This window comes from Lactuca sativa, chromosome 5 (assembly GCF_002870075.4).
Source record: "Lactuca sativa cultivar Salinas chromosome 5, Lsat_Salinas_v11, whole genome shotgun sequence".
In the NCBI taxonomy this organism is placed as follows: Eukaryota; Viridiplantae; Streptophyta; class Magnoliopsida; order Asterales; family Asteraceae; genus Lactuca; species Lactuca sativa.
In genome coordinates, this window is record NC_056627.2 from 182,758,943 (window position 1) to 182,815,037 (window position 56,095).

Here is a 56,095-nt window from a genome sequence, read left to right on the forward strand (position 1 = left end):
TGTTCCCGTTATCCTCACTTTATGTCCCTAAACACTTGTCACAAGGGACCTAGCCTAAAGAATATCATCGGGATGGACACTACTGCTAAGGGGTTTCCTCAGCCATACATGTCCTAAAGGCAACCATGAGGGGGATGGAGTACAACGAATGAACTCTCTTAGTTCATTAACACCTACAGGTTGCGGACCTGCTAATGTTTCCCACTGGACTGTCTAGAAAGTCCGTGGTCGTCATCCAAACTCCGCTAGATGACTGGATATCAAAACACATCGAGGCCTCTCATCAATTTTATTTTATCACACATCACAATCTACCCATGTTCTACCCAACATATTTGTAGATAAAAATACTTATACAGTTTAAAACTTGTATAAAACATCAACATAACAATCATCTCAAATAAATAATTAATATATTTACACATAGCGCGTATTATAAGGTAAATACTTCATATCTATGTGTAAAATGAAAGTGTCTATACACTCACTTGATTTGATGATAATCGGGCAGCAGTTCGTTTCCTAAAACGATCGTTTCTAATAAAACCGGGAGTTTTATTGAGAAACCCGGCTTTGTAAAAGTCGGGCTTCGAAACCGAAAAGATAAATTTTCCGGGCTTCTCGGTCACTTCGTGGGGTATTCCGGGCTTTACAATCGATACCGGGGCTTTGCGGGATCTTAATATGAAGAAAATATGGGTTTAGGGGCTAAATATGGCAAAATTCCAAAAATACCCGGGAGGTCTCGCACCCTCCTATTTATAGGGGGAAGCTTCTGATCGGACGGTCAGGAGTCTTCTGATCCGACGGCTGAGAAGGCTTGCAGAGGGGTGTCTCGCACGAGGGCTGCGCGTGCGAAGGAGCTGTTGGCGGCCTGCGATTGGACCGAAGTCTGGATCCGATGAGGGGGCTTCGTGGCACCTGCGAGGGTTCGGACTCATGAGTCACTACACACGCGTCGGATGCGAGGCTCGCCACCGAGGCTTCTACGTGTAGTCAGCGGATTGGACCACAGCTCGGACTCGGAAGGAAATGACACGCCTCGCCAGGTGGCTTCGGTGACTCAGCAGGTTCCGGATACGTGGCACATGCGAAGCAAGGACACGTGGCACTTCCGGGTGAAGCCTATTAATGCGAAATTTCTCGAATTTTGTGCCAAAATCTTCTAAAATTCATAACTTTTGCATACGAGCTCCGTTTTTAACGTTCTTTATATGCACGCGTAGCTAAAATTACGATCTACAACTTCCGTTTAGACTTCGTCGGCTAATTTTGACTTTAAATTTTATATTATTATTTTTAACAGACCGGGACAGGAAATCCGTTAAAAATTCATAACTTCTTCATCCGACGTCCGTTTTCGTCAGACTTTTTACCGTTGTGCTCCTAATGACGAGACCTTCAATTCTCGTTTAGGTTGTGTTGCCTAAAATCGCTCGATCTAAATTTCGAGTTTTTAGCTGTCTACTGCTACGCTGAAACTTCGAAAAATCATAACTTCCTCATACGAAGTCAGAATTGGGCGTTCTTTTTATCGAACTTCTCGGTTTAACGAATACTACAAATTTCGTTTTGATTACTAAGGCTAAAAAGTAGTTTATCAAAAACTCACTTTTTACGACATTCAGCACCGTGCCGGTTTTGTCGCGAAACTTCGACAGGTCATAACTTCTTCGTTATAACTCGGATTTTGGTATTCTTTATATTCCCGAAATGCTTGTTTCGACCACTACAACTTTATGTAAAGATATCGGGCTTATCTCACACTTTAATTTTGACGCTTATTTTTATTCTTAATTAATTAAGCCCTAATAATTAAGCATAAAACACATAATTCACATAATATTCACATAACTCCTTTTCATTTCTTCAAAATGAGTTACAAAGGTTAACCTAGACTATCAACTCAATATAAATTCCTAGGCTAGAAACACGAGTGTTACATAGGGGTCCTTAAATAGTGAGGCTATTAGGGTTATCTAACAAGGAAATCCTAATTTGACTGCTTAGGCCATAAGCAACCCATTGACTCCCTCCTTAGAGGCCTAGGATGATTTCTAATGGGTTTCCCCATAGAATTCGTCCACCCCTCTAATATGGAGTCCATTAGCCCAATATTCAACCATCATACAATTGACAGTTCTAGTCCCTTAAGTTTAATTAATGTCTTTTTAGCCACAAAATTAATTATTGACTAATATTAATTAAAAAATATGATTTCTCCTTTAATATATTACTCTCATAATATATTAATAAATCATAATTAATCCTCTCTCAATAATTCATCCTATCAAGTTGCTTTGGTGAAGGCAACCCAAAAGGACCATGCACCATCGGGTCAAGTATATACCAAAATAGTTATGGACTTAGACACTAATCCAACAGTCTCCCACTTGGATAAGTCTAATAACTATTATGCATATGACTTCAGATCCTGATCCGCAATCGTAGCTTTCAAAAGTCACTGTCAACTCTAATCTTATCAGATACGCATCCTTTAGATAAGGGATCATATATTATTCCATTCTAGATATCGTATAGACTGAGACATAGATTTAAATCATTCTCTCTGTCTATGTGTTGTTTCTCGATTTCCGATTTACGATGACTGACAACAGACTACAATTGAACACATCAAGTTAGTCTCAGCTTGGCCAAGTGCTTAGGGTGTCATCACTAAATCATCGAGGGGCCCACAGATATCGGTTTTATCGTACTTTGGGTAAAAGGAACGGATAAACTTCGACTTAATGCTCGCTTGCACTCACTCACCGAATCACACACAACAATATGTTTTATAACACCAAGTTACTGGTGCGTTTACATATTATCAATGTGTAACCGACTCACAAGATACAACTCACACACCTCGGTTTCAAGAATATAAAATATTATCATCTCACCAATTACTCATGATAAAATCCATGAAGTGATCCAAGTGAGCGTGGGTTTAATCCAATACTCTAATCTTATAGCAGCACTAATGAACCCTGCAGCAAACTTTTGCTATGTCTAAAACACTTTAGACAATCTACAGTCAGATTCATGACAGTCTTCTTTCATTCCTACTTCCAAAGAATGAGCGACTGTGGAGAGTTTGAATAATCTAATTATTCGGGAAGTCAAAACATGCAAAGTGAAACACAAGAATAATACTAATCCCATATGGCCCCAAACTTTGGGTATAAATAAAACATTTTATTTAATCACCATATTGATTATTCATTATTTGTTGTTTCAGGTAATCAACTTCTTACTTGAATTATAACAACAATTGCCCCATGCTCTTAACATGCACACTATGTTTAACTATGATCCTTACTTTGTGAAATAGTATAATTGAATAACATTTTCAATCACAGTCATTTCACAATTCCTAATCCATTAGTGGAAGAATACAAAATTCTCCCCACTACTAGAATATGTTAGATTCTAACATTTTATTCAACAGTCCTTTCATAATGTCATGGCACAAAAGTCACCAAGACTCGGCCAATGAAATTACAAAATACTTTATTGGAGATTGTTACAAGACAATTCCACAGTCATGAGGTCTCGTATTCAAAGTACATTCCTTTGAACATCCTTCTTGCATAAAAGTTCCTAATCTAGACATTGATTCTCGATATCCAACTCCCAATATGGAAACATTTCCATATTTGCCATATGACAACTTATTCTGAATAGATTCTTATCTATTCACAATTATGTCAATATGGTCCATCCATGTCTATACTTCTAACTGTCCACAAGCGACCAACCCTTGGCGAACCTTAGATTGTCCTTGGCAGTTATTTAATTATTTTAGTCAAAACCGGTTCTATTTGCTTTTTCCCTCTAAATGCCCTAGGCATTTGGAAAATTTTAGAACGATTGAATATTATAGCATATGCAATTGATCCTATACCTGAAGTGTATAGGATACAATTCATAATGAAAAACGTGATACTTTACCAGTTTCTTACTATAATATCGTCATAATATTTCTCTTTGTCGTGTTCTCAAAAAATCGAACTACGAAGAGGGATGTCGTAATCATAATCGAACTTTGAGAATGCAAATAATAAATATACCCTTGACTAAATTCAATTAAAATTTCTCGATCTAAGCTTTTAGATTAGAAACAAAGTATAACATTCTCTTCCTTAATTATAGCAAAAACAACTTTTCAACCCCTGCAACATTGCAAAGTGAAACTTTTGTTTTTCTATAATTAATTTTGCCAACTTGCAATACTAAATAATAATCATGCTCCCACTAACATGATGATTATATCCATTCCAGAATAACATTTATGCTCCCACTAGCTTTGACACATATTTAGGAACTAGCAAAACTTCTAGGAATCAATACTTATTGATTTCCAAAGTTCCTTGTTTCTAATACGATATGCTTCGATAAGCCTTTATCTAAGCTTCTCAAAATTACACACCTTTCCTTAGACAGCTTATATGTGTGTCTAAACTAATTCAGAACTTATCTTACTAAGTCCTAAATGTTCAGACTAATTGCCAAATCTCACAATTCGAACTACGAAGAGGGATGTCGTAATCATAATCAAATTTGAGAATGCAATTTACATAACCGATATCTCCTTAAAATCTCTCTTAGTAAAAGTGTTTCCTCACAATCATTTTCATGAAGGAGAGAAACCTTATCACACTTAGATTTTATGGTGTATGTGTTCCTATCCATGTGAATTTTCCATAACCATAATCGAAAGATAATGTTTGTGACAAATTCAAACTCTTATGGACAGAACTTGTTCATTCTTAATTTCTTGCCATCAAGGGTCCCACCATTGCTTCCAAGTTATCTAGTAGCTCACCCATGCCAGTCAATGTACTTTCATTGAACAAGGTGCTCGCCTTACGCAATCTATTGAGAACTCGCAGAACTCATATGCATAATCACTCAACAGGATTGGCACAGGAATAGAATTTTGTCAAGACGATAGGTTACAAACTGCAAGTCGTGTGCTAGTGTTTAATAAGTTTACTCTTGATTAGTTCTTGAATCTTTTCAAGATCTTCAGACTCCCACTGACCTCTTGACATATTAGATTCTCTTATCAAGAAACATTTCTTGATAAACAAATATCCAAGAGTTTGTGTGTGTCTATATCAAGACAAAAACATTACACACATTTGGTCTTAGTTGGTCTTACTCTTATCCAAGACATCACAACTTACCAATTTCAAACGTGAAAGAGTAAGAAAAACAATTTTCTACTTTATATTTGATGAGTGTGTGTCACTCAATTCACAATCTTGGAGTACGATTCTTAGACTTGAGTTTGGAACGAAGTGTAACTCATCCTTTTGATTTAACCATTTCAACAATTTCCGATTCCTCTTCTTAGCCATACTAGTGCACTAATATGTCCTTAGAGGATCAATTGTGATATGTTTCTTAATCATTAAGATGATCACAAAATCCGATACAAAAGTACTCTCCCTTCTTCTTAGATTTGAGAAACTTTTTATCTTTCTGCCTAATTGATTCTTCATATTCGTTCTGCCATTCATTGAAACTTTTCAATGATTCAGAATTCCACTTAATCTTGTAAGCATAACCACTTTTACTAGACTTTCAGTAAATTATGACGAATAGTCTTATTGTAATTTGTGATGGACTTGACTAGTGCACAACATTGTAAACCCGTTCTCCTAGTCCTTCACTTGACTCTTTGTCAAGGAATTAGTCTTAAATTCTCTAAGTACCAAGATTTCCATACATCACATGATTCAAATCATATGATTCCATGTTTCTGTCCAATTGAAACTTGGGTGATGGGAATCTTTCCTTACTTAGAAAATTTTGACACTACCATAAATAACATAACAAAGAATCACATCCATTTATAAAGATACACAAACATCAATTTTTTACAACTATTTCATTGCAAGGATATACATAAATAAGATAAATCAAAAATTTTTTTTTTTCATAAAAGCAGCGGAAAACATCTCCTTACAATGCAAAATCAACTGAAAAACTATGTAATCAAATATTCCTAACAACTCTATCATAACTTCCTAAGCTCAAAATCTGATCTTCGAATCCATGCGATCGTGATCCATTTCTTCGTGATCAGACTCATCTTGCTCTTCCATCAAGCTTCCACTCTTTTCTCTGATTCTGCAAAACATTCAAATGTAATCTTATCACATTATGTATTAAAAATCAAAGAATAGGAACTTAATGGAGTTAGATAATGGAGTTTACCTGAAGTAGAGTCATTCGTCTTGACTTTCCCATCTCTTAGATCTCTCATGTATACTGCGCAGCTTCGTCTCCAATGCCCCTTCTCTTGACAATAAAAGCAAATTGACTCTTTTGGAGCAGCACACGGAACTACTTCAGACTTTGCCTTTCTCTTATGATCAAACTTTTCGACCATGGCATGCCTTTCGTTGCCATTGCCTATATCCATAGAGGTCTGGAAGGCAGATCCTCCAATCAACTTTTCTTTTCCAGTGCGCCAAATCATTGCTGATTCAGCAGCAATAAGCATATAGGTGAGATCGATGAGGATCACGTTGTGATTCATCATATAGTACTCTCTTACGAACTCATTATATGAGTCAGGAAGCGACTGAAGAACCCAGTCAATAGCCAGCTCCTCACAGACAACGGATCCCAGGATTCTTAACCTATCAATGTGTGACTTCATCTCTAGGACGTGTGCACACACTGACTTTCCTTCTTCATGTTTACTTGCCAAAAGGGCTTGAGTGAGTTTGAACTTTTCAATCCTTTGAACTTATGGGTTATGGAGAACAATAGGAGGAGGTGGAGGAGGTGAAGCGTGATCTCGTGTTCCTCGATCGAATCGTGGAATATCATCTTCATGTGGAAAGCTTGTTCCACGGGATTTGGGAAGACCATAGTTGTCATACTTTGACATCTACAAAACGGGAGAAAATTCAAGTTAGTTGATTGATTGAGTCCTTAAAAAATCACCCAAATGAGATATTAAGGTTAGGACCCAACACAATACTCTACAACTTGGGAGAGGGATGTTGTAACCCAAATTGCATAACATTTGACGGTAAGTGAATGACGATTCACTAATTCTCCACCATGAAAAACAAAAAAGAGATTAAGTTTTAAATGTATTGAAAAACTCCTAGATCCTTTGAGATTCATTGAACTTTTCAATGGCATGTTTAAATCTCGATATGCCCCTCGATTTGTGACTGGGATGTCGAGGATCACAAAACAGGGTGTGAATAAGCATGTAAACTTACATGGTGCCCCCAATGTTACAGTCACCTAGTCGTCATATCAATATTTGGCGTGAGGCGCTGAGTCGTCCTCTAAGGGTTTCTATAGCCAACAAGCATGCAGTTTTTGCTACTGATGTTTTCCGGGGATGTACGATAGAGATTTTCGGAGTCGAATTTCTGATAGACCTAGAACTGATCGCGATGGGAGATGTCTGTGTCATCATGGGCATGGAGTTGTTGAGTCGGTTTGGAGCAGTGATCGACTATGAGCACCAGTTGGTGACTATTCGAGACCCTAGTGGGGGAGTGCTTTCGGTGTATGGCGAGGGTACCAGATCTGGGTCAGCTTTTTGCTCTGCCACCAGGGCAAGGCAGAGTTTACATCAGGGTTCTATAGGGTTCTTGGTGTATGTGGCGGATTCACGGGCTGTGTTAGAGAGGTCGAGTTCTATCTCTGAGGTTCCAATTGTATGCGAGTTCCCGGATGTTTACCCCGAGGAGTTACCGGGAGTGCCTCCCGAGAGGCAGGTGGAGTTTTGGATTGATTTGGTTCCAGGAGCAGCGCCTATCGCCAAGGCACCTTATCGCCTAGTGTCACCAGAGATGCATGAGTTATGCTTGCAGCTCTAGGAGTTGTTGGGGAAGGGCTTCATTAGGCTGAGTACTGCGTTGTGGGTTGCACCGATCCTTTATGTCAAGAAGAAGGATGGGTCACTCCAGATGTGCATTGACTACTGGGAGTTGAACAAGCTGACGGTCAAGAACCGTTATCCACTTCCGAGGATCGACGATCTGTTCGATCAGTTGCAGGGGGCATCTTGGATTTCCCAGATCGATATGAGGTCTGGATATCATCAGATGAGAGTCCGGGAGGAGGATATCCAGAAGACGGCCTTTAGGACTCGTTATGGGCATTACGAGTTTGTGGTGATGCCATTTGGACTCACCAACACACCGGAAGCGTTCATGGATCTCATGAACCGGGTGTGCAGAGCCATGTTGGATCGGCCAGTGATCGTGTTTATCGACAATATCTTGGTGTATTCTAGATCCAGAGAGCAGCATGAGGAGCATTTGAGAGAGATTCTTGGGGTATTGAGGTCGGAGAGACTTTATGCCAAATTCTCCAAGTGTGATTTCTGGTTATGGGAGGTCTAGTTCCTGGGACACCTCGTTAACCAGAATGGGATTTTGGTTGATTCGGCCAATATTGAGGCAGTTATGAGGTGGGAGGTGTCGAGGTCCCCTACCGAGATCAGGAGTTTTCTGGGCTTAGCCGGATACTATCGGAGATTTATTAAAGATTTCTCCAAGATTGTCGTTCCCCTCACCAGGTTGACCCGGAAGGGCGTTACTTTTTCTTGGGACCCCGAGCAGCAGGCCTCGTTTGAGACTCTTCGCTAGAAGTTGTGCAAAGCCCCGGTGTTAGCGTTTCCTAAGGGGATGGAGGACTTTATGGTTTACTGTGATGCATCTATATCCAAATTGGGTGCGGTGCTAATGCAGAGAGGGCACGTGATAGCATACGTATCGAGGTAGTTGAAGCCTCATGAGACGAGGTATCCCACCCACGATCTAGAGCTGGGGGATATCGTGTTCGCCCTTCAGATTTGGCGCCTTTATTTGTTCGTGGTTCGGTGTACAATATACACGGACCACAAGAGCCTGAAGTATCTTATGGATCAGCCCAACCTGAATATGCGTTAGAGGAGATGGTTGGATGTGGTGAATGATGGGTTTTAGCCATAAGAACTTTCCTATGTGCGCATGCAAAACCCTAATGCTTGGATCTAGGCTTTCTAATTAAACATGCTTTTGAATCCAAGACTTCTAATAACTAATTAGGTATAAGAACAATACAAAATCAGATCTAGAAGTTTACCTTTGAATCTCTTGTTTGATCTTGTTGTCTTGGAGCTCTAGAGTCACAATTGTCACTCCTCTAATGACTTACAAACACCAAATAGCAAAGAAGATGATTTGAGAGAGAGAGTAGGAGGAAATCGGCTAGGGGTTCTCTACTTTAGATGAGATGTCGATTTCCCTTGGCCATGGGGTCTATTTATACTTGTAGACTCCTTAAGGGTTTCACCTTAAACCCTAATTGGGTAATCTTTCCTTAAAGCAATCAAAATCCTTTCCTTAGATAAGCATTGGACGATTTGAGGCTATCCCTAGCCCTAGAATCCATCCACCCTTCATCCAATAAGGATTTACAGTCTAAAGTGTAACTATCAAACAATTGACAGTTTATACCCTTTTATTTAATAAATCTCTTTAAGTCACCAAATTAATACTAATTAATTTATGACTTATATTAATCAAATAACAATATTATTATTCCTTATATTATTCTCATAATATATTAATAATATTTATTCTCTCATAATAAATCATCCTATCAAGTTGCTATGGTGAAGGCAACCCAAAAGGACCATGCACAATCGGGTCAAATACTTGCCTAATATAGTTGCAGCCTTAGACACTATTCCAACAATCTCCCACTTGGATAAGTCTAGCAATTATATGCACAAGTACAATTCGATTTGCAATCGTAGCTCTCAAAGACGCTGTCAAACACTGATTTAATCAATCTTGTCCTTTAGATAAGGGATCGTACAGTCCTCTGTTAAATATCATGCTGGCAATTCTATTGAATGATTAGTCTAGCATTTAGGTTTCTCGATCTCTGATTTATTTGACATAGAACTTAATCGAACACATCAATTCAGTTCTGACCGGGCCCGGCACATAAGTCAAATCAAATCATCGAGCGGCCGAGATATCGCTTTTACCTTCTTAGGATAAAATTTACAGATAAACTTCGACATATATGCATTTACTTATTCATTAATCAACTATACACAACAATGCGTTTTATAACACCGAGTTACTGATGCGTTTTCGCATTATCAATGTACAATCAATTAACAAATAACAAACCATATATCTAGGTTTTAAGACTATATGATATTATCGTCTTGCGATCATCCTTTTTATATCATATTCCATAAGGTGATTCCAGCAAGCACGGGTTTGTTCCAATGCTCAAAACCAGTTCATAAGCACTCATGAACGTCGCAGCAATCTTTTGCTATATCTAAAACCATTTAGATAATCTACGCACCAATTCATGACAATCTTCATTCATATCTACTTCCAACATATGAACAATTGTGGACAATTTGAATAATTCGATTATTCTTAATAAACTTAATTATTCTGGAAGTCAAAACATGCAAAGTGAAACAATAGTTAAACAATTAACATAAGACAGTAACATTACTCATAAATAAAACTCCTTTATTTAATCATCAAATGTTAATTACATTTATCTATTACACGTTTCTACTACTATCTAATCTATGCTAATATCATCCTTCAGCCCAATACTCCTAGCATGCTGCAAGTGCTTAACCCTACTCAGTCCCTTCGTAAGCGGATCTGCTGGGTTGTCTTCTGATGATATCCTCTTCACTACGAGTTGTCCTTCTTCTACACAATGTCTAATAAAGTGATATTTTATGTCAATATGTCTAGATCTACCATGATCCCTTGGTTCCTTGGTCAAGGCAACCGCTCCTTCATTATCACAGAAAATCTCCATGGGCTCCTTTATGGCAGGTACAACTCCAAGATCACCGATGAAGTTCTTCAACCATATTGCCTCCTTTGACGCTTCGCTCGCTGCAATGTACTCTGATTCGCACGTTGAATCAGCTACGGTTTCCTGCTTGGAACTTTTCCAAGTCACTACTCCTCCATTGAGGGTAAAGACCCAGCCTGACTGAGAACGGTAGTTTTCCAAGTCGGTCTGAAAGCTGGTGTCACTATACCCTCGCACCTTCAAGTCATCACTCCCTCCGAGGACTAAGAACCATTCCTTCGTCCTCCGAAGGTACTTAAGGATATTCTTCACTGCAATCCAATGAGCTCTGCCAGGATTTCCTTGATATCTGCTAACCATGCTCAAAGCAAAGGCTACATCAGGGCGAGTACAAGTCATAGCGTACATGATTGAGCCAACTGCGGAAGCGTATGGTACTCGGCTCATTTCTGCTATTTCAGCTTCGGTACTCAGACTTTGAGTCTTACTCAACTTGGCATTACTTTGTATCAGTAATTCTCCCTTCTTCAAGTTTTCCATACTAAAGCGTTTTAGTACCTTCTCTAAGTAAGTGTTCTGACTAAATCCTATTAGTCTCTTACTTCTCTCCCTTACTATCCTTATTCCCCAAATATAGGAAGCCTCTCCGAGGTCCTTCATAGCGAAGCACTTCCCAAGCCAGGACTTAACTTCCTGCAGAGTTGGGATGTCGTTTCCTATGAGTAATATGTCATCAACATATAGAACGAGGAAGCTTACTATACTCCCACTGGCTTTGACATATACACACAATTCATCTTCGCTTCGTACAAATCCAAACTCTTTGACTTTCTCATCGAAGCAAAGATTCCATCTGCAAGACGCTTGCTTAAGTCCATAAATGGACTTCTCAAGCTTACACACTCTATTCGGATGCTTCGGATCCACAAACCCCTCTGGCTGAGCCATGTAAACATCCTCAGCCAACTTCCCATTAAGGAAATCGGTCTTGACATCCATTTTCCAAATCTCATAATCATGAAATGCGGAAATCACTAGCATCACTCTAATAGATTTTATTTTCGCAACTGGTGAGAAGGTCTCATCATAGTCAACTCCAGGAGTTTGAGTAAAGCCCTTCGCGACCAATCGCGCTTTATATGTGTGTACGTTTCCATCCACGTCGGTCTTCTTCTTGAAGATCCATTTGCACCCAACGGTCTTACGTCCGGGCACATAATCAACCAAATTCCAAATTTGGTTATCATACATGGATTGGATCTCGCTATCCATTGCCTCTTTCCATTTCATAGACTCCGGGTGTGCCATGGCTTCCTTATAGCTATTAGGTTCATTAAGATTTATTAGTGTACCATCACTAATATACATAGCCCCTTCGGTAGTAATATGAAAACCATAAACTGCGGTTGAACTCTAACTCTATCGGAACGTCTAAGAGGTAAGGACTCGTCAATCGGTTCAACCGGAGTTTCCTCCTCGGGTTGAGTGCCAGCGGTAGAGGTTCCTTCATCTATCGACTCTTGAAACTCTTCAAGCTCGATTTGCCTCCCACTGTCTCCCTTTCTTATGAGTTCTCGCTCTCGGAAAACCCCTCTCCTCGCAACAAAGACAACATTGTCCTTCGGTCTATAGAAAAGATATCCAAAGGATTTCTGCGGGTAGCCGATGAAAATACATCGCTCACTACGAGGTTCGAGCTTGTCGTGAGTATCTCGTCTTACGAAAGCCTCGCAACCCCAAACCTTCATATGTGCTAACGAGGGAGCTTTCTCTGTCCACATCTCGTGAGGTGTTTTGGCAACCTTCTTAGTAGGGACTCGGTTAAGGATATGGGCGGCAGTCTCTGAGGCATACCCCCAAAAGGAGATCGGTAGTGAAGCACGACTCATCATAGAGCGAACCATATCCAATAAGGTTCGATTACGCCTTTCTGCCACACCATTCAATTGTGGTGTCCTAGGTGGCGTCAATTGTGAAACTATTCCACACTCCTTGAGATAATCGTGGAATTCAAGACTTAGGTACTCTCCTCCTCAATCGGATCGAAGCGTCTTGATTTTCCGGCCCAATTGATTCTCCACTTCATTCTTGAACTCTTTGAACTTTTCAAAAGTTTCTGACTTTTGCTTGATCAAATAGATATACCCATATCTACTATAGTCATCGGTAAAAGACACGTAGAAGCGGTTCCCATCCTTCGTGGTTGATCTAAACGGTCCACATACATCGGTATGTATTAGGTCCAATAAACCCTCACCCCTTTCACACGTACTTGTGAAGGGTGACTTAGTCATCTTTGCAAGTAAACAAGATTTGCATGTGTCGTCTTCCCTAAGCTCGAACGACTCCAACACTCCATCCTTTTGGAGTTGGGCTATGCGTTTCTTGTTGACATGTCCAAGACGACAATGCCATAAGGATGCTCTATCCATACTATTAGAAGAATCTATGTTCAAAACATCATTTCCTAAGTTATCAACAATCATAACAGTTTCATATATTCCATTACATGGTATAGCTTCAAAATAAAAGACACCATTTAGATAAGCTAAAATAGAACCATTCTCATTATTAAAATAAAATCTAAAACCTTTTCTAAACAAACCATGAAATGAAATGATGTTTCTAGCCATTTCTTGCGAATAGCAACAATTGTTCAAATCTAAACTTAAACCATTCCTAAGCACTAAAGAATACACTCCAATCTTGGTCACATGCGACGATCTTCTGTTCCCCATGATTAGATTTATTCTTGCAGTCTCCACATCCCTATTTCTTCTTAGTCCCTGCACATTAGAACAAATGTGGTAACCACAACCGGTATCAAGAACCCAACAAATAGCATGAGATGAATCGTTAGATTTGATTGTGTATATACCTGCGAAAGACGGCTTGATCTTTCCTTCCTTGATGGCTTGCAGGTACTCTGGGCAGCTTCTCTTCCAATGTCCTATCTTGTGGAAGTGGTGGCACTCTGCCTCCTTCTGGTTAGGGCAGGGTTTAGCAGGATCAACTTTGGTCCCACTAGAAGAGGCACCATCTCGGGCTATAACCTTACGATAGTTCTTAGACGAAGACTTCCTCTTCTTTCCCTTGCCTTGTCCAATAGCCAAGACAGGAGCAGCGGGCGGATTGGGAGTTGGTGCAATAGACTTGTCCTTGAAGTTGCTCTCACCGACCCTCAAGAGACCTTGGAGTTTGCTTAGGGTGACCTCCTCTTTGTTCATGTGGTAGGTCATCCTAAATTGATTGTAGCTCGGAGGCAAAGAGTGAAGCACCATGTCGATCGCCAAGTCTTCCCCAAAGTCAACATTTAACATGCGAAGACGGTCAACATACCTTTGCATCTTTTGCAGGTGCACGGTAAGAGACTCTCCATGACCCATCTTAGCGGAAATCATGTTAGTGAAAATCTCATAACACTCTTGTCTCGCGTTTTGGTGGTATCTCTCCAATAAGTCTTGATGCATCTCGTATGGATACATGTCCTCATAGGACTTTTGGAATTCGGAGTTCATAGTGGCTATCATGATGCAATGTACCTTCGTTGCATCGTGCTCATGAGTTTCAAAAGCGGTCATTTCAGCCGGAGTAGCGATTTCAGGGTTGATTTTCTCGAGCTTCTCATCGAGGACATACTCCTTATCCTCATAGCGAGCAATGGTGCGAATGTATCTTATCCATTCGCTAAAGTCCGTCCCATCGAAAGTGACCTTTTGACAAAGGCTCATCAATGTGAATGAACTAGCAGCAGCGTTGTTTGCGTTCGACATCTACAAATAGAAAGGACAAAGATAGATTAGAATATGAATCCCTAATTATCACCCAATAAGAAAAATTAGGGCTAGGATCCAACAACAATATTTACATATTAGAAAAGGGATGCCGTAATCTAACATGTAAATAATATGAAGGTAAGTGAATGACGATTCACTAATTCTCCACCATAAAAACATAACTTTAAGTCCTAAATGTATTGAGAATTCCTAGGTTCAGATGAGATTCATTGAAACTATTCAATGGCATGTTTAAATCTCAATATGCCCCTCTTGTTTGTGACTGAGATACCGAGGATCACAAAGCGGGTGTGAATTACCAAGCAAATTCACATGGTGCCTTCATTGTAACGATCACTTATTCGATGTGCCGGTAAACCACACACGCTCCATCGAACTATGATAAACAATGAATCACCATTTGCCACCTTTTCTTAGAACCAATTAGTGTGCTGGTAAACCACACACGCTCCACTAACTTCTTAGCAAGGTGCAAAGTGTAATTTCATGGGATTGCATCAATTCACTTTTACTAAAGTAACAAAGATTGGGAAATTTTTTAAAAAAAAGTGTAGTTACTTTGTATTTCATATTATACTTTTAATGAGAGGATGAGGTTGCCCTATCCTACCCATTCGGCTAACAACCCTCCACCGATCAAGCAAGCGGTGGGTGTGAGTGTACACCCATTAAGCGCCATTTTATAGGCCGCAACCTTATACCCACCTTATAGATCGGCTTCGTGAATGAGGCCGGTAAGACTAGCATTTTAGTTATACATATATATATATATATATATATATATATATATATATATATATATATTAATCTTGTAATATCATATTAGTATAGGGTTGTATTTTAAACTTTTAAAAATCTAGGGTTTGAAATTTAAATTGTCTAAATTAAAACTTTTAATCACCAAACATAAATTTCAAAACTTGAGGACAAGTTTTAAACATTTAAAACATGGAGGATCAAATAACAAATAATCTCAATTAACAATTAATTCCATAATTATCCATATTTGATTTATTTAATGATTTCTTGCAAGATAATTACCAATTTAATTAAATTAATTAATTAATTATCACATAAGGAAATTAAATATTTTATTAGTTGATAAATATCTTTAATTAGATCAAGATTATAGTCATATATATCATAAAATCGGATTAAGGTTGATCTAATATAATAAAGGCAAGTTTCCATAAGATAAATATGAAAAGAATCCCGAATCTGGCCCTTCCTGACGCTCGAACTCGTCGAGTTCCCAACTGGACTCGTCGAGTCAGGTCAACTCGTCGAGTCCACCATGGGACTCAACGATTTCATGATACAGAAACACAAAATTCGAATTTTCCAAACAAGTTTCAAACAAACAAGCAACAATTTAATCGAAACCAATCTAGGCTCTGATACCATTGATGGGTTTTATCCATAAGAACTTTCCTATGTGCGCATGCAAAACCCTAATGCTTGGATCTAGGCTTTCTAATTAAACATGCTTTTGAATCCAAGACTTCTAATAACTAATTAGGTATAAGAACAATACAAAATCAGATCTAGAAGTTTACCTTTGAATCTCTTGTTTGATCTTGTTGTCTTGGAGCTCTAGAGTCACACTTGTCACTCCTCTAATGGCTTACAAACACCAAATAGCAAAGAAGATGATTTGAGAGAGAGAATAGGAGGAAATCGGCCAGGGGTTCTCTACTTTAGATGAGATGCCGATTTCCCTTGGCCATGGGGTCTATTTATACTTGTAGACTCCTTAAGGGTTTCACCTTAAACCCTAATTGGATAATCTTTCCTTAAAGCAATCCAAATCCTTTCCTTAGATAAGCATTGGACGATTTCAGGCTATCCCTAGCCCTAGAATCCGTCCACCCTTCATCCAATAAGGATTTACAGTCTAAAGTGTAACTATCAAACAATTGACAGTTTATACCCTTTTATTTAATTAATCTCTTTAAGTCACCAAATTAATACTAATTAATTTATGACTTATATTAATCAAATAACAATATTATTATTCCTTATATTATTCTCATAATATAATAATAATATTTATTCTCTCATAATAAATCATCCTCTCAAGTTGCTATGGTGAAGGCAACCCAAAAGGACCATGCACAATCGGGTCAAATACTTGCCTAATATAGTTGCAGCCTTAGACACTATTCTAATAGTGAAGGACTATGACTGTGAGATCTTGTATCATCCGTGCAAGACTAATGTGGTAGCCAACACCCTGAGCCGTAGGGCAGAGAGTACACCGATCTGAGATATATTTATGAGGATGACAGTTATGACTCCAGTTTTGGACACCATTCAAGAGGCCCAGGTTGAGACCATGAGACCGAAGAATCGCAAGAGGGAGTGAGTGATGGGGCAAGTGCCCGAGTTTTTGCCTGATAATCGAGGGGTTATGACTTTCTAGGGGTGGATTTGGGTACCCTAATCTGGTGCAACTCGTCGTATTTTATGGTGGAGGCGCATAGGTCGAGGTTCTCGATCCATGGCCACTAAGATGTATTTGGACCTGAAAAAAAATTATTGGTGGCCCTGTATGAAGAGGGTCATGGCTTGGGTAGTTTAGAGGTGCTTGACCTACCGTCGGGTCAAGGTAGAGCACCAGCGGCCACATGGTCCATTGCAGCCTCTGGAGATTCCCCAGTGGAAGTGGGAACAGATCTCGATAGACTTTATCACCAAGTTACCGAGGACTACGCGTGGAGTTGACGCGATTTGGGTGATTGTGGACCAGCTGACGAAGAGTGCTCACTTCCTTGCTATTAGTGAGAGATTTTCTACAGAGAGATTGGCTGGGATCTATTTGAGAGAAGTGGTAGCACGGCATGGAGTGCCGATCTCTATCGTGTCGGATCGAGACGTGCATTTCACTTCCAGGTTTTGGAAGAAGTTTCATGAGGAATTGGGCATGCGCTTACATTTCAGTACTGCGTATCACCCGCAAATGGACGGGCAGAGTGAGCGGACGATTCAGACGCTCGAGGACATGTTGCGTGCATGTGTCATGGATTTCAGAGGAATTTGAGACACCTACATACAATTGGCCGAGTTTTCTTACAACAATAGCCACCATTAGAGTATTGGTATGCCTCCCTTTGAGCTTTTGTATGGGAGGAGGTGTAGGACTCCCATTTTTTGGGGAGAAGTGGGGCAGAGGGTGATGGGTAGCACGGAGATAGTGCTGAAGATGACCGAGCAGACTCAACAAGTTAGGCAGAGATTACTGATGGCTCAGAGTCGCTAGAAGAGTTATGCAGATAGACGGTGATCCGAGCTGGAGTTTCAAGTCGGAGACTATGTGCTCCCGAAGGTATCCTCATGGAAGGGGTGTTGGATTAATTTCTAAATCCATAACTATAATTGGTAAGACTTGACCCGACCCAGCATGGTCCATTTGGGTTGCATGGCGTCATGAATTTGGATAGACTATAATGAGAGAAATAACACTTAAGGTTTGTTAATATATTATAAGTTCTAATATATTAATAAGATTATTTAATTAGTATTGATCAAGAATTAATCTAGGATTAATTAAGTGATCAAAAGAAGACTAATTAACTATATGGGTTGATTGTGTAAATCATCCATACTTGTATAGTGGGCTAATGCTCCATGGATTATCAAGTTGGGCTAAAACCCATAGGATGCTCCATGGATGCTCCATAGTGTATTTGAACCCATGGATCCAAGGAAATGGAAAGCCACGAAAATTAGGGTTTACCCTAATTATGACACTATATAAAGATCTTTTCTTGACAAAATCGGCCACTATGTGTGATAGAAAGGGCTAGCCGATTTTCATGAAGTGGGGTTTTTCTCTCAAGTCATTCCATGTGTATGTGGTGTTGTGTGAACCATTTGAGGTGTCACGCTTGGGGCACTAGGAACTCAAGCTTCATGAAGTCATTCTACATCAAAGAGGTATGTAATTCTAACTTGATATATTCATATGAATCAATGTTATTATGCTAGTTAGGATGAATACCTTGGGAAGTTCATATTTGCATGTATAATAGAGAAAACATAGATCCAATGTATTTAGGGTTGCATGTACACTTAGGAGTGTTAGAATGCTCAAAACCGTACAAAGGGGATGATCTGATTCAGGAAGCGGGGCAAGTTGGGCCCCTGTTACATCAGTCCTTTTAGAGTGAGCGCCAGAGTGGGCAAGGTAGCATACCAGTTGGAGCTACCTGCAGATTTGATTCAGATTCATAACACCTTCCACGTATCTCAGATGAGGAAGTGTGTAGCCGATGAGACGGCAGTGGTACCACTAGAGGATATTCAGGTGGATGCGGGCCTGAATTACATTGAGAGACCGATTACGATTTAGGATCGAAAGATAAAAGTTACGAGGAACAAGGAGGTGCCCTTGGTTCAACTCCAGTGGCAACAATGGAGAGGGTCCGAGTTTACTTGGGAGTCGGAGTCTAAGATGCGGGAGCAGCATCCAAAATTATTTTCGGAGCATTACTTCGAGGGCAAAGTTTGATTCTAGTATGGGAGAATTGTTACATCCGGATTCTCTGGTACATCATTTTGTCTATGTATTTTTGAAATTTATAGAGTGACTCGACGAGTTGGTGCTACAACTCGTCAAGTAGTGTCGCGAGTGGCCACGTGGGTTTAATGAGCTACTCGACGAGTTAGTGAGTCGACTCGCCGAGTAGGCGCTGGAATGAGAAACCCTAATTTCCCGGGATTGGGACCTATTTAAAGGTACTTATAGCCTCCTTGTGCGGCCACACTTCACAGAGAGAAACCCTAAACCTACCCATTCGTTGTGTAGAGAGAGAGAGACCATTTTGAGCATTCTTGAGCACCTTTGGGGGAGGATTTGAGAAGCATTGTGGATCTGATCAAGAAGTGGCTGGAGATCTAGTGTTCTTCTGTCATTAGCATCTGTTCAGAGGTAAAAAGCCCTCATCTTGGCCACATTTTTTGTTAGATCCCATTTTGGATTTTTTAGGGTTTTCCTCCAATCATCTTGTGTCCTTGAGTTATTTGTGCATGGTTTGAGGTTAGAACCTCAGATCTGGACTATAGGAGGCCTTGAGAGTCCAAATATCCGAGCTTTATTGAGCTAGGGGCAGGATCATGAGCATCTAACCCTTCTTTGGAGTTTGTAATGGCATGATGGAGCATATATGCCATGCATGAACGTAAAGATCGAAGCTTTACGTGACAATCGAGCCTAGGGAGCCTAGATCTAATAGTTGGAGTGATAGATTTGCCCTTAAACGTCTGAATGGAAGTGGAGACTGAATGAACTCGCCGAGTCCATGAGCTGACTCGACGAGTCGCTTAGGGTTTATCTCGATGAGTCTGAGCATGCTGTAATTCGTCGAGTCGTCGGGTTAACTCGATGAGTAGAGTTGGTTTCAGAAGGTCTGTGAGGAAGCGAGGGGTCTCGACGAGTCTCCCTGATGCACTCGACGAGTTGAGTCAACATGGACTGTTGACTCAAGTTGACTTCTATTAACTTTTGGAGTTTTGACCAAATATGAGTAATGAAAATCACGGAGGGGTAAAATGGTCTTTTACTTTTGCCAAGAGTTAGAGAGGGGTAAGTATGAATTATGGTCTAATTAGAGATAATCGTCTCATGTATTAGGCGGAGGCTAGTTCGGTGATTCGTGTACGAGGTGTATTAGCTTGCTTACTTCGAGGTGAGTCTTCTCACTATACTTTACCTAGGGTGGTATTCAGAGTTGTGTGACAGAGTATCTTAGATGCTATTTGTATGGTGTGATGCACTGCATTGTTTCTATGTGATTTATGCTATATATTATGCAGAGTTTATAATGTTAGGACTGGAAGATCCATAGAGTTAGGACCAGAGGGTCCACCAGAGTTGTGGGACTAAAGGGTCCCACTGAGACACATTGACCAGAGGGTCTTTTAGAGTTATAGCCTCGAGAGGCTAAATTATTGTATGTGGTATTTTGGGGAACTCACTAAGCTTTGTGCTTACCGTGTTATGTGTTATGTGTTTCAGTTAGTTTTGATGATCGTGGGAAGGCACCGGCTTGATTGTACACACACTCGCTTTGGAGATAAGTCTTGGAGGATCCTGGTTTTTGTGATAAACAACTTTTGAAAAATAAATTGTATTAATGTTGATACTTGAGATTTTTGGGAATTATGTCATGTGATTTGTTTGTGCAAAAATGAAAATTTTGTTTTGAAAGATAGGGGTGTTACGCCGCCCACATATTTGGCCCCTCCCATCATAACTGGCCCCGCATAGCATACAAACGGGTCCCTACCCAACATACAAACGGGCCCGCCCAACATACATGCAAGTGTCATAAAGACAGCTAGCGTCCTGCACGGTATAGTGAGAAGACTCACCTCTCTCACAAAGTCATACAAATCCCAGCTTAACGTCACGAAATAGGTGTTACAAACCACTTATCGAATCACAAAAGGTCACACCTTAGTCTACACCTTAGAACTAGCAATTTGACCAAAAGTCAACGGTCAAAGTTCTTAAACGATATACACATGCTATATTTTTGTATTTGATTTTATTCTTTACGGTGTCTATCCTTTCCTTATTTACAGGAATGGTTCTATATTTATTATTGATTTTGTATAATTAAAGGAATCAATCGAGAATACCATTCTTTATGATATCAAAGCCTTGCCCTAGCCCTAGCCATCGTCTCCCTCTTCTTCTCCAACATCCTTCTCATCGAACATGGTAGCACCAGGCGAATCTTCTGATTCCGGAAAGACACCATTCCACTCAACATTCATTTCCACTAACATTAAGAATGTTTTCCCTCTCATTCCTAATCAAACTGATGACCAATATGCTTCGTGGGTTGTACTATTTCACATCCACACATGTGCTTACAATCTCCTTGATCACATTGATCCAAACACTCTGTGACCAGCATGCATCAATGAAGAAACATGGAATCTTCTTGATGCTATTTTTATAGTACCATATCCATTGATTTGCTCCAATCGATCATGAAACCCGATGAAACCACTCATCAACTTCGGATCTGTCTTCAGAAAATTTTCCAAGACAACAAAACTACCAGGTCTGTTTATCTTGAAGAACAGTTCAATAACACTCACCTCCCTGTGTTCTCCAACCTGTCGGATTACTATGCTCGTCTAAAAAATCTTTCAGATCAGCTCGCCAATGTCAAAAAACCTATTTCGAAAGAAAATATGGTGCCCCAGCTAGTTTTCGGCCTTACAAAAGGAGATTTCGACACCGTTGCAACTGTCATTCAGCAATCGGACCCGCTGCCCAACTTTAATAAAGCTCGCTCTCAACTTTTGCTTGAAGAAACAAGAAGGAACAACCAAGACTCCCATCTACAGCAGGCCATGATAACTCAGCAACCAGATCAGCCCATCTCCGACACACCGCCGACAACACAACATGGCACCGGATAAAATGGTCGTGGTCAACGCGGTGGATGATCATCTCATGGAAGTCAGCGTATCCATGACACCCTACTTTCCATTTTGGCCTAGTTGGTATGCTTAATATCCATGGACTGCCCTGCCTTGCCCATATCCCACAACAACTCCTCAAGCCGGTATTATGGGTCCTCGACCCAACTCTTGCCTGACACCTTCTCCACATCCGACCCAGTTTGGAGGAAACCAGACACACTTCACTACTGCTCAGCAATCGACTTACAATCACCCCATAACACATGCAAAACTTGATGTTGCCTTTCACACCGTGCAGATGCAACCTCCAAATAATTCATGGTATATGGATACGAGCTCCACATCCCACCTGACTAGTGACGCAAGTGTACTTTCTGGTTTCTCTCATTTTAATAATGAAAATTATATTCTTGTCGATAATGGTACTCGAGTTCCAATTTATGGTCAGGGCAATGTCGTCACCTCTTTCTCTAATGTTCCACCCCAACTTAACAAAGTTTTTCATGCACCAAATATCATCAAAAATCTTATTTCCTATCAAAAAATTTACTTGCGACAATAATACTTCTGTTGAATTTGATCCCTTCGGTTTTATTGTGAAGGATCTTAACACGAAGAAGGTTATGACCAAATGTGACAGCTTTGGCAAGCTTTATCCTTTCACTCCCGCAAATCCCATCAAGCTTACCCAACTGCGTTTATCTCCACAACTATATGGCACGACCATCTCAGTCACCCTGTCGTTTCTCATTTTAATTATGTTACCAGTTCTTTTTTACCTTCTTGCAATAGTAATAATAGTTCATGTAATACTTGTTCTTTAGGAAAATATTATCTATTACCCTTTTATGATTCAGTTTCCATTACTTATTCTCCATTTGATATTGTTCACACTGATATTTGGACATCACCTTTACCCAACACACTTGATCATAAATACTACCTAGTCCTTCTTGATGAATTTTCACACTAGTTATGGACTTTCCCACTCAAAGCCAAGTCTGAAACATTTCAAACACTTCTTTACTTTCACAAATATATTCAAACACAATTCACAAGAAAAATCAAATCATTTCAGTGCGACAATGGTCAAAAATTCAACAATGCCTCATTTCACCATTTCTACGAGTCAAACAGTATTCACGTGCGCTTCACATGTCCTTATACATCTTCCCAAAATGGTAAAGCTGAAAAAATTAATCACACTCTTAACAATATGATACGCATAACTCTCATACATGCCTCTCTTCTACCATCCTTTTGGAACTATGCATTGAATACATCCACATACCTTATAAATATACTTCCCTCTCGATCTATAGCAAATTCAACACCCACCCAACTCCTATACCTCCGTACCCCAACATATACACATCTTCGTATATTCGGGTGTCTATGTTATCCCAACATTTCTTCCACTCGACCTAAGATCCACCCCTTGCGTCTTCCTTGGTTATCCTAATAACCACCATGGATACCTTTGCCTCGTTCCCTCAAATTCCACTCTTTTCATATCTTGGCATGTCATATTCCATGAAAACATATTCCCTTGCTCCAATATAAACAAATACCAAGAAACTTCATATGATTTTCTCAATGAAGTGGAACCTTCTCCCTACATTACCCACCCCCACCTCATTCCATCCAACCCTCCTCCCTCCAACTCCGATTCTTCCCACACCCTATCCCCTTCGTTTCCTAACCAAAACTCTCCCATTACCTCCACCGTCCCCTCACCCCCTCCTCCATCTCACCCCATGCAAACTCTCTTAAAAAGTGGGATCACTAAACCAAAGACCATCTTCTCTCTTCACACCCAAAACATCTTTCATGTTCCACCAAATCCAAAAGTTTCTCTCTTTGATAAATATTGGATCAAAGCTATGACCACATAATATAATGCTTTATTGAAACAGGAAACATGAGATCTTGTCCCGCGACCAACGGATCAAAACATAATCTGTTGTCACTGGATTTTTCGACATAAATATATGGTCGACGGTACTTTGGAATGCTACAAAGCACGATTGGTTGTAAATGGCAAAACACAAGAGATTAGTATTGACTGTAATGAAATATTCAGTCCTGTTGTCAAAACTGCCACCATACGTACTATTTTTTCCCTTGCTTTGAGTCAAAATTGGGACGTCCATCAGTTGGATGTTAAAAATGCCTTCCTACATGACCACTTGAATGAAACGGTATACATGCACCAACCTCCAGGGTTCTTCGACCCTAATTACCCTTACTATGTTTGCAAGCCAAATAAGTCTCCTTGCGGACTTAAGCAAGCACCTCGGGCTTGGTATCAACGGTTTGCTACATACCTTCTGACTATTGGGTTTGTTTGCAGTAAAAGTGACACCTTCTCCTTTACGTGGATGACATTATCTTAACAAACTCCTCTACAACTCTCAAAATGAGTCTCATCCTTTCTCTAAAACAAGAATTTGACATGACGGATCTCGGGCCTTTGTCGATTTTTTGGTATCTCTGGCACTCGCATGAAGAACAAAATGTTTTTATCGCAAATGAAATACATAGATGCCATCATTAAATGTTTCAGCATGGAAGCTGGTAAACTCGTCGCCACTCCAGTTGACACAAACTCCAAACTTAGTTTATATACCTGTGAACCAATGGTGGATCCATCTCTGTACTGGAGTTTAGTTGGTTCATTACAATATCTAGCATTCACCCGGCCATACATTGCCTACACAGTACAACATATTTGTCTTTTGATGCATGCACCATGTATACCACACTTCAATGCTCTAAAACACATTATTCGATATCTCTGCGGCACTCCAGACCTTGGTTTGACTTTATACCCTTCGGCCTCTATGCAACTTGTTTCCTACACTGATGCCAATTGGGGAGGTTGTCCAGATGGCAGACGATCAAAATCCGGTTACAGCGTATTTCTCAGAAATAACCTCATCTCTTGGTCCGCTAAACGATAAGCCATATTATCCAGATCAAGTGCTGAAGCAGAATATAGAGGTGTTGCAAACGTTTTTGCTGAAGCTTGTTGGCTACAAAATCTCCTCCATGAACTTCATTCTCCTCTTCACACGCAACTTTGGTTTATTGAGACAACTTATTGGCAGAGTATCTATCGGGAAATCCAGTTTAGCATTAGTGCACGAAACACATCGAAATGGATATACATTTTGTTCGAGAAAAAGTCGATATTTATCAAATACGGGTCTTGCATATCCCCCCCGCCTACCAGTATGCAGATATCTTCACCAAAGGACTGCCACACCAACTTTTTCTCGATTTCAGAGAGACATCTTTAGCATTCGGCCTCCTCCAGCTCAAACTACAGGGGACTCTTAGATGATATATACATTCTATATTTTGTATTTGATTTTATCATTTACAGTGTATATCCTTTCCTTATTTACAAGAATGTTTTTGTATTTATCATTGATTTTGTATAATGAGAAGAATCAATCGAGAATACCATTCTTTAAAAGTCAACGGTCAATTTTGACTTCAACAGGCTTCCACATCGTGGCCAATCCATTACCACGTCGTGGCTGATGAACTCAGCCCCGATTAAAATCTCAGTCACAACCTATTCAATAACAAATAAACCCATTGTCATGCCATGGAAATCATGCTATCATGTCGTGGCAGGGTCCGTCCAGAACAATCATGAAACCCCAGTCGCCAAGTCATGGTGAGTAGGCTACCACATTGTAGGAACCACACTCTCTCAGCTTATGGATTCAACTCTCAATCCATTAACCTGTCCATTCATTCCTTCCAAAAGGCTTCCTAACGTCCATTACAACCTAAAGATTGATGATTTTCAGTGGTGACACTCTACCGCTGAGTTATATCCCTTCCCTGCCCCCATCGAGAAATAGAACTGATTAATCCTAAGGCAAAGGGTCGAGAAACTCAACGACACTATGCTTGAACAACTTGGGGTCAGGCCTTCTTGTTATCCATGTCCAATGCAAGTCTAGAGCTCAAGTTAGGTTAAAAATGAATCTTCATCTATTTTTCATTTTTTCACAATTCGTTTTTATTCTTTTTACATGTTTTTTTTACAATTCATTTTAACAACTTTTTTTTATTTCGTTTTTAAATTGTTTTACTATTCATTTGTGAAACTTCACTTTTACATGCTTTTCATAATGATATAAAAATGGCTACAAATAAACAAAGTCAATATGTATATATATATATATATATATATATATATATATATATATATATATATATATATATATATATATATATATATATATAGTTGTAAAAATGAAGTAGGAAAATTAAGATGTAAAAACCGATTATGAAAAACTTCTAAAAACTAAGTAAAAAAATATTCTAAAAACATATGCAAATGAAATTAGATATCGAAAAATGTTCAATGGCATTAAAAAGAAAACAAAAATAGGTTCAATAACCTTAAATAAATAACAAGAAAATATTCTTCCATCCGTTATAAGCACCAAACTGATAAACAAAAAAAAAGTTTCATGACCTTTTAAATCTCAAAATAATAATAATAACTAGAAAGGTTACCCCCGCTACACAGGGGCCAAAAGCTTTCAATATTGTTTACGAATCGATAAATATGACAGACGTAGAAAATGAAAGGATGAAGAGCCCGGAGTTTGCCCCAGACCGTCTTTTTCATGTTTTTATGAGAAAATGTAAAAGTTTTGACTGCAATGATCAGAAGTTTCAAAACGGTTAAGAATTAAAGGGGTAGTAATTAGTAAATTTTTAAAAAAGGGATCAAAGTTGTCAAACCGTTAAAGTTTTGTGGCCAAACTTTAAATATTAAAAGGTTCCTAAAAAATGTAAAAATATTGATTGCAAGGACCAAAATTGTCAAAATAGGTAAAGAATGAGGAGCAAAATGCAGGGACCATTTCTGCCAAAAAAATGCCAAGTTTACTATTCCTAAGCTTCATATCATTAATATATATATATATATATATATATATATATATATATACATATATATATATATATATATATATATATATATATATATATATATTAATAATACTAATAATAATAACTAGAGGGGTTTCACGCGCGTTGAGCGTGGCGGAAGGTGTTCGTTTTGTGAGATAAATAATGAAGTACATTGTCTGAATTAGTTTCCGTGGTAAAGTACATTGCTATTCTGTGTAATTCGCCATCAATCAGATGAATAGAAATGCAACAATAAATCATGATAGTAGAAGAAGTATAAAATCAACAATTTTAATAGTTCTTGATTTGTCCAACAACATGTCTTAAGTCTTCACATCTCTATGTACAATCTTTTGAGAGTGTAGGCAACTTAACCTAGTACAAATGTTGTTGATAATTCCGAAATTACCCTTATCAGCAAAAAAAATGTAGCATCAGAAACAGAGGTTTCTGTTGAGACTGTAGATAAACATCACACTTGTGGATACTTTTGAACCTGAAAGAGAAGAAAGTTATGGAAAGCAAGTTGACTCCATTAAATGCAGTCAACAAAAGGAAGCAGAATTAAACCAATTATTCATAGAAACGATAGAAAACTAACCAACTAATGAAATCAGCAAAATGAAAAAGAACCTCAATCGAAGGTAATGCAAAAGTTTCTTTGCGAGGGGAAACTCAAGAAAACCCAAAAGAATCAAATTCCATTAACAAATTGAAAACCCAAATATGAATTAAGTTCGTTACACATTCCAAGGTCAATTAAGTCAAACAATACAAAAAAAAAATTTCACAATATTAGTTGAAACTGAAGTAAGCAATATTTGTAGAAGTAATTTCAAAAACTTAAAAATTAAAAACGATAACAAAATGCTAACCTTTATGATCCCAAATAATCTTACTATTGTTTTTTTCTAGTTTTGATTATGTCAAGTAGAATCATGTAATTGAAAGTTCTTAACCAAAGAATTTACATAACTTATTTCCTTCAAAACTCTACCATGAAGTGGCACTATTCGGGTCCAAAATCTCCAAATAGTACCATTAATTCGAGGGACAAAAATGGACTAAGGTGATGTTTCTAAGTAAAAAAAAAATTATTATGAATGTTTATATATTTGACGTCGACATCAATCGGTGGATAAAAGAGTATAGAATTTATGGAAAATTGTAGAAAGATAAAACCTTTTTGCAAATTAACTGTGATGCATCTAGTATATCACCGATGCTTCCAATCACTCCACCTATAGAAACACCATGATTAATTTAAGTTAGAACATAAAATAAATAAAAAAAAAAAGAGGAAAAGTTGGAAAATGACATAAATAAGGAAATTTATAGTTTTCTCCTTTTCATCTTGCTTAGAGGGTATCCACTATCAGTCTTGCATCTTTAAGTGCTGCAATTTCACAAATTTAAGGCCATATTTTAAAACCTGTGTTACACATTCTTAAATATAAAATAAAGAACGAATCAAGGTCCTTAAAAGGCAAGCAAAGTTTAAAATAAACGAAGTATAGTGTAACACTTGTTTATTTATTAAATAAATAAGTAAATTAATGAATGAAAAGTGCCCCTAAAATTAATAATTATATACCAAGGTGTTGGTTTTGGGAAGCCAAATGCCTTAAGTTAGATATTTTGGGTGCTAAAGTATAAGTTCGGGATTTATTGTGTAAAGATTTTAGAAGGCGGGGGGATATTTGGTAAGTATTAGACTTAATATGTAAAGGATTTCAGGAGGCAAGGTTAAAAAGGTAATTGTTGGATTTGTTTCGTAAAAGATTCTCAAGTGGAGGGCTATTTGGTAAGTTTTGGACCTAAAATGAAAGGAAATTATAGTATTAGGGGCTAAAGGGTAAATGTTGGATTTAATTTGAAGAAAATTATGTGGAGGAGGGACTGAACGTGGACAAAAGGAGTTAAGTTTGAAATGGGACGGGGGCTTATAAACCGTCACCATGCTCATAACCTTAAACCCTAAGGAATGTATCAGCCGCCACTTTCCTTCCTAACCTCCAGCCGTCACCTTCTTCGTTATTCCGATCAGGCGAGACCGACGAGTTCCAGCCGACTGCCGTCGCTGCTTCACCATCCAAAAGCCACAGCCGCTGCCGGTGATGTCGTGGGCAGCCGAGGTAGATCGTTGAAGACCAGGGATGTGATCGTAGGTCGTTTCGAGTCACGTTGAAGATGTCGTGACTTCTCCTTTCCGACGTCGCCCCCGACAGCTTTATCGCTACCACCACTCCCACAACTATTCCACTGCCATCGTTAGCCACCGTTGTTCTACCTTTTACCACCCCGAAGAGGGCTGCTGTGTGTTCGTGTGTGTTTTCATATCTCGGCCAATGTTGTGCTTGTTTCGGTCGTTACCGCAGGAGTGAGTGGGCGAAGGGTTGGCTGGAAAACGCTAGAAGACCACCATGGCAGCCAACCATGGTGGCTGTCGCCGGGAATGTGTTTTCTGCCGCCACAAGCCATCGTGAAACGTGGTTGTGGGCGAGGACAGAATTGGTGACATGAAGAGGGTAGTGTCGGTCGTGGGTGTTATATGCATAAGTGGTTGGTCATTGGATGTTCAAGAGGATTGTGTTTTCGCATGGGCTGTGTTCGGTTAGAGTTTAGTGGTACTGCAAGATTGGGAGTGGGAACGAGGATTCGTCAGCTAGAGTGAAGATTAAGGACTTCAATTGACAGCATGTTAGATGGATTGAGGTGTCAGACTTGATCATATTTCAAGAGTACTCATCAAGATTTCCGAGGATGGGAGATCTCAAGGTTTAATCGGCGATTAAATGCTAGCATTGGCAGGCACAGGTTGTCATCGGTGGGATATTAGAAAGCGAGAAGGATTGGGAACCCTTCAATTCTCAAGTAATGTGAAGACTTAGTCGAATCTAAGTGGGGGAGAGACTTTATAAAGTTCTCTAACTGTGAGTTCTGGTTGCGCGAGTTGCAATCTCTTGGGCACCTTGTCAACCAGAAGGGTATTCTAGTTGATCCGGCCAAGATAGAGGCCGTGATGCAGTGGGAGATTCCGAGGTCTCCATCTGAGATTCGGAGTTTCCTGGGTCTAGCAGATTACTACCGGAGATTTACATGGGACTTCTCCGAGATTGCGGTTCCTTTGACCTGACCGACCAAGAAATCGGTGGCCTTTTGTTGGGGGCCTGGGCAGCATGCAGCCTTCGAGGCTCTCAGACAGCGGTTGTATGAGGCACCGATTCTCACCCTGCCAGAGGGTGTAGATGATTTTGTGGTTTATGGTGACACTTTCATCACAGGCATGGGTACGGTACTGATACAATGGGGTCACGTGATAGCAGGTTTCGGGAACCAGGTTAGATTTCTGGTTAGGACTCAAGTTCAGTTATGTGTTAGGTCGAGTGCGTGTTCGACCCAGTATGGAAAGTGTTGTAAGACTACGGGGGTAGCCGTAGCATTCACTAGCAGTCAGATAGTTTGGAAAGTGTTGTAAGACTATGGGGGTAGCCGTAGCATTCACTAGCAGTCAGATAGTTTGGAAAGTGTTGTAACACTACGAGGGTAGCCGTAGCATTCACTAGCAGTCAGATAGTTTGGAAAGTGTTGTAAGACTACGGGGGTAGCTGTAGCATTCACTAGTGGTCAGTTAGCATGGGGAGTGTTGTAAGTCTGCGGGTGTAGCCGTAGCATTCACTAGCAGCCAGATAGCGATATAGTGTTGTAAGTTTGTGGGTGTAGCCGTAGCATTCACTAGGTTGGTAGGTAGCATGAGTGCGTTGTTAGGACGCGAAAGGAGCAATAATACACACCAGTTCGAGTGCAGCAGTGAGGATATGGATATCCACGGATTGGATTTCGGACTTACCCAAATGGATTAGATCTGTTTAAGCCAGTAATGAGACGGTAGGGACGTCACTACAGATATGAGATCAGGGAAGCAATGGACTGCTTAAGGTCGTTGGTGATGAAGACTACCATTGGTTAGGTAGCAATCACTTTTAGTTTTGGATTGGGTGATGTCGGGATTCGACGCACGGAACCGATCGGTTAGATCAGAAAGTTGTTTGAGCCATTGTGGCATGATAACTAGTGGCAACTAGTTCCAGGGAAGTATTTCGTTCAGAAGTCGTGTGAGGCAACTAAGTGGGGAGTCCTTTGGCTCTGCAGTCGGGCCTGAACCCGACATTTCAGATCATTGGTGAATGAATCGAGACCAGGCCGGTCTCGATAGATTTTGGAAGCGACTAGATAGCAGCATATTGCTTTAGGCAGTTCAGTGTTCCGACAGTCTCGGCTTTTGGCAATGTTAGTATTGTGTTTCAGGTTGCTGGTACGGACATAATAGCTGGCTGATTGGGAAGTGACAAGTCACTCACAGCGGGATTAGTTGAGCCTTGGATGAGTATAAGTGATTTGCAAGGATAATTGGGTCGGTGATCATGTTTTATAGTGGGAAACTCGATTTATTAGAAGTTGAGTGGTCCGTTGAGGGATATAGTGGGTTGGGTCCAACGGTGATGATTCAGTATGAGTGGTCTGCCAGGGATTCAGATTATCTCGAGACATCAGATTCAGACGGAGTAGATGTGATCTTGTTGTGAGAGATTCATTCATCAACGGATATTAGGGCTTTACGTAGATGGGACACGACTACCCTGGGAAGGCTAGGGTGTACCCAAAATGGTGACCATATTACTTGAGTGGTTTGGTGCATAAGAAATGGTAAGAAATGATTTCGAGGACGAAATCTAATTTAAGTGGGGGAGATTTGTAACACCGATTTATTTATTAAATAAATAAGTAAATTAATGAATGAAGAGTGCCCTTAAAATTAATAATTATATACCAAGGTGTTGGATTTAGGAAGACAAATGCCTTAAGTTGGATATTTTGGGTGCTAAAGTATAAGTTCGGGATTTATTTTGTAAAGATTTTAGAAGGCGGGGGGATATTTGGTAAGTATTAGACTTAATATGTAAAGGATTTCAGGAGGCAGGGTTAAAAAGGTAATTGCTGGATTTGTTTCGTAAAAGATTCTCAAGTGGAGGGCTATTTGGTAAGTTTTGGACCTGAAATGAAAGGAAATTATGGTATTAAGGGCTAAAGGGTAAATGTTGGATTTAATTTGAAGAAAATTATGTGGAAGAGGGACTGAACGTGGCCAAAAGGAGTTAAGTTTGAAACGGGACGGGGGCTTATAACCAGTCACCATGCTCATAACCCTAAACCCTAAGGAATGTATCAGCCGCCACTTTCCTTCCTAACCTCCAGCCGTCACCTTCTTCGTTATTCCGATCAGGCGAGACCGGCGAGTTCCAGCCGACTGCCGCCGCTGCTTCACCATCCAAAAGCCACAGCCGCTACCGGTGATGTCGTGGGCAGCCGAGGTAGATCGTTGAAGACCAGGGATGTGATTGTAGGTCGTTTCGACTCACGTTGAATATGTCACGACTTCTCCTTTCCGACGTCGCCCCCGACAGCTTTGTCGCTACCACCACTCCCACAACTGTTCCACTGCCATCGTTAGCCACCGTTGTTCCGCCTTTTAACACCCCGAAGAGGGCTGCTATGTGTTCGTGTGTGTTTTCATATCTCGGCCAATGTTGTGCTTGTTTCGGTCGTTACTGCAGGAGTGAGTGGGTGAAGGGTTGGCGGGAAAATGCTAGAAGACCACCATGGCAGCCAACAATGGTGGCTGTCGCCGGGAATGTGTTTTCTGCCGCCACAAGCCATCGTGAAACGTGGTTGTGGGTGAGTTGGGTTGTTTGTGTTCACTGGTTGTGATGTTATGAAGCTACCTGAGCATTCTTGGCTAGAGATTTGAAGATAGACCCCACAGCCACCACCGTGAGGTGGTGGCTGCCGCCATTCGCCACCGTAAGCCGCCACTAGGTTGCTATGTATATGTGGTTGTGTTAGTGAGTGTGTGTGTGTGTGTGTGCGTGTGTGATTATTTGGGGTTTTAGCATTGTAAAATGTAACAAAAAGAAGAGTAATGAAAAGAAAATGGAAAACCACCACCTTAGGGTGGTGGCTGCCGCCTCCTGCCACCATCGGTCGCCGTCTCGGGTAGGGGTGTGTTTGCCTTTTGATTTGATTCTTTGGGAGGGGTCCTTGAAACCCTAGTGGGCCTTGTAAGCTCAAATGGGCCCAATAAAGCTTAATGGACTCTAATGGGCTTAATGAAAACCCTAATGGGCTTTAATATTATTATAATGGGCTTAATAGGCCCAATAAAGCCCTAATTGACCTAAAAGCCCAACAAATTAATAAATGGACTAGTATTTGGGTTGGAAACCCTAATGACGATAAAACCTTAATTTTGAGAATTAATTGGGACACGCACAGGAATTATTTAATAACTGGAGATATTAAATAATAACCATTTCCAAAAACTAATCTAAGCAATATTGGACTTAATGGATTAAGCCCTTAGTGGATTGAGTGCTTAATGGGTTAAGTAGTAAACTTAACCCTAATCGGCATTTTATGAGAAACCCTAACTTCACTTGGGTTTATTGTTGGGCCTTGATTATTTGATTATTAATGGGCCATCCAAGAATGATCATGTGGACTGAAATAATTTAATGGGCCTAGGGCAAGGCCCATGTAAGGGGTTGGGCCCAAATTGGAAATTTGGGCCATAGTTGGGCCTTAATGATTATATGATATTTGGCCTTAGAATAAGATCATGTATAGGCCTGGGGCTTTGATTCCTAGTTGACTTTGAGCCTATGGATTGGGCCTTGGGCTTGATTACGCCAAGTTTGGGTTAGTGTAGTAATTATCCAAGTATGTGTTATGGTTATGTAGTGGGACCCAATTATTAATTGAGTGTTATTTTGGTATTGACAGTTCGGGAATCTGTCATCCAGCAGCTGGGGTTGAGTCTGCGGGACTTCAACAGTGTGGGATTGTGTCTACGGGACTTCAGCAGTGTGAGGTGAGTTACCTTCCAGTAGGGGTGGGTCTAAGGTCACAATGTCTGCCCACCAACAGGGGTAGTTGGTAGATAATTGTCTTTGTGATAATTATCTTGGTATGTTTATGTGATATGCTCATGAGATATGCTTATGTGATGTGCTTATGAGATATGTTTATGTGATATGCTATGTGTGTTAGTGGTAGTAGCAGGGAATAGTTTTTCCCTGACTCAGTCGTTAGGATCGAAGGGTAGGTCAGTACCCCAGAAATTCCTGACTATATGATTATATCATGATATTATATGATAGTGGTAGGGGTGAAAGAGTCCCCAGTTACCGGTTGAAAGATACTGATGGCGGATACCGGTTGAAAGATACCGATGATGGATACCGGTTGAAAGATACCGATGGCAGTTACCGGTTGAAAGATACCGAAGGGGTATACAGAACCCATGCAATTCTTATATGTATGTTTATGATATGTTAGTATGTGATCAGTATGTTTATGATTTGTTAGTATGTGATCAGCATGCTTATGATGTTAGTACGTGATTAGTATGTTTATGACATATTATTATGTGATAGTGGTAGGGGTGAAATAGTCCCCGGTTACCGGTTGAAAGATATCGATGGTATTATGTGGTATGTGGTATGATGGGGGAACTCACTAATCTTCGTGCTTACGGTTTACAGTTTTGGTTTCACGTACTTTGTTTCAAAGGAAAAGAGTCGGCTTGGTCGCAGTGCATCACACTATGTTTTCCGCACACGAGGTCCTTGGGATTATACTTTGATATGGTTTCATAATATTATATTTTGATTATTCACACTTTGGTTTTATGTAATAACCTAATTAAAAATGAAATTTTTGGCCTTCAATTTTGGGACGTTACATATAGAGTATACCTCATTTTTTATTCACTTCCATATGTTTATAAGATCAAGAAATACAAACATACCCTTTACTCACCTTTTACCTGAATTCATCTGCAAGCCACCAGTCATTTCATTTTGGATCTAGAGATCAATCGGGGACCAGCTGCATTAAGACATCAAAAAAATGTTTCTTTTTAATTTGATGAGAGTTTAATAGGTTAAGCAAATAAAATAGGAAGATGTACTGTATTGAATTCTTTCGGTACTTGCTTTTACAAAACAAGACTAAAAGTGGAACTTCTTCTTACCATCTTTTCAAAAAAATCCATATCCCATTACTTGCTTTTACAAAACAGACCTAAAAAAGGCAAAAATCATATTAAAAAAATGTTAACTTCGATTATCAAACCTAGAAACAATTATTGTGGCATTCCAGCAAAAGAAATATCAACATATTTTAGTTCATTTGTATATTATAGCATCCAACTCTTATTTCTTTGAATTACAACTTGCTTTTTTCTACTTTTTCTTGTAATATCTTGTTTAATCAATTATGAGTTTTGAGTTTTGGTTCATAGAGCCTTGAGGTTGTGATGAGTTAATAGAAGCGTAGAGCTTCTCGCCACCTTTCCATGGATATAAGAATCATTAGAATCAGACTTGTAACAAAGAAGCTATGATAGTTTGGAAGATATGATAAATTTAGTCCTTATTGAGAAATGGGTGGCAATCGAGTACGATGGGCATAAATATAGGTATGCTTAGCGTACCTATGAGCATGGAATAGACGCGAGGACCACCTAGTATATTGGGCGTACCAAGAGGAACGCTGGGTGTACTAGGCTGTGAAGGAAAACCCTAATATTTTAAGTGACCCTATATAAAGAATGAGATGGCCTCATTCCTGGCCACCTTTCTCAGAGAGCAAACCCTCCAAAACCCGCTTCCTTCATTCTTGGAGCTTGTATGTGTCTTTAAGAGCTTTTGAGAGTTTTGTGTGCTCTTGAAAAGAAGTGGAAGCCTTGAAGAAGAAGGAGTTGGAGTCCAAGCTTCTAGATCCGAGCATATCTGAGTTGGGAGCTTCTTTTTGATGTATAAAGCTTCAAACTTTACCTCTCTTTTTCTATGAGTATGTTAATGGAGTATTTTAGGGTTTTGTCCCAAAAAGGTGGACACTTGATGAGATCTTGAACTCCAGAGACTAGGACCATCCCTTCTTGAGCTTATTAGTGGTGTAATGTTATAAAAATCCAATCTTGGTAGTTGGAGTCACTTCATGCATGAGTTGTGAGCTCCTTGAGGCAAAAGAGTGTATATTTTGAGTGTTTGTGACTTAATCAACCATGCAAGGGCTTAAAGTCTTCGAATTTATGGAGCAAGAGATATTAGGGAGTCCAGATATGAGAAATGAGCTAAGGTCTTAACGGGTTAAGACCAAAGGAATGGACTTAAGCAAAACTGAGTGTACGCCCAGCGGAAGATCCAGTACGCCCCGCGTACTGGGTTAGTGTCCCCGATCAGATCCGTGCATGCTAGCGTACTCTGAGCGTACCAAGGAGGTACGACCCGCATAACCTCACTGTAGGCTTTTGGGCTAAGTATTATGTTGGGCCTTGAGTGTTGGGCCTGGAGTTTGGGCTTGGTGCAATAGAGACTTGGACCAGAGAACTATATATATGTGCTTTGGGCCCTTGAGTTGCGCTTGCCTTTTAGTTTGAGAATTGGGCCTTGTGAGGGACCATTTATTATTGGGCCTTGGTGGACCCAATGGGTTTAGGTCATTGATGGGCTGGTTGGTGTTCTGCTTTTATACCCAATGAGTGAGAGTTTGGGCTTAGTTTTTAATTGAGATAATTGTAGGTTTGGCACAAAGTTAGTGGCCGGCACGTAGCAACAGCGTTTATAGGGGTTGTTCATCAACCGAGGTGAGTCTTATCACTATACTTACCATGAGTGGTAGCTTTTATATGACTAGGATGCCTTATATGCTTATATTGAGTATTGTGATATCCTGTATTATGTCTTTGTGATTTATGTTGTATGATATGTTGAGCTTGCTGAGTTAGGACCTGAGGGTCCATCAGAGTTGTGGGACTGAAGGGTCCCACTGAGATACATTGACCAGAGGGTCCTACAGAGTTATAGCCTCGAGTGGCTAGTGTGTGATATGTGGTATTTTGAGGGACTCACTAAGTTTCGTGCTTACCGTGTTATGTGTTATGTGTTTCAGGTTCTTATCTGGATCGCGGGAGGGTGCCGGCTTGATTGTACACACATCAGAGATTGAGTCATGATTTAGAGGATCCTGGAGTTTTATATATATATATATATATATATATATATATATATATATATATATATATATATATATATATATATATATATATATATATACAGTTTTGATTAAGAGAGTTGATGATTATTGTGACATTTTGAGATTTATTACTATGATAAATGTGTTTTAAATTAAAAAATTTGGTTTGAAAAATTATGGTGTTACATTTTAGCATCAACTTTGAATCACTTATAGCAACAAACTCTAAGAAGCTTACCTTTTTTGTAAAGGGTTAATGAAGAAAAACAATCACTTCGTTACTTGTTAGTACTACTTTTCAAATCAATGATTTACTAACTGGGCTATATACTGAACCTTCACAGCTGAAACATCCTTTTCAGCTTTTTGTAACACCTCATGTTTGTTACTTTTGCTGAATTTGTTTTAGGGTTGGAAAAAAATGGGTTAAATAAATTTAATTACATAAATTAAGGTTTACAGAAACAAAGAATGCTCAAGGTTTGAACAGCAGAGTTTGGACTTTGGGACATCTAAGCATGAAAAGAAAAACGATCAGTTATTGAGATTACATGAAAAGAGAACGATTATAAGGACATTGTACCTTTAAGAAGTTTCTATGCTGCTCTCTATGAGAAATGGTAAACAACAAATGGTTCCAAAACTTGTATAGTGGTAATAACAGTCAGCTTCATACTTACCTCACGATGGGTCTGTTGTACTGATTTTTTGAAGGGCACAACCAAGGCTACATGACGCTCATCCGAAAAACACGATAAGAAATTATCATCTTCTTCAACATTACGCACCAAAAGAGGCAAATAAAAGAGTAAGAAAAACCTAAATGATGTTAGCACAAATGATCTGACCTGAAAAGCGGACCATGATGGTTTTAGCTCCGTGTAATAATCCTTGGTTCTGTAGTTAAAAGTATCATATGGAAGGATAGTTTCAGATGTTGAAGATTCATTTTACCAATGTTAGTCTTCATGAAATCTTTGGGGGCACAACGGATTTAACCTAAATCACACTTAAAAAAATTGACTTCCAATTTAAGTGTATCATATGTAGAAAAATTGAAATCATTGGAGGACCTTCCCACATACCTGATGCGTTGCTTCCCCACCTGACTCGAACTCATATGCCGAATTAGTTGGACGGACTGAGTTGTTGTCGTCGAAAGAAATTGGAGGATCTGTGGAAGACACAACATCGAGGAAAATCGAGTTTGGAAGAAAGATAGCATTAGAAACAATCATATCATACCTATAGCGTGTAATTAGGGGAAGTAAAAGGAACAGGAAACGAGTTTCTAGAACTCGATGCCATCAACATGGTGGAACATGACAGGGTTGGTATCTCATTCGAAAAACCTTGATGTCACCTCCACCCAAGCCACCCCTGCGAAAGCCTCTTCAATGGACACAAAATACATACGCGATTAGAAAGAATAGTGGGATGGGGAAAGAGAATAGAAAGGGATTTCATCGGGACGGTGGAAATTTCCAGAAACAAAACACGTGTAAAACGTCTGTCCAACACACCAACCCAGATATAAGATTTCTACAAAAACCTAGAGGGAGCCAATTGTAATTTGAAGAAAGAAGTGGGGCAGTATAGAAAGCCCAAACACAATTAATAACAGAGAAATGAACAGGGACCAGTTTTGTCAAACCCTTAGGGACTTTACTGTTCCTAAGGTTCACTTCTTTAATACATACATATATCCCTATTCTAATAAATGAATAGTTTTATTCTCCTTTTGACATGTGTCATCTTATTAGGCCTCCTAATTAATGCATATTTTATTCTCCTTTTGCCATGTGTCACCCTATTATTTCTCCTAATTAATGCATACCACTTGTCAACTCCATTTTAAATTTCAAATTTTAAAATTTTTCACTCTAATTACATTAAATTAATATGATTAGAATAAAAATTAAAATAAAATTATTACAAATTATAAAATGATATAATTTCATATATTTATTTAAATCAATGATTCAAATTTATATAACTAAAAATATCTCTTAATTACTAATTTATTTAAAATAATAATTAATCATTTTGAGTTTTAACTATAAAAATTTAATTAATTTTGTAACCGTGGTTCTCACGGGTTATAAACTAATATATATATATATATATATATATATATATATATATATATATTAATAATAATAATAATACATGAAAATTAATGATTAAATGAACACTTATACAATACTTTATTGACAAATTTCAACCTCAACACTCTAATATAGTTTTAACTCTCTCTCTCTCCATTAATTTTTTTGTTCATCATTAATGTTGGAGTTTAAATTGTTGTAAATCTTAGGTAACATATTTGATTTATAAAGAGTTCTATAAATACCCCTGAGGTATACTTGCAATATTAGCTAATATACAAATTATCATATAATAATACAAGGAATATGGGCCTTGATTAAAGTTAAAGACTGGCCCATTAACCTTTTGTGGTGCATAAGTACCACCACCAACAACCAAAACCCCTACTCATTTGATTTTCTTTGTAAGAACTCAAGAGTATTAGAAGAAAAATCGTTTAGATCGAGAAGAGAAGTCAATGAAGGAGTAGCGTAATCGATTTGTGCGACCACCAATGTCAATTTTGGTAAGTTCTTTTATATGTTTAATTTGATATCTGTAGCGATTAAATCATGTAGTATACAGATGGATTTATGTATCTTCTAATTTCTCAATAACTACAAATTTGATTAAGATTAATGATTTTTAATTTGATTTAAAGTGTGAATGGAAACAATATCAATGAATAAAACTTATATTTAAATAAGTTATAGCCTGAATGATGGATTGACATAGGTTATTAAAAGTTTGATTGTTTTACAGGTTTAGATAATATACAAAGGTTTACTAAATTTATTATTTGATTAAATACACCTAGAGTATCAGTTTGATGATGAATTTAGAAAAGAGTCATAGAAACTATTATGTTGTTCACAAGCTACTTTCACCATTCATACAAATAACGGATCCTTAACATGATATTTTGAAACCTTTATTGTTGGTTAAATATGGGAATTTCATTGATACATTGTATGTTGTAACTGAATCAAGGAATATTGTGGATCACTTCATAGTGATGTAGATTCATAACTATTACTTGTAAGTCTTTTTACATTTACTTTGCTTAATATTGAGATAAGTAGTTTGGTTTTAAAGTTAGGCTATACTCTTTATTTTAGGTCCATAAACATCTAATTAGGAATCACAATGACCATTACTTACTTTATTAAAATATATGAATGATACTCATATGCTAGGCGAACTCATTTGTAACTAATGACTCATTTAATACTAACTAGATATTAATTTATGTTGTACCAATGTTATGATACCAACTTTTATATACTTGAAAATAATAAATTTGGAATTTGGAATGTCTCATCAAATGGTATACAATAACAAAAAAAAAAGTTAGATGGATAATTTCTCAAAATTATAACAAACAAGAGTAACAAAACCATTTAAGTTAATTCTTAGAATAAATAAATGAGCGATCCATATATACATACATATATATATATATATATATATATATATATATATATATATGTGTGTGTGTGTGTATGTGTGTGTATGTGTGTGTTAAACGTGATTTGAGCATTTGGAGCATTCTCATGGAGTTGGATTTAATGGAGCACATGGAGTTTAATAGAGCATCTTAGAAGGGAATGGAGCAACCTTGATGATCCATGAAGCAAGGATGCACCATTTTAGAGGAAAGTGTTCCACCTATAGACAAGATGCACCATCTTCATGCATGGTGTGCCATCTTGGTGCTTGGTGCACCACTTTGGAAGGTAGATGTGTCATTGTGTAGGAGGTTGCACAATCTATAGACAAGATGCACCACTTGGGAATAAGGTGCCCCACTTATGCTCTAGATGTGCAACTTGGTACAAGGTGCTCCACTCTAGTGTGCCTTGGTGTACTCTAAAGTATTGATGTGTTACTGAAGCATGTATGTACCACTAATGATCATGATACACCATTTATGTATCATGATGTGCCATTAAGTGGATTGATGCACCAAAAATGTTGTTGATATGCCATTTAGGTTGTGAGGTACATTAGGTTTCTCAAGATTGTCCTCAAAAGTTTAAGATACTCAAGTTGGATGCCCTAAATGCCATGATGAGCCATGTTGGTGGATTATGTGTCATCATAATGGAGGATGCTCCATCATGATGCGCTATGGTCATTCTTGATGAGCCATCATGCAATGTATCTCAAGGATGAAGGCTCTAGAAGTGGCTGGATCATAGATTATGATTGGTTGACACCTTTCATGGTCATATGGATTAGTAGGTTTGGCCTATTAGGATTGGTTTCAATAGGTTAATCATAAGATACTTACCAAGTCTATTCGACACTAAAATTCAATATGTTTTCTACACATTACATCTAGAGATTAACTATAGAGTCTGAGTTTTGGTCTTTGATTTCCCTGCACCATTTTGACAGTCTTGGTCGCATTAAGGATATCTTGTAAATCTTGCTCCATTGATTACCTTGTACGTCGAAGTATGAAAGATTTATCTTACTAGAACCTTCATTCTGTTTTAAGGCCTATAACATATTTTATTTTACTTTATATATGCATCATATCGCAAATCACACATATATTCTCTCTACCTAGGATGTATAAAGATATATCATACATTATTATGAAGGATCGATACCAATCACAAAATTCTTACTTAAATGCACTTTAGAATTCATCAATTAGCACCATAATAAGGTCATTAATTTCCTCCCACTCACAAGATCTCCATGTCTTCATTAGTTAACTTTACAATAAATACGGTACATCACATAAGAATATAACTTTCTTTTGTGTTATCGTTTACAATTGATGCTTGATGTTCACATTGGTTCATGGATTCAAGTCATACATTAATTGAGTTAGAAAGTCATTCTAAAAGAAGTTTTTAAGATCTTGAATATATAAGATATGAACGCTTTTGTGGATTACTTTGTTTTATCATTTTTAAAATAACGTTCACATCCTAAGTCCATATTACTCGACTTATTTTTTATTCTCCTTTTTTTGTTATAGTTAGAGAAATAAATAAATATAGCATGCAAATCTTAAGCAAAACTGTAGTTGTACTTTAGGCTAAAGCACCTTTTTATATTATTTGATCACATGCCTTCTTTATAAAACTATAATAATTTCTTTATCACCAAATTAATCCCTTTATTTGCGAACAAAGTTAGGAGGGAAGATTAGCACTAATATTCCTTTCTTTTCTTTCCACTTCTTTCAAAACAAAAAAAAATCTAAGGAACGTGATTTTTGATGGAGATTAGTTCTCATAGTCATAACAAGCTCGATAATATCACTATAATTAGCAGTTTCCTTTTGGGTTACACCCAAGAATAAAATAAAGCAAAAACTGAAAAAAAAATTATTTGAAGGACTTATTTTGTTAATTAATTAATATTAAATATTATATAATGGAATATGGAATATTCCAAAACGATTTAAATACCATAGATAATTAGTATTATATTTGATAGTTGTCTTTAGGGTTTCAACTCACCTCCCTATAAATAAAGGACTTCAAATCCGATTTTGACACTTATGAAAAATACATCTTAGTCTCAAAAGTTTGGAATCCTCTAAAAACCCTAAAGAATACCGAATTGCAGTTCCCACATCATGGCCGATAGTTTACCACGTCATGGTTGACCACATAATCGAAATTTCATTTTTTTTTGAAGCTCACAATTTGAGGGTTGCTTAGATCTGCTTGTGTCTTGTTTCTTTGGTGTGATTTCAAAAGAGGAACTCTACGTTGGGTACTCTATCAAAAGAAGAAACCTACGACAAAAAGCAAATGTATGATTCCATTCTATTATGTCTTAATGAGTTTCATAGACTAGTTGAGTTAGATCTAAATGTTTCATCTCTTAGATCAGAATTGTTTGTTATTTCCGCTGCCCAAATGTTGATCTTGGAAAGGCTCGAAGCCCATCAACTCCATCTCCTGTATGCGAAGAGTGTTGGTCTTATGGTCCTGACTAAATCTATAACTCGTTTCTTCTTAGAAGTCTTCATCACTGTCTTCGAAGTTTGATGGTCATTGGTATGTGTATATGTGTGTGTGTGTGTATATATATATATAGAGAGAGAGAGAGACTCATTTTCTTGGACCATATGCATTTGAAACTTCACTACAACTCAAAAGTCTTTTTAACTTAAAATTAATTACTCATTACAAATCAAAGAGTTTTTTTAACTTATTTGCATATATGGTTAGTTATGTGTACTTCCTATTTAAATTTTAAAATAATTAATCACTACAAGTGAAGAGAATTGTTAATTTATGGTTAGTAAGTCATACTAATTATATTTAATTGGTTAATATAAAGATATAAATAGTCCACATATGTAGATGAGATTGCTAGAGTTTAATGGATAAGATGGAGAAAAAGATGATTCGAGAACACTAAAAACTCTATATTATGGTGAATGCATTCACACTGAATAAGGAAGATGACGATGCAAATTCATCTAAGCAAGATCAACTCGACGTCCTCCATATTCATTTTCTTGAAAGTTACGCCTTAATAGAAAAACAGACCAAACAAAATCTAATTATTTGTAGGACACATAATATATATATATATATATATATATATATATATATATATATATATATATATATATATATATATATATATATATATATATATTCAGATTTCTATTATTTTTTATTTTTTAAAGTTTAGGTTTTTGGATTTTATTTATATTGTTTACAGATAATATGAATGAATTTATTATTATTTTGTTCTATTCTTTATGATTTATTATTTATTATCTTAAGATATACTACATCATAAAATTTATGGTTATTTTGTTCTATTCTATATGATTTATGATTTATTTATTTTAAGATATATTAAGCACGCAGTAATAGGATATTTAATTGTGACATTTGTATTATTATTATTATTATTATTATTATTATTATTATTATTTTCACAATGATAATTCGTAAATATTATTAAATGAGTTGTTGATATTGTTTATATTGACATGTTGAATATATGATTATGTTTTCTATCGTGTTTGTGATAAAAATATTATTGTTAGATAATATGCATTGTGATGATAGTTTTATGTTAAAATTATATCAAAATCATAGGTTCATATATATATATATATATATATATATATATATATATATATATATATATATATATATATATATATATAACCAACACAACAGTTAGATGTGTTTGGGACTTTGGGGTATTCAATCATGTCCCTAATTGGGCTGCTACGAATGTTTCTTTCCTGGGGTTGACTAAATGGACACCCCATTTAGCCATTTAGACACCAGATATAATTTTTAAAGTATTTTTATTGGTTAAAATTACATTGTTTTTTGAAAAAGATGATTAAAAATAGTTACTTATTGGTTGACTTTTGATAAAAATGTCTAGGGTATTCAGACACAAGAGTTAGATATGTTTTGGACTTTGGGGTATTCAATCATGTCCCTAATTGGGCTGCTGCGAATGATTCTTTCCTGTGTGTTCTGATCCAACTAAGGGGGTGTTTGGATAAATATGATTTTAGTTTATTAGCTTATAAGCAATAAGCATTCCCCCTTTTGCTTATTAAAATTAGTTTATTTAGCTTATTCCTACCATTTTTTAAGCTTCACATCCAAACACTTCAACTCAGCTTATTGTGGTGAGAATAAGCAATAAGCAGCCACTTTTTTCCCTATCCAAACACCTCCTAAGGTTTGCAATCTAGCTTTCTCCTTATTAATTATCTGTAGAAAAGAAACAGTTGGATGTCCATGGATTAATGTTATCATTACTTTTCTTCATTTTGATCAATGCAAAATCTTATTTTGAAAATACTTGGACCAAAGATAATACTTTGACGAAAGATTATACATGTGAGGAAGAATAATGGTAACCATTAGAATCAACTAAAAAGTTGGATCTAGAAACTTTTCAACCAATCATGCACATGTTCTCTATATGTTCTTTGATCCTCATCGCTTTATCGTTTCGTGGACTTCTTCGAGGATCGGATTAGCAACATTATTTTCTCTTATTTTGTATAGCAAACAGAGGATTAGATTCTATTTGCTTTTTAAAGACGATTAGATTCTATTTGCTTTTCATTTAAAGTATCTGTCAGAAGTCAGAATGGGTCGATGAGAGTATCTTAGGGACTGTGTGTTTGCGACTTAATGCCTCTTAAAAAAGGCATGTTTGAAGGTGTCTTTTTTTTCGAACAACGGGCAAACTATTATTAAAACAAGAGAAACAATAGAAAGGCACAAGCGAGAAACTCAAGCCTAATTACAAAAAACAATCTAGAATAGGCGAGGAGTTCCAAGCATGCCAACTTAAAGAATTACAATTGGACCTATTTTCAATCCAATTAAAAGTAATTAAGCTAATATCATCAGCCGTAAACATGATCGCCCGCCTCTCATTTCTGAATATCCAAGCATTCCTCGCCTTCCAAATCAACCAAAGAGTGGTATAAACTAAAGACAACATCAGCTTCCTCACCTTTTTACTTCCGGTAGTTGATTTGAGAAGCTCCATCAAGTCATCACATGGTTCGGCAGCCTAACAAGAAGAGTAGACCATCTCGCCAACCATTTCCAAAGAACCAGAGCAAAACTAGAACAGGAGAAGAAAACATGATCTACACACTCCTCAACTTCTTGACAGAAGGGACAAAGGTAGGAAGACAAATCAATACCATGCATTTGAAGGTTCAAAAATGTCGAAAATCCTGTTCTGAATTAACCTCCAAACAAAACAATTGACTTTTAGCGGGACCCATTTGACCCACTTAAAAAACTCCATGCTGCCCACCCTGTTGGAATGCTTTGTTAACAGGCTTCTAATGTTGCTAACAGAGAAGACATCACCCTTAGCACCTCCCTAAATCCAACTGTCATCTCCGGTAACAAACCGAAAATCAACCAATTGATCCAATAAAGTCAAAAACTATTGGGTTTCCCTTCCCCTTTTGATATGCCTTGACCAATCCCATGAGTAATTCAAGATTTGACCATTAAAAGTGATTACTCTCTCATCCACACAACAATCTTTCTTTTTCTCAATAGCATAAATATTAGGAAAAACATCTTTGAAGGCAACATTACCACACCAACGATCCTTCCAAAAGAAAGTAATATTTCCTTTTCCAACCACCTTTTTAAAAAGATCAGCAAACCAAATACCCATATTCTCAAAATCACCATCAATTTGTGAGATATTCAGTCAAACGCCTTTGATAGACTTCTTAGCAATCGGTCTACCATCAATAAGCTTTAAATTATGAATTGACTTAATACAAGAGAACCAAAATGACTATACATGTTTTTCAATCTCCACCACCATTTTGCTAAGAGCACCAAATTAGTCGAGTCAAGACATCCTACACCAAGGCCTTCCATGTCTTTTGGTTTAGTGACAACGCCCCACGCCGCCCAATTGATCTTTCTTTTGTCCTCATTATCTCCCCATAAGAACCTCCTTCTAATACCTTCGAGAATATTAATGACTTTTTTCGGGGCTCTAAAAAGAGAAAAAAAAATACAAAGGGAGGCTATTTAGAACGGAATTTATCAAAGTAAGTCAGCCCCCAAACGAGAGGAATTTAGCTTTCCATTTAGATAACTTATCCCGAAATTTGACAATAATTGGGTTCCAATGCTTTGATAGGTTCATATTTTCCCCCCACCGGGAGTCCAAGATAAGTGAACGGGAAAGAAGCGGGTTCGCATTTCAAAATGCTAGCGAGTCTATCCACCTCATGATCATTAACGCCAACACCAAACACTTTGCTTTTGTGCAAGTTGACTTTAAGACCGGAAGCAAGAAAGAAACATCTAAGTAATATGTTAAGATTAATTATGTTGATTTCCGACCATTCCCCTATAAATGTGACGTCATCGGCATACATGAGATGCGAGATAGTGATACCATTACAAGGGAGAGAAAGGCCCTTAAAGAAGTGACGATCACAAGCCGTCTCCATAGAAACGTGAAGACCTTCCATCGCAATTATAAAGAGGAAAGGTGAAAGCGGGTCACCTTGCCTAAGACTGAAGCCCGACTAGGTTCATATTTGACAATAATTGGGTTCCAATGCTTTGATAGGTTCATATTTGACCCCACCGGGAGTCCAAGATAAGTGAACGGGAAAGAAGCGGGTTCGCATTTCAAAATGCTAGCGAGTCTATCCACCTCATGGTCATTAACGCCAACACCAAACACTTTGCTTTTGTGCAAGTTGACTTTAAGACCGGAAGCAAGAAAGAAACATTTGAAATCTGTTAAGATTAATTATGTTGATTTCCGACTATTCCCCTATAAATGTGACGTCATCGGCATACATGAGATGCGAGATAGTGATACCACTACAAGGGAGAGAAAGGCCCTTAAAGAAGTGACGATCACAAGCCATCTCCATAGAAACGTGAAGACCTTCCATCGTAATTAGAAATAAGAAAGGTGAAAGCGGGTCACCTTGCCTAACTCCCCTCTGAATGTTGAATTCCTTAGTGGCAGCACCATTAACCAAGACCGAAGCCCGACTAGACTTGAGACATCCTTTGATCCATCTTCTCCATTTCCAACCAAATGCCATATGTTCCATAATAGAATCTAAGAACTCCCAACTCAAAGAGTCATAAGCCTTATCAAAATCTACTTTAAAGAACAACGCTTTTTTCTTAATAATTTTGGCCCACGAATAAATTTCATTGAGAACCAGAGGTCCGTCCAAAATACTTCTCCCTTCAACATATGTTGTTTGTTCGGGGCTGATGACTTTATCAAGAACCCTTTGTTGGAACTTTGTTAAATGGAAAACACTCTCTTTGGGACTTGTCCCACATTGGAAGAAAGAGGAAACTTATACTCCCTTAAAAAGCCTCCTACTAGTTATTTACTAATTAGATCAAAGGCTTGGACTAGAGGGCTTGGGTTGGATTTGGTGATTGGGCTAGTCAAATTGGTCTTGAAAACTTATATTAATATATATATATATATATATATTTAATGGTCAAAGATTGGCCTTGGGCCTTGGGGTCTCATTGACTAGTTTTGAGAGTTATTTTCGGTTAGCAGTTTTGGAGGGAAAAACCTGTCAATCTATATGTATAAATAGATCACCAAAGACCAGATTTCGGGTTCAGAAAAATTGCAAACAGATTCCTCTTATAATTTCATACTCCAAATACAATGAAGGGAACATAGAAAATTTCGTCAGAATCAAGAGAACTTCTTCGTTGATTGTTGTATCCTCTAGACAGATCCCTACCAAGGAAATTTCTGTCTTAGGACACTACAATTTGCAGGCCTCAATCTACATAATTTCATTTTTTGTGTTTCTGTTGTAAGCATAAACCATCAAGTATGTTTTCTGTAAACTGATTCTTGTATATTTCATATATATATATATATATATATATATATATATATATATATATATATATATATATATATATATATATGTATGTATATATATTTCAATTTCGTTTGTTTTATTTCTGTTAATCTTGTTGATTGTATACTTCTGTCATAACATTCTAAGATAGAAATCAAAGAGTGAACAATGGATCAAAATTCCATCATCAAAACACATGTGGAAAAGCCTGAGAAATTCAAAGGCTCAGATTTCCGGAGATAGCAACAGAAGATGTTGTTTTATCTAACAACTCTTCATGTTTCCAATGTTCTCACTGATGATTCTCCCTCTCCTCCTACTGGTGTAACCACTGCAGAAGGAACAACACCACCCACTGCAGCCCAATTGGCATAACATCAAAGGGCTGTGGAAACTTGGAACACAAATGAATATAATTGTAGAAATTATATTCTAAATGCCTTGGATGATTCCCTCTATGATATCTACTCTACCATCACTACTGCAAGAGAGATATGGGAATCACTGGAAAAGAAATACAAAACAGAAGTGGCATGTTCCAAGAAATTCGTGATTGGAAAGTTCATGAATTTCAAGATGGTGGATACCAAATTTGTCCTCAAATAGGTGGAGAAAATTCAAGTCATTGCACATGATCTTGAAGTTGAAGGTATGGGTATAAACTCTAACTTTCTTGTTGGTTCAATCATTGAAAAACTTCCTCCTTCTTGGAAGAATTTCAAACTATATCTTAAACACTTAACTGATGACATGAGTTTTGAGCAACTTGTGTTGAGAATTCGTGTGGAAGAAGATAACAGATTGAATGAGAAGGCAGATGCATATTCCTTGGAACCAAGTGCAAACTTTGTTAGAGAAGCAAGTAGTTCAAGGACAAAGCACAACAACAAGAAAGGGAAGCAAGGCTCCAAAAACTCTTCTAAAGATGGCAAAAACCATGGCCCAAACAAGAAGAATTTCAAGAAGAATTCTGGTCCATGCTATGTTTGTGGCAAAACTGGACACAAGGCCAAAGATTGCAGAGTCAGGAGGGGTCAAGGAGGAAATAATAGAGGAAACAATGGAGGAAACAATGGAGGAAACAATGGAGGGAACAATGGAAACAATGGTGGCAATTCTGGTGGAGGAAATTCTGGTCAAGCCAACATGGTTGAATCACCAAATCAATTTGTTGTTGTGATTTAAACCAACATGATTAGCAATTTTGTGGATTGGTGGATTGATACTGGAGCCACAAGGCACATTTGCAACTCCTGAACCATGTTTCTTACATACCAGAAAGTCTCGGATTCTGAACCAATGTTTATGGGGAATGGCTCTACTGCAAAAGTTGAAGGAAAGGGAAAAGTGAAACTACAACTGACTTCTGAAAAAGAACTTGTTTTATGTGATGTATTGCATGTTCCTGAAATTACTAAGAATTTGATTTCTGGTCCTATTCTTAGTAACAAAGGTTTTAAACTTGTATTTGAATCTGATAAGTTTGTTCTCACCAAGGGCGGGATGTATGTTGGAAAGGGATACCTTAGTGAGGGTCTCTTCAAAGTCAGTGTCTTACCTTTGTACTATGGTGTTGAAACACCAAACAATGATGTAACCAATATTAATGCTAATGCAATAATGGGCACTACTAGCCCCTCTTCTATGTATATGCATGATCCTTCAATTTTGTGGCATTCTCGTTTGGGACATGTTAATTTCCGTTTTATTCAAAGAATGGCAAAACTTGGCATGTTACCAAAATGTTCATTAGATAAAAACATAAAATGTCAGGTTTGTGTAGAATCAAAATTTTCACAACATCCTCATAAATCAGTTGAAAAATCTAATGAAATACTTGGCTTAATCCACTTTGATTTATGTGATTTTAGAGCAACACCTACAAGAGGAGGAAAGAATTATTATATATCTTTTATTGATGATTGCAGTAAGTATTGTTATATTTATTTGTTAAATACCAAAGATGAAGCCTTGAATTATTTTAAGAATTACAAGGCTGAAGTTGAAAATCAACTTGACAAAAAGATCAAAATTCTAAGGTCTGATCGAGGAGGAGAATATGAATCCAAAGACTTTGCTGAATTTTGTTCTTTAAATGGTATTATACATCAAACATCTGCTCCATATACTCCTCAAAAAAATGGAGTGGCAGAAAGAAAGAATAGAACATTGAAAAACATGATTAATTCAATGTTAATTACTTCTGGAGCACCACATAATCTGTGGGGAGAAGCATGTCTTGCAGCAAATACAATACTTAATAGAATTCCTCATAAAAAGAGTGATAAATCACCCTATCATCTGTGGAAAGGAAGGTTACCCTCTTATAAAAGGATGAAAGTGTGGGGTTGCCTTGCTAAGGTACAAGTACCTCTTCCTAAGAGGACTAAACTTTGACCAAAAACCATAGATTGCATCTATCTTGGCCCTGCCATGAATAGTGCATCATACAGGTTTCTTGTGTATAAATCACATGTTGATGAGATCCATAACCAAACCATCATGGAATCAGCAGAGGCTGAATTCTTTGAAAATATTTTTCCTTTTAAGGATAAAGGGAAAGAGGTTACCTGCTCTAGGAAAAGACCTCTAGATGATGGACTGATTGATACAATTCCAGACAAAAGTTTACAATCAAATGAAGAGAATTCTTCAAAGGTTCAAGAAGAGAACTTAGAACCTAGAAGAAGCAAACGGGGCAAAATAGCCAAAGATTTTGGACCTGATTACATGACCTATGTAGTGAATAAAGAACCACAAACATATAAGGAAGCTATGGACTCCTCTGAAGCTCCTTACTGGAAAGAGGCAATCAAAAGTGAGATTGACTCCATTGTGCAAAATAACACTTGGAAATTGGTAGATTTGCCACCTGGGCAAAAACCAATTGGGCACAAATGGATATTCAAGAAGAAGTTTAGACCTGATGGTACCATTGAGAAGTACAAAGCTTGTTTAGTAGCTAAAGGGTATCATCAAAAAGAGGGTCAAGACTTCTTTGACACCTATTCACTTGTTACAAGAATTACATCAATTCGCACATTAGTAGCAATTGCAGCCATTCATAATTTGGAAATACACCAAATGGATGTGAAAACAACCTTCTTGTATGGTGAACTAGATGAAGAGATATATATGAATCAGCCTGAAGGGTTTGTGGTTAAAGGTCAAGAAAACAAAGTCTGTAAGTTAGTTAGATCACTTTATGGACTAAAACAGGCTCCAAAGCAATGGCATGAGAAGTTTGACAACACATTACTCTCTAATGGATTTAGAATAAATGAATGTGATAAATGTGTTTATGTCAAACAATACAAGAATGCTTATGTCATCATATGCTTGTATGTGGATGATATGCTTATAATGGGTACTAATTTGGATGTGATCAATCAAACCAAGAAAATGCTACACTCCTCCTTTTCCATGAAAGACTTGGGAGTAGTAGATGTGATCCTTGGTGTAAGAGTTCAAAGAAGACCAGATGGTTATACTCTTGGGTAAATTACACCGTTGGTCCCTCGTGCACATGCCAGAAAGCATGTTTAGTCCCTATTTCCAAAATTTAACTCGTGCAGTCCCTCATTGTTATTTATCTTGCATGGTTAGTCCCTATGCACGTTAACTGTTAACTCCTTCCGTTTAAGCTACCCACGTGCCTTGCACGCAGGGGCATTTTCGTCTTTTTAGGGTTTGTGTCCATATTTAATGCCGTTACACCTTAAATCTTATAAAGAACACTGCAACCCTCTTTTCCTCTGTATCCTCTCGTTCGTCTCTTCCCCTCGTTCGTCTCTTCCCCTCGTTCGATCGATTTCTTCCAAATACATAACAATGATCGATATTAAATGCAATTGTGGAGCCACTGTAGTGATTCGCACATCTTATAGCAAAAGAAACCCTGGGAAACTCTATTATGCTTGTACAGTAAAGGTAAGGTTAATGATTTCAATTTCGTTCTTCGTCTTCTCTAATTTTGCCCTAATTCTTCATCTACTTTAATTGGTTCAGGGACCATTATGCAAGTTCATAGGATGGGTGAATGATTATGATCAGGACTGTGATTGTATGGCGTTTAGGATGAAACTTGAAGAACAAAATCGCAAATTGAAGCTTTACCTAGTTATTAGCTGGGTTTTTTTTGTTTCAGTCCTTATATATAAAGTGTAGGTTAAGTAATGAAGTTGTTAGTATTTTGGTATGTGTATATTGTAATGGAGACTCTTTGTAATGTTATTTGTATTAACAAAAAAAATTCAATTTTAGTTGCAATATATTGTGTAATCATAATGTGGTGTTATCAGTTGGTGTTCAAATTTAATGAAAATGTGGTATTTGCAACATATGCAATATACCATTCAATACTAGCATCCAATATAACAATTAAAAAGGACAAAAACTCTAAAATATCCAAGATAACCATTGACCATTAACATAAAGGGACATCCAAAATAACAACATAGTCTTATGGCATACAAATAGTTATCCTACACAGCAACAAAGTATCAAAATACAACACATAACAACAAAGTAATATGGCAATAAATGCCTAACAAAAACATAGTTATCCTTCATGATCATGATACCAAACTACAAATTCTCAAAGCATGGGGCTTTTTCCTTTGTTCCCAACTCCATTTTGTACACCACCACTGCTACCTGCTGCACCTTCTCCTGTTGTATTCCCTGCTGCACCTTCTCCTGTTCCATTCCCAGTCTGTGATTGTCCCTTGCAGGTCCTTCCATTATGGCCCATATTTCCACATTTTGTGCATGTTACAGATTTCCATTTTGTGGACACTCCATCATCTTCTGTTGCAGATCTTCTTCTCTTTTTTTTTGGTCTGCCAATAGGGACACGATACTTTGGTGGTATCAACTTGGTAGGACATGTGCTTTTTTCCCACAATAACCTCCCATTAATAGGTTCAACTTTGAAGACATACATTTCTTTCCATGTCTTGAGCCAATAAGTTGGGTGTACCCATGTCTCAGGTATTCCAACATTTTCATTGTTGAGCCTCATATCCCATATAGCTGCTATACTATGTTTGCAGGGTATGCCTGTCAGTTCCCACCTATTACATGAACAAGTTTGTTGGTCCATATTAACCACATACTGATTAGTACCTTCACTTGTAACCTGGTACTTCCCATTGCCACAGAACACTGCCCTACACTGTGCTGCCCTTTCTTTAATTTTTTCAAGGGTCTTAGTGGCTGTAGGAGTTAATGGGCCATTAGCTTTATCAATTTCTTTTTGAACCATGACAATTTTCCTCATGATATACTCCCTAATAAACTCCAAGCAACTGATAATTGGCTTATCACGACCCTTCACTATCTTGCTATTCAAACTCTCACACATATTATTCAACACAGCATCACAATGTGCCCTCCCTAATAAAACACAACTGTATTAGATTATATTTAAAAATTATACACTTATAAACATAATATTATATACCTGAGAAGTGGGATCTGGACCAGTGCTTAGGTGGAATAGAATTAAGCCAGTCATATGCTTCACTGTTAAGTTTCTTTAGTTCTTCCATGGCACTGTTGAATTGTGGTATGGTGGTACATGTTGCACATTTCCAAAGACAATCCTTGAATTCCTTGCCCCTCCATTTACGTTTCATGTTCACATGAAGATGCCTTAGGCAATATCTATGCTCTGCTGCTGGGAAAATTTTCTCAAGTGCAGGCAATAACCCCTAAATCATCAAAAGAGTGAAGTTGCTTATTGAATTGTAAAACATGCATGTGAAAATGAATGGAGAAATTTATTTACCTTCTGTCTATCTGATATGAAAGTGAAGTTGGAGTTTGCATACAAACCAAGATCATCTCCTAAGTTAGTTAAAAACCAGGTCCATGAATTAAAGTTCTCTGCTTCAACAACTGCATATGCCAAAGGGTATGTGCAATTGTTCCCATCTAAACCCTGAATTATCATGTCAAACACAGTAATAAGCAAACAATTAACTATGGTCAAACATTAATCAAATACTAAAATATGATTATGCACATACCACTGCTGTCAGGATCATACCATGGTATGGACCCTTCATGAATGCACCATCAAGCCCTAGAAAATCTCTTTTCCCTGCTGCAAATCCACTTTTCAGTGGACCAAGACAAATGTATACTCGTTCAAATACCCTGGTCTCAGATGCATAACATGGTTCACTTTGCACTTGAAGTTTGACTGTGGTGTTTGGATTTCTACTCTGCACCTCCTGTAAGTAGTCTCTTAGACATGAGTACTGAGCAGCAAAATCTCCCCTAATTGATTCCAGGGCTTTCGTTTTCGCCCTATGAACTTTCATGTCTGACAATCCAAGTTGGTATTTCTTCTCAAGCATCTCACGTAATGCTCTAAGTGGTATTTCTGGGTTTGCCTCCACTGTGTCAACAATCTGTTCAGAGAGAAACTTGTAGTTACATGCCCTAATTTTCCTTGTTTGAAGGCACGTATGTTGCTTTTCATAGGTCTTAACAGTCCAGTTAATGTCTTTTTTCCACTTACTCACTAGTAGGACCCATGGGCATTTATGAATAGAACCATCTTTCACTTTCTTTTTCTTTTGACTTGGTCCCACTTTGTCATTACTTTTGTTGGTCCCATCTGTTTCTAATATCCCAAGGTTTGGTATTGTCCCTTTGCAAACCACTCTAATCCTATTTTTGTCATTCTTGACGAAGTCTAACTCCCTTCTACTCTGTATGGAATGAAGATAAATTTGTTGTTTAACTTCCTTGGCTGTGCTAAAAGTCTGGTGGATGTAAAATGGATCTTTGACAGCAGCTGCTTCATTCTTATGTGCTCTTCGTAAATCTCTTATCTTCTTCCTTTTTTTACTAGCTTCACCCTCATCTGATGAAGATGCAGATACAAATTCTTCAGTGTTTATAACCTCTAATTCTTCATCACCTTCTACTGCTTCATCTCGATCATCAGGAAAACTTCCAACCCACTCCACGTCTTTGTCAATGTTGAGGTGAAAGTTCTTCATATCAACCTCTGGATCATCTAACAAATTATCTTCATCAACTATGTAATCGCTATCTTGACTGTATTCACTATCTTCAGTGTTATCACTATCATGACTGTCTTTACTAGCTTGACTGTCTTCACCTGCTTTTTCACTATTTGGTTCATATTGTTCCATAGGAGTCCCACCAAAAGGTTCACACCATTCAAATGTATCACCCAAACCATCAACATTAGGACATGTGCTTCCTATCATTGGTTCAGTCAAAGGGCTATCAATTCTTGGTATATAGGCAGGGGTTGACTCAACTGTTTCACTCAATGTAACAAGGGGTTGTTCCAAGGTTGTTTCAAGTAATGTACTAGGGGGTTCGTCCATAGTTTCTACATTCTCAAAAACAGGGGCTTCTTCACTAGGACAATCCCCTGAATTTGACCATGTCAATAACAAGCTTTTACGACAAAGGGACTCAGGAATTTCGTGTATCTTTATCTTTGCAGGGTTTGGGGACA

At 37.9% G+C, this 56,095-nt stretch overlaps 2 protein-coding genes and 1 long non-coding RNA gene across 6 annotated transcripts; 2 read left to right on the forward strand and 1 right to left on the reverse strand.

Moving 5' to 3' along the window:
* The first annotated feature begins 21,635 nt into the window (after positions 1–21,635).
* LOC111897237 (uncharacterized) lies at positions 21,636–22,073 on the forward strand. The gene has a single exon (XM_023893196.1). It carries the CDS (start codon positions 21,636–21,638, stop codon positions 22,071–22,073), a length of 438 nt encoding a protein of 145 aa, XP_023748964.1.
* A 5,222-nt stretch (positions 22,074–27,295) lies between these two features.
* LOC111897175 (uncharacterized) lies at positions 27,296–38,599 on the reverse strand. Of its 4 annotated transcripts, none has more exons than XR_008224432.1 (5): positions 38,364–38,599; positions 38,204–38,292; positions 35,113–38,117; positions 34,899–34,967; positions 27,296–28,416 (listed from the first exon to the last, which is right to left on the reverse strand). It is a non-coding gene; the product is annotated as an uncharacterized LOC111897175 (long non-coding RNA). The 4 variants fall into 4 exon arrangements; XR_008224433.1 differs by having other exon boundaries at positions 27,296–28,261; positions 28,339–28,416; positions 38,204–38,599; XR_008224434.1 differs by having other exon boundaries at positions 27,296–27,516; positions 28,203–28,416; positions 38,204–38,599.
* Positions 38,600–52,081: 13,482 nt separating this feature from the next.
* Positions 52,082–52,811, forward strand: LOC128126247 (uncharacterized). The gene is made up of 2 exons (XM_052764003.1): positions 52,082–52,518; positions 52,597–52,811. Exons 1-2 carry the CDS (start codon positions 52,294–52,296, stop codon positions 52,753–52,755), a joined length of 384 nt encoding a protein of 127 aa, XP_052619963.1. The 5' UTR covers positions 52,082–52,293; the 3' UTR covers positions 52,756–52,811.
* The last annotated feature ends 3,284 nt before the right edge of the window (positions 52,812–56,095 follow it).

Coding starts and splice junctions, on each gene's coding strand:
- LOC128126247 (XM_052764003.1), top strand. CDS start 52,294: ATGCCGTTACACCTTAAATCTTATAAAGAACACTGCAACCCTCTTTTC. Junction 52,519..52,596: donor ATTATGCTTGTACAGTAAAG/GTAAGGTTAATG, acceptor TAATTGGTTCAG/GGACCATTATGCAAGTTCAT.
- LOC111897237 (XM_023893196.1), top strand. CDS start 21,636: ATGAAACCCGATGAAACCACTCATCAACTTCGGATCTGTCTTCAGAAA.